Raw genomic sequence first — 72,089 nt, forward strand, 5'->3', positions numbered from 1 at the left:
GTAAAGCTTTTAGGAATAAAGCCCTCTTTTTGTTAATCTCCTCGTCTGCCGTCTTTCATTTGAGTCCTCACCTTTTCGCTACCGTGACAGTACGATCTGACCAGAAACACTGACTCAGCAGATGTCATGGACGAGGAGACCTATGATTTAATGTACACTTTAATTGTAATGTTTGATGAGTGGAAGCGAAACCCCTGTTGGGGGACACGACAGGCTGCGCTTGGATTGGCGAGAAAAGAGGTTGCTAAGAAGCCAGAGTTGAAGAGCCTTTTACCTGAGTGGCTTCAGGATTTTGTGGACACTCCACCTTGCCAGCCTAACCCTGCCGATCCTTCCACTCAACTTCCTTTTGCCGAGCTGCGGCAACCCCCTTCTCCAGTCGCGCTGTGGCAGCCTCCTACTACTGTCGGGCTGCACTAGACCCCAGTCCCTGAGCCATTTCTGGGCACTCGCCTGGCCCTGGGAGGTCCTCTGAGTCTCCAGGGGAGTTCCAGGTCTCGGCACAAGAGACCCAGACCACGGCAGCCCCCTGTTTCTGCTGCCGGACCGCGACAGCCCCCTGTTTCGGCTGCCGGGGCGCGACAGCCCCCTGTTTCGGCTGCCGGGCCGCGACAGCCTCCTGTTCCTGCTGTTGGGCCGCGACAGCCCCCTGTTTCTGCTGCCGGACCTCCGCAGACTTCAGTTCCCGCTGCCCGACCTCCGCAGACTTCAGTTCCCGCTGCCCGACCTCCGCAGACTTCAGTTCCCGTTGCCCGACCTCCGCAGACTTCAGCTCCCGCTGCCGGACCTCCGCAGACTCCAGTTCCCGCTGCCGGACCTCCGCAGACTCCAGTTCCCGCTGCCGGACCTCCGCAGACTCCAGTTCCCGCTGCCGGACCTCCGCAGACTCCAGTTCCCGCTGCCGGACCTCCGCAGACCCCCGTCCCCGCTGCCGGATCTCTGCAGACATCCGCTCCAGTTGATGCCGGACCGCTGCAGACCCCAGCTGCCCCTTGAGACTCTTCCCGAGACCCTTGTGCTCCCATCTCTTCCCAATACCTCTTCGCTCCCCTTGACTCCCGAGACCCACGCGTTCCCCCCCGACTGTCGAGACCCCAGTGACTCCGCGCCGGCCTCCTCAGCAGCTCCGCCCGCATCCTGCCCGGCCTCCTGAGCGGCTCCGCCCGCATCCTGCCCAGAGCGATCCCCTGCCCGGCCTCCTGCGGGACATTCTACGGCCTGTTATTTCTGTATAGCAGACAACAACGTCACTTGCGGTAAAAAGAAACCATTAGTTTGCCGTTACTCCATCAGAAAACACCATATATTTTCTGAATATTAATTTTTAAATATGTGGAGAGCAGGAAACTTTGGATTCATGATGGCTGAACTGTACCCAGTAAAGAAAACAGCGCAAAAAAAAAGAAGAGGGGTTAGAAGACACAAAGAGCTGGACGACAGAGAAACCTGCAGAAGACAGACAGGAAGTAAACACAGGATGGGCTGTAGCAGAGATTACAGGCTGGTTAATGGAAACAAAAGTGTGAACAGACTTTGACAGTTACAGGACAGAAAGACTCAATCAGTGCTGCGCTCGTTTAATCCATCTGTTCCTACTTAGGGAAGAACTTCTCCACTGTCAGTTACACATTAACATTAGCTGGATAGACATAATAATTAGGGTTGTCAAATTAGTGGATGTATTTCGATTAATTAATCGCATAAAAAAAAATAGTGAGACAAAAAAATGTACGCAGATTAATCACGCTCTTAGATGCCCCTTGACTCTCTACGTCACCGACGTGGCGCGGTCAACATGATTAAGAGGATGAGAAAACGTTACTTGGCCCAGGGAATGGAAAGTTTACATTTAATAAACTCCCGGATGTAACTGTTGATGCTCCGCTCTGTGTGATTCCTGCAGAAAATGTTCGAACCATCTGAGAACTTCAAGCTGAAATATCACCTCAACGCAAAACACTTAGCACCTCGGAGCTTGCTAGCACCGCCGCTAATGCTAAAGTGAGCGACCTACTCATTGATTCACTCATCTTCCAAATCCATTTGAATATTTTGAAATGCTTCTCACAGCAAATATTGATATATGCGATTAATTTAGATTAATTAATCAGAAAGCGTGTAATTAATTCGGTTTTTTTTTTATCACTTGATGATAATGATAATAATATGAATTGCTAATCTTAAGAAGGCTACAGTTACGTTGCTATCAGTTCTAGGTGTTGCTACGCATTAGAATCTAACAGACTATTTTTCTTCGTGGAAGCAATACAATCATTAATAAACTAATTCTAGACCTGCTCGGCTGGAATCGCATTATTCCTTACTTAATTGTAATTTTGTTTTTGCTTCATTATTCGGAATGACATCGAGTTCAAGTTAGCTGTTGTTGAGAGCGTTAGTCTTTTAGTCAGGGTGGTTATTTTGAACCAGTAGTGACTGACGCATCTCTTGTTGATGCCTTTTTTAGACCATAAATCCTTAACGCTGAGATCTGAGATGAAGCCTGTAATTCAGACGTCTGAAACCAGACTCTCTTGTTTCTGACATCTTCTTTTATCCCCATTTTTCTTTCTTACATCCTGTTATTTGTGCAGTTTAACTGAATAAACGGGCATAAGTGATGTACAGTCAGTGCACACTAAACAGAACATGAGGCAGCAGTAAACAATCATCTCCAGAGTTCCTGGAAGTTTCAAAAGAGCTTTTCAGGCAGTTTAATTGCTGTTAAAATCCTATAGCCAATTACAAACCAGAACAAAAACCTGATTCATTGCTTGCATGATTTAAAAAACATTACAGACAAACATTTAAGTCTCGATATCACTGAAAATGTGTACATTAATATGAGATTTGTATTTCCTGTCAAACTAAAAGTGAATCAAATAAATGAGCGATTCATCTTTTTAAGAGCGTGACCTTCCACACCAACATTCACCTCAGTCATGAGCTGCTGTGGTTCTCTCTCACACACACACACGTAATAAAACTTACTTTACTAAATGTCTGGTTTCACTTAAAATGCTTTTGTTTACCGCCAGAAAGTGGCAACTAAATGAATATTAATACATAACCTGTGTATTGTCGCAAAATATGTGGTTCTAGAAGCTTGGCGACGAAGTGATACTCAAAAGGACTATTGTTGGTGAACTGCTAACAGCTGACACAAACGCTACCTGCTTTTGGCAGGTGTTAATTTGGGACCCTGATAGCCTCATCTCTCATCCCAGCTACTTCATAGTAAGCTGCAGAGCCACAAGTACACACTGGAGCTCACATCCACAATCAGCAACATGCAGACACACAATCCTCAATCAACAAACCAAATGTTCTCCACTGCTCCTGGTGACAAGACACAACCTGGACAGCCTCTGTTGTCCACCAGTCTGACCGGCAGCTTCCCCGCTAAGCTCCACTCCTCCCCTGAGACTTATCGCCTGTACCAGCCAATCACAGCCAGCAAGTCAAAAACATCCACTTCTGTTGACACCATCACACATCTCAGACCTTCATCTGAGATCAACGCTGACGCAGAGAAATGTTTGCATTGACTCTAAAATAAGGTCAAAGGTCACAGGTTTGATTCAGTAATACTGTACGTCAGTCAACAAATATCCTGTTGAAGTGAATACAAATAAAATCAGTTTATGTATAAGATGAAGAATCTAATCCACCTTCACTCATGTATTTAACAGTAAATTCATCTCAAACAGCACAAAGTGACAAACTACTAATTTCACCATTGTTTCGACCCAACAAAGAGAAGCAATATATCTTAGGTGAGAAAAAAAAAAGAAAAGATCACTTTTAATTTTTCTGCAGCTGCTTAGTTATATTGCAAACATAACAAGTGTTTTATTTCATATGGAGGAGGAAGTTCAACCAAACCCAATAATACAGAATAAAACCTGCAAAGAAATATTTTACCCTGTAGATATTTACATTTTCATTTTGTAGCCTGTGCGAATATTCATTCATTTTGTGTGACACTGTGGTCCCCTTTAAACTAAATCAACGCGTTTCCTAGCGTTTGATCTTTTTTAACAAAACAATTGATTAATAAAATTAAAGAATTACTGCAGCTCTTGTCTTATTTATTGGCACAGTGAATACTTGAGTTCATTGCCAAGTAGGTTTTCATATTCAGATATATTTTGCCTTGTTATGAACAAAAGGAGAGAAAATAAAAAAATATATATTCTTGTTTAAGTCAAGAATTCTAAATAGAAAAAAGAAAACATTTCAATAAGAAATGTGAAATATTTACAATTAATATAAATGTAAAATGTATGTCTAAGTTCTAGGGTTTGATTCTCCGTGAGTCACTTTATATGGAAGCGAATGCATTTGATTTAATCATTAATACACTGAGGCCCGGAGTGGCTGTGAATTGCTCACCCACCCATCATAATAACTTAATAATCATAATTGCATTCCTTTATTTGAATCTCCATTCAAACAAAGGCTGTGGATTAGCCGACTCCCTGGAGGTTAAACACACTTTTCCAGAAAGGCTTTTCAGCTAATGTCTCTTTGGAAAGATTCCCACGTTACAATCAGATGAACATGGGCCTCCACTTACAGCGTGCAGCGCAGCGAAACACACAGCTGGCAGACGAGCGCTAATTTTAGCTTTTTAATTAAATTCACTGGCTCTTGAATTCATCTCAGTATTGTGATTAAGGACGGTGCTGCGCGGTGCTAATGGGCGCGGGAGTAAAGTGGCGCTGGTTTTTATGTTTGTTCGACAGCGCAGATCAGAAACACCTCAGCCATTTCCCCACACATCAGTGATTTTCTCAATTAGCATGGCTGAAGTGTGCAGCGAGGGGAGGGGTGGGAAGTGTGTGTGAGTGTTTGTGTATACTGAGAGTGTGTTTTGGGACTTTTTTTAGCAAGCATGCCGTAATCACGTGTGTCGGCATGTGCTCATACTGAATGCATGTTATGCACAGTGTGGCTGTATGCAAGACGGTACACGCTGTTTACTAAGTGTCAATAACTCAACAAGCAGCTGGCATGATTACAGTCAGATTTGTGAGCCTTATTAACATGATTCACACTTACCTGTAGTGGCCAGGTGTCCTTCAGGTAATCAGCTCATTAAATCCACTTTGTCACACAGACGCAGGTACATAATGTAATTTCTCTCGTCCTCTTGTACTTCTGCTCTTCTACGGTGCTTACATCGAAAACCGTGCAAAAAACGGCAACAGAGCTAACAGTGTTAGCCCGAGCAGGAACCGGAGGTCGCTGTGTTATTAGCGCCAAATGAGCGCAGTGCAGAGCGGCGGCCATTAGCTAGCCACACACAGGAATCACATGCACGCGCGGCCGGCCAGCTGCATAAACAGAGCAGCTGGGATTAGAACCCACGCGAGGGAGAGACGCTTCAGTCTCTGCTCAGAACGGCAATACTCCACTTTATCTTTTACATAGCAAAAAGTTGTTTTCTGCTATATTAATGTTCTGAATATCAAATTGACAACCTTAAATTAAATAATAAAGAAATATTTTCTCAAACCCGCCAAATTAACTACGTCAGACTATGACGCACATCCGCCCCCTGGATGACTTTTAACGTTGACTAACTGGCAAAATGTAAACAAATCAGCAAAAAAGTCATCATTTAGGGCATTTTATAAAACATATTTTAAGTTGTTTTCATTAGTTTGATAACATTTCAGCTAGGGCATCTGCCAGACTGAATAAAATGTCTGCGTGCCTGACTACTTGCTAGAGAAGACTCCATGAGAAAGGGTTAAGGAGAGGAGTGCAGGCATTGGTGACCCTGTATCAAAACTGTATCAAACTACCTACTTCAATGAATGCACAAACAGAATGCACTCAGGTAGGTAGGTAAATAGGTAGACAGGCAGGTCGGCCATCCAATCATTTAAAGCCGCCCAAATAAAACGATTGGATGAGCTTACTCCAGGCCTGTAAAAGCAGAGCATGTCATTTGTTGATTGCTGTCAGGATGTAAAGAGAATTTCAACAAATATTTTGAAAAAACTTGAAAATTTACTTTCTTTCCATTTGAGGCCCAAATTAGTCCGAAAAACTGTAATCTGTGTTTGCTTGACTCCATCCGCTGACATTTAAACTCAACCAATGAGATTTTCTTTCTGCCTCAGAGAAACGTTTGTGCGACTAAAACCTCTGTCAGTGCAGGGACACCACACAGCAACACAAACAATATAACTGCTGTCTGACTCCTGAGACTCACGTGTTTTTGTGATAAACAAGGTCAGTCCAGCAGAGACAGTATGCACTTTTATAGCACTGTAGGTGCACTGACTGATCACTCTATACTGTACCATGTCCATCCATCCATTAACTCATCTGCCAATGTGCATCAGATCATCCATCCACCTCCACTGCCATTAGATAACCCATCCACAGGGGCCTCCAACCCCACTTACACTCCACATGCATCCAATCTGCAGGTTAATACTGTCAGCATACAGAATTAGAAAACACAGCGGTAAATTATTTATATTCACGGTTTCACTGATGTACATGTAAAGAAAACACACATACAACATACAACATATTCCTTCATGGAGAATATAGGCATTTACTCAAGTACTGTATTTGTCCATTTTATGCTACTTTGTACAATTTTTTTTTGGATAGTTTAGGTTACTGGTAAATTTGCAGATTCATATTATTAATACAAAATATAAATCAACAAATAAATTATTATATATTATTATAGGTTAAGATACCTAGCAGTAGCTCTACCTTTACCAGCTGCAACAATAAAGTGATGTACACATTAATGTATCACTAATGATAAAGCAATAATATAATATAATTTATTCTGAAATGGGACATTCTGCATAATAAGCACTTTCACTTTTGTTACTAGCAGAGTATTTCTTTCACCATAGTATTGCTACTTTTACTTGAGTAAAAGATCTGAGTACTTTGTTCATCTCTGAATTTAGGCCAATCTAATTACCTGGGTGTACACCCCACTACAGTCACTACAGACACATGCTAACTTATTAGCCTCCAGTGAACAAAAGCATCAGTGAAAGGGTCAGCGGATGGGTAACATGAGGAAACAGAGTCTGACCCTGAAACCAGTCGTCAGGAGTTATTTCAGGCCTGGAATTGTTTAACAAAGAGCCCTTATTTCATTCAAACGGCCCATTTATAAAAACAATCGTCCTAGCCTGGAGCCCGAATTGGGAAGTGAAGAGCTAAAAGTGCTCGTAAATGTCAAATAGGCCACCTGAAGAAAGGCCGGGGTGCAAACAGCTGATATTACTCCAAATAACATTGTGCTGGATCTGCCAGACGAAGTGTTGGTCTGTGTAAAGGCTGATAGGAAGAAGCTGAACTACATTTCTATCTGAAATGTTTTTATTTTATTGGCATACATCCAAAGCGGAGCTGCAGCCAACTAACATGTGCATCAGTAATAATTATACTATAAACTGATATATAAACCTATAATAATATAACACTCATAGACTGTACATAAGAAGTGGACGTAGTAACCGGGACGTCCCCTATTGGTTTATGGACTACAGTTTTAAAGCCTCGAGTTTGACTTTTTGGGCATCGCCATTTTGATGTTTTTTAACCAGAAGCAACACGACAGAGTGGAGCAGAGTACAACTAAGGGCTGAACAAGACATTTTTAAGTTAACTTTCATGAACTGATAATACACTGTTGTGTTAAAAAGGTTTAAGATAATGCCAGGAAAATGTTTACCAAGCTAATAAATCAAGTGAGAAGTAGGTAATTTAGTCATAGATTTCATTAGAATCTAACTTCTTTTTGCCCCGAGCCGGCCATTAGAGAGAATGCATGTTTAAGCTGCTTTTACATGATCTGCACCAGCTGTGCTCTTGTTTTTCTATAGAGAAAGCGATGCCGCACGACGAGGTGCTCGAAATTGCCGACGACCGCTGGCATAAAGTTCTAATTATTTCAGCTTTGACTTGATTGTCGCTGACCTTTTAAGGCGCAACCACTGAGATGATAACTGTATGAAGCGGAACAGGCAAGCAGGGGAGGTAACCATAGAAACAAAAAAAATTAAACCAGCCATCTTCACCACAAGGCTCCGCGCCCTGCCTCGTGGTGAGCTATCATGTGAAGGCGGCTTAAGGCACTTTCATATTGGCTTCACTTTTTAGGCACGGAGGTTGCCGCTTGATAATACTATGAAGGAGACCATTCTGCAAATGACTAACATTTATTTAGTTGATAACACTTTTCTGCTTTTACTTGAGAAACTTTTAAGATGCATGAAGTATTTGTTTGAAGTGTACCATAATATTACTACCTTTGACTAATTAAAGAATCTGAATTCCTCTTCCACACCACTGGTGTACTGTGAACATATATGAAAATAAAAAAATAAAACAAAACAAATATATACGTTTATACATGAAGATTTCTTTTCGTTAACGAGAACGGTTGGAGATGTCGTTTAACTCCCACATAAAACAAATCTCAAGGACTGCCTTCTTTCATCTACGTAACATTGCAAAACTAAGACACATCCTGTCTCAAAATGATGCAGAAAAACTAGTCCATGCATTTGTTACTTCAAGGCTGGATTACTGCAACTCATTGTTATCAGGTTGTCCCAAAAAGTCGCTTAAGACTCTTCAGTTGATCCAAAATGCAGCGGCACGTGTATTGACTAGAACAAGGAAACGGGATCATATTACTCCTGTATTAGCTGCACTGCACTGGCTCCCGGTAAAATACAGAACAGAATTCAAAATCCTTCTCCTGACTTACAAATCAATTAATGGTCAGGCTCCAGCATATCTTAAAGATCTCATAGTACCTTATAAACCAACTAGAGCATTACGCTCCCAGACTGCAGGGTTACTTGTGGTTCCTAGAGTCTCTAAGAGTACAATGGGAGCCAGAGCCTCCAGCTATCAAGCTCCTCTCCAGTGGAACCAGCTTCCAGTTTGTGTTCGGGAGGCAGACACACTCTCCACATTTAAGAGTAGGCTAAAGACTTTCTTTTTTGATAAAGCTTATAGTTAGGGCTGGCTCAGGTTTGCCCTGGATCAGCCCCTAGTTATGCTGCTATAGGCTTAGACTGCCGGGGGACACCTCCCTGCTCTCTTCCTTCTCTTCCTCTCTCCTCCCCTCCCTCTCTTCTTCTCCCTCTCTATCTGTATGCATTTATGTAAATGTATGTTACTAACTCACCATCCGGGGTATCATCCCCGGAGTGTCTGTCTCTCATGTGGCAGGTTGCCACTGATAAAGTTTACGTCAGGATCATGAATCGTGACAGCACCTGCTGACCTGGTCCTGCTGGACACCGGGAAGCCTTATTGACATTTTCCTGGATTCATCCATACTTTCTATTTTTTTTTTTTTTTCAACACATCATTTTCTGTCAAATGTTGTATTTGTACTATGTTGTTTATCCTGTATACACGACATCTATTGCACGTCTGTCCGTCCTGGGAGAGGGATCCCTCCTCAGTTGCTCCCCCTGAGGTTTCTTCTATTTTTCCCCCTTTCATTTTGGGGTTTCTTTTAGGAAGTTTTTCCTTGTGCGATGCGAGGGTCTAAGGACAGAGGGTGTCGTATCCTGTACAGTCTGTAAAGCACACTGAGACAAATGTATCATTTGTGATATTGGGCTATACAAATAAATTTGATTTGATTTGATTTGATGACTAAATGTGTTTTTAAGTACTTTTCTTGAGTTCAGGATAAAAATGTAGGTAATGAGAAGATTGACACATTTGTTCTTTACAAGTATATTTTATTAGAAAATAAATGAATACATTCCTCATTTGACTGATTAAACCACAAATCAATACCTTGTAATACTTGTGTGTGGAACTATAATACAAAGGCTGTTATATGGTTCATGCCTCCTCCTGCTATCACACTGAAAAACATGTCCCGATATGGTAAATGAAGCTTCTTATCTTTGTCTGGAGACAAATGTACTTATTTTGGACCATTCTCTCTTTACTCAGCCAGAGCAGCTACTCAATGTCTCTGAAGAGTTGAGTCCTGCTGAACAATCTCCCAAACTAAAGCTTTAACACCAGACACCATTCCTTACCAATGAGAAACAAGTAAACAGTGAGCTCACGGCCTGATGGGAAACACAAACCCACTAAACAATAGAGGTGGGACCAAGTCATTGTTTTGCAAGTCACAAGTAAGTCTCAAGTCTTTGCACTCAAGTCCCAAGTCAAGACAGCCAAGTCCCAAACTCTGGGTTTCAAGTCCTAATCAAGTCATAATGTGCTCTTGTAATGCAATGTTCGACCCACACATTTTCCATTAGTCACAATTTGTTTCTTGCCGACCTCCATGTAGTTTTTGTATGCAAACGAAATTATCTTTGACATAATTCTTTCCAACTGGCACTCAGTAGCGTAACCTTATTTCTTCAAGATTCTCTCTTACAACTTGATTGAATGCTGTCGGATCAGTTAAGTGTCAAACAAATGACATTAACGTTGATTTGGGAAATGAATTGATAACTGGTAAACTTTTCAAATAACCTTTTAATCTTTGGGCTTGGGGGAAGGTATTAGGAAGTCGAAAGGCTCAAGTCCAAGTGAAGTCACAGGTCATTGGTGTTAAAGTTCAAGTTGAGTTGAAAGTCTTTTTGCATTTTGTCAAGTAAAGTCTAAAGTTAATTTGTGACTCGAGTCTGACTCAAGTCTAAGTCATGTGACCCGAGTCCACACCTCTGCTAAACAATGAGAAAAGGTTTAAAAGGACTAGTTCAACGTATTAGGAACAATACATAATATAAGTTTATTGTCTTTTCTTGCCAAGAGTGAAATCAGCAGCCGTTTAAGCTTAGCATAGAGACTGGAAGCAGAGGGGTTTGCTTAAATGGTACATAAAATCTAGATGAAACTACGTGCTGGAATGATTTCTTGACAAACTGTTTATCCATCTGCCCGGTACTTCTGTGCAGTGGACAGTGAACAGATTTAGTTTTTTGGTCTCTTTACAGGCACGATAGTACCAAACCAACCTCGCTGACGACAGCGATCCTTGAATAAAATTCAGGCACAAAAATAATAGTTCTAGTACGTAATTCACCATGAAGTCACAAACTGTGTTTGTGTTTGTATGGGTTAAAACAACGAGATGCAGCTTGTTAATGCAACCAGGAAGTTTAGAGGTGTTGCTATGAGCACCATTAGGGGTTTTTCCATGTCGAGACCAAACACATTCCTGGTAGGAGAAATCTTTCTTCACAGCATGTTAGTGATTTTATATTATTATGTTTTTTAATACAAAAAAGGCAAAAATCTTCTCAAAGAGTTGATCTCAGAAAAAAATGATTTTATATTTACTGAGATGCCAAAAGGACTTGAAAGATGATGAAAATGCAGTGATTTATTGACTCACTGGGGATCTCCCTCATCCTCTCCTTCTGAACGCAAGCTGACAAAGTTAGTGCATTTATTTTTGCTTTGTAAGGCAGATTTAACACAACAACACAGTTAGTGGGTCAGTCAGTGGCAGAGTCCCTGCTCTGTTATGTGGAGACTCTTCTCACAGCTCTCCGTTAGCACAGTCCTGCATGGACGCCATCATGGCAGGTCTGAGGCCGCTGTACTGTCCGTCCGGGCTCGGGTACTCCCTCCTGACTCGCCACACGCAGCAGCTGGGGATGGCAGGGTAGCGGTCTTTAGGTGGGACCCCGAACCTCCAGCTGATGTACTGACTGTAGGCGCAGTGACGCAGGGCGGTGGTCTGGCCTCGACCAGCAGGTGCAGAGAGAGGGTCCCGGTACAGGAGGACAGCCTCCAGAAGGGAGCGATGCAACACCAGCTGCTCAAAAAGAGGAGACGAGGTGATGCAGGCGCCGTCGCTGCACCGGCAGCACAGCTCCTCCTGAGGGAGGGAGGAGGGAGTGCAGCGGTCACACTTGCACCAGGCAGGGCGACAGGGTTTGGGGATCGGGTCAGGTTTGTGGTCGAGGGGAGGCTGAGCGTTGTGATCCACGCTGACACTCGGCTGTAGCAGACAGAGAACGGCTCGCAGGTGTCCCGTGTCCTTATGTCAAAACCAGAACACATCATTGAAGTCAGACGAGAGGGGTACAAAGCCACAAAGTAACTGGTGCCTCTGGGTGTGCTTTTGTATTTTTGTGTACTCTTTAATGTATCCTGTTTGTTGGTGTCTGCCCATACAGTAGGCTACATGTTGACGGGTCTAGCTTTGTTGAGTCCAAGTTAAAAAACCCATGGGGACAATAAAGCATCTATCTATCTATCTAAAACATTTTAAACAAAGAGTCTATTCACTTCAATTACTAAACACATTTACTCACTTAGCCTAGCGATAGCTGCCTATGCAAATAGTCGTTACATTTATGACCAGTCTAATACCAGTACAAAAGTATCAATGACAATGTTTTTGATGAATCTATTGTACGCCTTTCTGTACTGGGAGAGGGATCCCTCCTCAGCTGAAGGGTCTAGCTGCAGAACTCCAGGCTCAGGCCCTCCTCCTCCGTCAGACCCTCTCGGGTCCCGAAGTTGGTGAAGTTTTACACCAGAGACGATCATCAGGATACAATAGCATGTGTTCACAAGTTTGAAAAACCAAACAACCTCCACCAATAACACCAAGGTAAACAATACAACCTTAATATTTCAATACAACATGCTAACGTTAACAACAGTGTGCTTGCAGCACTGCCCATTGTTACGTTACCAACTTTATTTATATTTTTTAGATATAAATCAAAATATTAAGGTTGTATTTGTATTGTTATTGATGGAGGTCGTGTGGCATGGATGTGATATATTGTATAAATGCTCAGTAGGATACTATATTTCTATTACCATTAGGAGTGATAAATACACTGAGCTGTATAATCCAGTGGCATATAAAAGTTATTTATTGATAAGAAGCTTGATAAACTAACATGATTTTTTCACCACGGGTCCTGGAGATGGAGGTGGACCTGAGCCTGGAGCTCTGCAGGGGGACAACTCAGCCTCAGCTGCTCATCCTGACGTTCCTTTCATATTTTCCCTGTTAGGGGATTTTTTCCTTATCTGAAGCGAGGGTCAAAGGTCAGATGGTGTTGTTTGCTGTACAGATCGTAAAGCCCCTTGAGGACAATTTGTGATATTGGGTTGTATAAATAAAACTACAATAATGCTTCATATCTGGTTCCAGATAAAGTTACCAGACATTCATCGCTCATGAATTTCTTTGAAGCTTATATCTTGGAGCAACAGATAGATCTTAATGTTATTAATAAAAAAAGGGACCATTTCTCTCTGCAGCAGGTTCACCTTGTGTGGCTGAACAGACATCGGTTTGATGTCTTGTAAACTCTTCTTCTGTGATCTCTTCACCAGTCGAATGTTGTTCTCATCGACGTAGGACACGCAGAGGATGCACTGTAGCACACACGTGAAGATGTTCAGTATAATCATAAACTATTTGAAAACTTATTGGACTGTAAATAAAGTACAAAAACTTTGGAAATGTGCTTACAGCTACAGTAACGTGATACAATATCACATCATCGGTCATATCAAACCATTCATCACCTTCTGTTTGTCTTGAACTGACTCCACTTTCGTCTCCGAGTAGTTTTGTCCAACATCTGCAGAGTAACATCTGGTTCCAATCAGCCAGTCGATCATCATGGTCGTCTGGAGATAAAACACACACACACTTTGTCTACAACACACTCATCCTGCTTCACTTTAGCCTCCCAGCCTCCACTTGATTCTATGCATGGGGCATAGCAATCGATGATACTGATGTAAACACCTGTGACTTGTGTTTAACACCATATATGGCTTTATCAAGTGGAAGGTAAAGAAACACGTTTTATGTCTCTGTATGGTGCTTTAACGTAATGTTGTCAGACACTAATAACATTCTGAGCCCGTCGGTGGCAAAATCAGAAATATTTTACTCATCCCCGGGGGGGAAATTAGATTTCGTAACAGTTGCTCAATTTTAGAATAAAGAAATCTGGTGCACAATTACAGCTGCAGTGCTCTCACTCAATTCTGGACCAATTAAAACAAATCAATCCACCCACACACACACACACCCACACCCACACACACACACACACACACACAATGGCCAGCTGCATAATGAGCACTTTCACTTCTGGTACTGAGTGTATGTTGATGCTAATACTGCTGCATAAAATCATTCTTATGATTCATCACTGTACGGAAACCATTATGCAACAAAGTCCACAGTGGATTGATTTGCCTATAAAACTAATCTAGCTTAGCCACAGTTCTTTATTTCAACATTCACACCAAACTTGTTGCTTTCTGCAGCTTTCGTCTCACATACTGAACTTATTTAGCTCATCCTGTAGTGAAATCCATTCAGTTAGTCCAGATGCAGCCTCCATTTAAAGTCCCACCCTTGTACACTAACACTGACGGCCATTGTGTTCAGCACAAATGCAGCATAAATGCATGAATGGACACTTGTGTGGTCTCTCACCAGAGCGTAGTACGACAGCGTGGATCCGATGTAGATGATGAGCTGGATGAAGCTGAACTTTCCCGCCTGCAAAACAGATCAAACTGTCACTTGTTTGTTTTCTTTTCCACATTCTCCTCAAGAGTTATAGACACTGAAGTCAGGAGTTCCTGTGTGCATGTGGGCATGGACAAAAAGGATATTTTGCATTTGTAGTCACTTTTTTCAGATATGGCATCTTGGACAATTTCTTCTCAAACAATTGCTACAGAACATCTCTGAAAAAAAGTACTTCTTAGTTTTGATGTTTCATATAGTTTTGTTATAGCTCGCACTCATAGTTTGCTAAAAGGCTGTGGGCCGGATGTGGGCGGGGCTTATAATACAGAAAATGGTTCATCTCCTGAATGCATTGTAACCACATTTGATGGATAGGTGGAGATATGATGTCTGAATGACCATGGAGCCATTTGCCCAACAGGCGCTGTAGCAGCATCATCTAAAGTTCTGTCTGTCTGTCCTTCGCATATCTCAAGAACCGTTCATCCATCGACTTCACAGTTGGCGGGTGGATTGCTGAGGAAGTAGCTATAGCTGAGTACAGCGTTGTGTGTGACGTAAATGGTACAGCACTAGTTAGTCTTAAAAATAGATTCTAAAAAACATAGAATAAAAACAAATGTTTTAAGTACTTTTACTAAAAGTAAAAAGAGAATAAAACGGGAAAAAATAAAAACCCACCTGTCCAAAAACCATGACATCAAACCTGATCCCGAATGCTTTGTACAGCGTTCGTTCTTCCACGGCGTTCACCGTGCTGTACTTTGCATATCTGATCAGAAAACAGCAAATATGAAAAACACTATAGCACACAGCTTGATGTGACAGAAGAAACAAGTAGGTGCTTTATTTACACATATTCTGAAATAAAACAAGATGTACCCGTTCTTTATTGGCTTCACTTATGGAGCCCGTTTCATTATGTAAACTGTATATTTGACTCTTCTTCAACAGAATGGTCACACTGTGTGTTTACTGGTTAGAAACCGTGACACGCTGATGTATATGGCTTTTTATTACACAACACATCTCAGCCAGTTGTTGTCCTCCTCAGCTCCAGAACAGACCAAGTGTCATAGTTTATTAGTTCATTTTTATCTTGTTGTTCTAAATGTCGTTTCCATCCCAACAGAAAAACTAAATGGGGAAACACTGAAGCTGTAATTGTTTTCACATAAATTAATGGACATAAAAACAGTCATGGGCTATCAGCACAAACTGTTACAAATAACCAAAGTTCCTCTAACGGTCATGACTGACTGTAAAGTTGACCTTTGACCCTGGCTCACCTGAAGTTGAGGCCGGGGTAGAGGGTCTTGTTGCTCTCTTTCTCGTCCAGCCGTCTGAAGGAGTAGTTGGGAAGGCAGCGGTGCATGAGCCAGTCCAGGTTGCAGTCCCATTTGATCAGGATGCCGATGACACCACCCTGTGGTCAACAGAGGAGGTGTGGATTATTACCCACAAAACCTCACTGACCATGAAGCAGTCAGTTATGATAACAAAAAAAAGAGGAATTCTACTTGGGAAAAGATTTGTTTGGCACAAATGTATTTTAAATATTTACACTGACACTGAATGCTGACTTTCTACTTTCATCCACAAAAAACTGAAAAAGGTTTGCTGAGGCAACGCTTCCATTTTTTGGTGGTTTCATTTCAACTTTACTTGCAATCTCTTGCTGAAGACAACAGATGGCTCAAAAAGAGAAAGAGGTGGGGGTGTGTGTGTCACCTTGTATAGAAACCTCTGCTTCTATAAATGTGTGCGAATGATGGCATGTGTTGTAAAAGCGCATCGAGAGGTCACAAACACTAGAAAAGAGCTACATAAATGCAGTCCAAATGTTATAACCGATTGAAACTGTGACTAAAACTACAAAAAATATAAACCAGGTTGCAGGAAAAATAACAGCAGAAACATTTGAACATGCGACTTCACCTCTATGGCCATTTGAGAGAACTTCTCTCCGGCCTCCTGTACGAGGTCTCCCAGTCTGAAGATTGGACACAGCGAGTCGTGTTTTCCCTGACAGCTCCTCAGGTAGGCGTCGGTCATCTCTGGGAGGATGTTCCTTCTGTAAAACAAAATGGAATAATATTAACCGAAGGTTTAATGGAGGAAAATAATAAAATAAAAACAGAAACACTGAGATTTCTATAGACCGTTTTCAGCAGTGAGTTTTATTGTCCAGTGAGGCTCTACATGTTTCATTAGCTTTTCTCATTTGATAATAAAATAATGCAAGTACTGTAAATACTTGAAGTGTATGCAAAAGCTAATTTTCTCTGTGATAAATGCAAATGAGACATGATAAAACCCTAACCTTTTATAGGATTATAGTTGTTTATATATTTCTTGTTTTATTTTCTTTGTTTGCCATAAACTATTACTACTATATGTAGTCATATTGTTTCCTGTATATTAATACTGTGCTCTCTATAACATTGTGAGGTTTTAATATTATTTAGGTGGAGGCTTCAAATAAGCCCTCTTCCTGCACTTTCGTTATTTATTTATTTTATATATATAAATAAATAAATCTCCACCGAGTCCTGGGTCTTCCCCGGGGTCTCCTCCCAGCTGGACGTGCCTGGAACACCTCACATCGCCCAGGTGGCATCCTTACTAGATGCCCGAACCACCTCAAAAATAAATAAATAAAGAAATATAAATATAATATATATTTAAATTTAAATATATATATATTTAAATTAAATTTATATATATATATATATATATATATATATATATATATATAGATATATATTAATATATATATATATTAAATAGATATAAGAGTAGATGAGGAGAGAGAGGAGGAGGAGATAGAGAAGAGAGAGAGAGGGAGAGAGGAGAAGAGAGGTAATAGAGATAGAAGGTGAGCGATAAGAGAATGAGGAGTAGGAGAGAGGAATAAGAATAGAGGAGAGAAAGCTGGACGGGATACGGAGTAGGGGGAGTCAGAGTATGAGAGAGGTGTGCGAGGAGAGATAGAGAAGAGAGATAGAGAGAAGAATAGACAGAAGAGATATGAAGGACATCAAAGATAGGCGTGATAGAGAGGGGAGGCATGAAGACGAGTAATAGTAAGACAGAACTGCGCGGAGGGGAGGTATGGAGGAGTAGATATATATATACATAATAATACATACATACATACATAATAAATAACATACATATATATATATATATATATATATATATATATATATATACATACATACATAAGTGCAGGAAGAGGGCTATATATATATATATTTTCTTTTTTTTTTTTTTGAGGTGGTTCGGGCATCTAATAAGGATGCCACCTGGGCGAGGTGAGGTGTTCCAGGCACGTCCAGCTGTGAGGATACCCCGGGGAAGACCCGGGACTCGGTGGAGAGATTATATCTCCTCACTGGCCTGGGAACGCCTCGGGATCCCCCAGTCGGAGCTGGAGGATGTGGCCCGGAGAAGGGAAGTTTGGGGTTCCTTACTGGAGCTGCTGCCCCGGCGACCCGACCCTGGTAGACGATGGATGGATATATTATATAAATTATATAAAATATATATATTATATAAAATATATATACACACAAAGACTTTTATTCCATGATTGTTAAAGAATAAAGCAGCATGTCTGTCTGTCTGGGAGTCATGTTGCTGCTCACATACCAGATGAAGGTCAGACAATACATTCTCCAGCAGTAAGCGCACATGTTTTCAAAATGTAAACTGCCGCACACACAGCTGTTTCAAACTGTTTCAAATACCATCGAACATAAAGCAGTCTCACCGAATGAAGTTGAACGCAGGGAACTTGATGTTGTTTTTGATGAGGACTGTGAAGTTCTCAGCTGCTGCCAGCAGAGCGGGCCTGCATCATGGAAAAAACAAAATATTATACAGTGGAGTCAATGCAGTACAATTTAATAACAGAAACGCAGACCAAAATGTACTGTTTCTCCATCTTAATGAGACTCAAAAGATGTATAAGATGTCCATTTTAATATGAAAGTGATACAATTTAGTACCCTTAAAGCAGTTCATATGCTTTAAAGACCCACTGTGCACTCAGTCAGAGACTAGCTGGTGAACATCGCCCGTCTCCGTCCATCCCTCTCCTCCACAGCTGCAGAAACCCTCATCCACGCCTTCATCACCTCCCGTCTGGACTACTGTAACAGCCTTCTCTATGGTTCACCCTCAAAAATCATCAATAAACTCCAACACATCCAGAACTCCGCTGCCCAAGACGTCTCACCCACTCCCGGACCCGTGACCACATCACCCCTGTCTTCTACAAGCTCCACTGGCGCCCCATCCCCCAGAGAATCCAGTACAAGATCCTCCTCATGACCTACAAAGCCTCCATAACCTGGCCCCCTCCTACCTCACTGACCTCCTCCACAGACACACCCCCACCCGCAGCCTCTGCTGCTGCTAACCTCCTGACCCCCCCCCCCCCCATCCGGACCAAGCTCAGATCCTGGGGGGACAGAGCTTTCTCCATCGCTGCTCCCACCCTCTGGAACTCTCTACCTCAAACCCTCAGAGACTCCTCCTCACTCTCCAGATTCAAATCATCACTTAAGACTCACCTGTTCAACACTGCCTTCAACCACTGACCGTCTCTTCTGCTTATCCTCCCTTTTTCCCCCTCTCGTTCGTTCGTTTATATATTTATTTTTGTGTCACTCACTCTGTCAAGCGTCTTTGAGTTACAAGAAAAGCACTATACAATAATAATACATTTAATTTATATAGCGCTTTTCAAGACCTCAAAGCCGCTTTACAATAGTAGGGGAAGTGGGGGGAGGGGTTAGGACGAGGGAAGAATGAAAAAAGAAAGGGGAAAGAGAAAAATAAATACAAGTCTAATGTATTATTATTATTATATTATTATTATTATTACTACATAGTGGAGCATTTATCAGCTCAAGAAACAGATATTTCTCTCAGGAGTTGGTAGAGACCAAAAATAGAGCTCGAATTGTGTTCTTACATTAATCATGTGATATAGCACTTTAAATTAATGATAATGTTGAATGTGTAAATAATCAAATATTTGCAACACAAACTCTGATGATATGTCAGTGTCGTGTTCACAACTCGTTTCCGCTGCCCACAAGTGGCCAACAAGTTCAGTTGTTGCAGGTTTAAGTCACATTTTGACATGTTGCCTAAAATGGTATGTCAGAGGATCAAGTAAAGTTAAAGGGGACATATGATGCTCTTCGGGTTCATACTTGTATTTTGGGTTATACTGTATTTGGGTTTGTAAAAGAACATGTTTACATATTCAAAAAATACATTATCTGTATTCACCCTCTGTCTGAAACGCAACGTTTTAGCGCCTGTCTCTTTAAGACCCCCTCCAGAAAAACCCCAGTCCGCTTTGATTGGCTTGTGAGAAAAATATGGTGCACCTTTCTCAGATAGGGGGGTTGTATATTGTAAGGAGCCTGCATGTTATAGAGCAGGGGTGGCCAACCAGTCAGAGGTTAAGAGCCAAAAATGTTACCATTACTGCAAAGAGCCACATCATACACACAGTCACAGATGCGCCCCCCCCCCCCCTCATTTGTTCTCAGCCGTTCTCCCTCACTCTCTTCCTCCCCTCTCTCTCACACAGACAAATTAAAATCTAAACCACACACACACACACACACAATTCAGAGGCCAGTTATTATCATATTATTATTGTTTGATTGTGTGCACTCTCACCCACAAACTCTCAGTAATAAAATGTGAAGAAGTGTTTTATCTTCCTATGCATGTTGTTTCTTTAAATTAGTGGGACTACTGACATTCCTTGCCTTGAACAATCCTCCTCAAATCTGGCTTGTATTCCGTTGTGGTCACTCGAAGCAATTCTTTCACATGTGTCAGTCAGAACAGATGGATACTTTGATTTCACGTGTTTCAGGGTAGAAAACACAGACTCACAGACGTACGTTGACCCAAACATTGATAGTAGCTTGAGTGCAGCCCGTTTGACATTGGGATATTTTTTCCATTGGCACAGTTTTCCAGAACTCAAGGGTCCCTTCCCTCAGAGCAGGTTTCAGTCGGTCTTCCTCAGAAAGTTCAATCATCTCCAACTGGGCCACCACCTCGTCCGCGACTAGCGGGGATTTCAAACAGTCCGTCTCAGCATTAAAAGGGTTGACGAGGAACGTAATCTGTGACCTTTTCAACTGTGTTTACTCTATGTTAGGTTTTTGGTTCACTGCATCGCAGGCATTTTTGTGATTGGCTCACATCAAAATTAGATGCGCGGTCATGCGCTCATACTGACACCACACATACACACACACAAATAAAATTCGATATGAACTGAAGAACCGCATGAAACTGGGCAAAGAGCCGCACGCGGCTCGAGAGCAGCGGGTTGGCCACCCCTGTGATGGAGGAAGAGCCGAATCTGAATGGCTTGTTGAATCCCATGTATTGTGACCGTGGCAGCCCATAAAAAAACTCATCCATCTAATGTCACAGTTTTGTGGGTCAGTAGGCACTTCAGATACCCAAATGTATGTGCACAAGCACTGAAGAAGTGAGTTTCTCATGATACATCCCCCTATAAATTAGTGAGTGAGAGTTTTGGTGACAAAGTCCAGACTTAGTAGAGTGACCTAAAGTAGTAGAGTTATTAAATTATTTACAGTTGTACCTCGGTGGGGTCGTCTTGGTTTCCACTGGACACCAGGCAGAGACTTCGCAGGTTTTTCTCCCAATGTCAAACTTCAAACATGATCCCGTCTTTATCCCTGCAGGAGGAAAACGATCAGTGCTGCATATAAACTCAACTGATTCTGTCGCAACGGAGTTTGAAAAGATGCAGGTTTGATTTCTGTATCAGCTTAACTGCAACTCTAATCTTGAATTTAGCAGAGAGCTACCGGCTGAAGCTAAAACTGCAACACATGAATGATAAATTCCTCTGCTTCTTGTGGAAACAGATGTCAACTGGTACCAACTGCTGTAGGACCACGAAAGTGTTGCTGTGACGACAGAGAAGTGAGTTAAAACATCCTCCATCCAAAACTGAAAATCACACAAATTGGCCGCCATAATAAGTCTGAATATTTGACTTGTATCACCACTACAGTTAGAATGTTAGAAATGCTTTCAAAATGAGGTCCAGGCTAAGAGAGGAATCGGGTTACAGATCTGCAGCATGCAGTGGTGGACAGTAACTAAGTAAAAGTACTGTGAGTATTTCACAGTTTCTGATAATTGCTACCTCTACTCCACTACATTTGAGAGGGAGGTATTGTACGTTTTACCCCACTACATTTATTTGGTTACTTTGCAGATTCAGAACATTAATGCAAAAAATATAAAATCAACAAATAAACTATGCTGTATTATTAAAAGGTAACTGTAACTGAGTATTTCTATAGAGTGGTATTAATAATGACATAGAATGCCTATTTTCAGGTTCATACTTCAGATATGTCCCCTTTAAGTACAAGATCTGAATACTTCTTCCACTGGCTGCATGTATACTAGGGTTACTACAGCAAGTGAAAGTGTAACATTGTTCCTTGTGTGCATGTAAATGTACTGAAGGAGAAGTGAGTGTACCGTGGCTGTGCTGATCCCAGCCTCCTCTCTCACAGTCCTTATCAGTGCGACACAATCTGCCTTTACTGGGAACCTGGAATATAAACACTGCTGCCAGATAAGAAAGGTTGACTTTCCACCTGAATCATTGTACCGTTAGCAGTACTTTTAATGTCACTACTACTAATTCAACTACTTAAAATGTGGAAAATATCAATAATGATGATGAAAAAGCACCTCTGGGCATTTCCCCTGCTTCTGATTCTTTGTCACGATGATGTTGGTCACCACAAAGAAGGAGTTTTTGTCCTGAAAAGACAGAAAATAAATCTTTAAATTCTCCTCTTTGCCAAATACCTTATAACCAGAGGACTGAGGACCTCCTACCTGCGAGGGCCCGCTGTAGTCCACCACATCCCAGACGACGTCTCCGACCCCGGGCAGCTGGGTCTGAGCTACCCCCTTCACCTTGGTGGTGACAGAGCTCACCACCAGGTCAAACTGCTGGTAATTCCTGTTCCACAGCAACATGATGCTGCAAAACCAAAGTCTTTAATTCCACCAACTATACACATTAAGGTATGTTAGTTAGTAGTAGCCTACAGGGGGAGTTACTGGTGATAACTTGTGTATAATGTCTTCTGTGAAGTCTGAGAAAATAAAAACACATCTGAGTTACTAACTGAAGGCGTGAAAGTGTGAAAGACATGGGCATTTACTAGGCAGGGAGGGTCTAATAAAATACGCAATCAAGTTGCATTATGGGAAATGTAGGATCCAGCTGTAGCCGCTTAAGAAAAAGTCAGGTTTAGGGCAGCAGATAACAAATTGTTTACATTATCAATTAATCTGCAGACCACTTTCCTGATTAATAAATCATTTGGTCTGTAAAATGTCTGAAACTAGAATTACCGCCTCGCGGTTGCATGCCTCCCCATAGGAATATAGTATAGGCTACTGGAAGTAATTAAAAATGCAATAATAAATTAGTGTATTTATGGATTCCTTTCTGACAGAATATGGCAGCCGGTAGTAAAACGTTAACGTGATTTGTGAAAGAGCAGCCTCTCCCGGAGCATATGGTGAAATATTTCCGATGTTCACTCACCAGATGAACAGCAGAATGGCTGCGTTCAGGATCCACTTGAGAGAGCCGAGCCGGACGCTCTGGATCCGGACCAGCTTGTTGGTTTCATACTGACACAGAAATCCGCAGCACGGCATGCTGCTGCTGCTGCTGTTTGGGTTCTGGCGGACTTTGTCTGATTTCTTTGGTGGAGGAGGAGAGGAATCTCTGACTCATTTCTTGACTCTTCTTCCTGTGTGCACGGTCACATGTCCAGCTGCTCAACATCATCACTGCAGCTGCAACGTCTACACACTCCCACTGAAACTGACCAAAACAACCAAAAAGAGCTGTATTTTCTGTACTGGTGTATGCTTACATGAGTTATAATTCTGTAAAATATATTGTAATCTGTATGTTTTATGAGAAATAATGGTAAATACTGTCTGGAATAACAAACAACTGAAAACAAGTAAAAATGTTCTTTAAATGTGCACCTTGAAACACAAAAGACTAAAAATAAATCAGTAAATCAATAGGAAATTACTCTTGATTCTTGCATTCTAACTTTTGCTTTAAAATATTGGTATTTTCACGTCTGGATTAACCTATTGTGAAGCCCATGTGTAAATGCCTTAAACCTGCATTCCCTCTAATGTCCAGTAGGGGGCGGCTGCACTAGTTTCCAAAAACAAATCTATGAAAAAATGACCCTACTTCTCACTTGATTTATTACTATATCCTAATGAGTTAATGGTCTCAATTGCTAGTTTCAAGTCTTCTTCAATACAACATGATGTTCCTTGTGTAAAGTATGTTCCCGTTTAGAGTAAAATAGACAATAAATGCTTCAGGGCGGGGCTACCGTTGATTGACAAGTCGCTACCATGGTGTTGTCCGTGATTTCGTCTTAGAACTTTAACCCTTTCAGACATCAAGATATGCAGTAGATGACACTGTTTCTTCTCACACTGTGCGCACAGATGAACATACTGATAAATATAAGAATAGAATAAATAGAAAATATCTATCTTTCCATGATATGAACATGTGAGGACATGTCTAGCTTGGATACAAAACCAATTAATTGGTATTCCATTTGTACTTTTTCCAGATTTCCTTTGAGATAAAGACCTTCTTGTTCCCAGCAGGAACAGAACAGTGGATTTCTGTGAGGAAAACGGACCAAGAGAAAACACTGACAGTCACTCAGTGTCAGTGACATTCATGTGTGCAGAGCTGGAATGTCAAAGAACATTCGCTGTAGTGCTTTTCTTCATTTTACAATTTTTGTGATCTTATACTTTGCTTGAGTATTTCCATTTTATGCAACTTTATACTTATTCTCCATCACATTTCAGAGGGAAATATTGCATTACTACTTTGCAGGTGGAGTTCACGTGCTTTATGTTACCCTGCTAGGTGTGGTAGTGTTCAGTTGTATAGTGGTCCTGTAGGATGCAGCAACAACACCAGCTACAACAATACATTTCTGCTTACAATGTATCAAACATTAAATACTACTAAAAATGTTAGGTTATAATTTTGAATGCAGGGTTTGTACTGTAATGAAGTATTTTTTATGTTGTGGTATATCTGAATACTTCTTCCACCACTGCATGCATGTGTTGACCATCAACAGTTGAATGTTGCATATTTCTACCTTCACTCCAGCATGTTTTCTACATGCAGTAAATGTATAAGACATATAACCTTATGTTAAAAATGTCTACTACTGTGTTATTTTATGTAAGTAAAAAAAAAAGACAACGGTGTCTGTAATTATTATTATAATTGTGATGCATTGGGATCATTAATGTGCATTAATTCAAAGCAGGGGGAAAACACATATCTAATATACAATGAGTTGTTGTAGACACATTAGTTCTCATTCTCCTTCATAATGTACAGCATGAAAATAAAGATTTGTTGTCGTCAAATCAAATTATGTTCCATTTCTGCAGATAGCGACTTAACAGCAGTGTTTACCTGCAGTAGATGAACACATTAAAGATGTTTTACACAATGTGCACAGTTTTCCAAACAGTTTAATAGCTGAAAGCTGGTTAAGTGATTTCTCAGTACTTCATCACAAACCTGCACAAGAATTCTGCTGATCAAACCTCCGATACAACTACAACCATGAAGCTACAAACAAATTAAGATCATTATTGACATCATTGACTGTCGTCTGATCTCCGTTTGTACTCAGCGGAAAAACTTCTGATACTTTTGTTTGAGCATCTCCAGCTCGCTGTTGTTCTGCAGCTTCTGCGGCAGGCTGCCCACCGTCATGATCTCCTCGTGACCTTCGTCAAACAACTTTTCACCGAGCGCCTTCTTCACTCGCTCTCTCCAGGCGGTCAGCTTCGGCCGGCTTTCAAACACATCCAGGCCGGTTCCAACAGGCTGCAAAACACACAGCAAACCTCAACACACACACTTTTTTAATTACATGTACATGAGATGTGTAAACCATCGTTCCTCCTTGTTGGGGTCGGGATAATAAGTCTTAAATATTTCATCGTGATCTATTCTGAGCTCCCTTAGTGAATTTAATTCAGGCTTGTGCCCATCCTACCAAATCACACAATTTCATATCATACATTATAAAACTATTTGAGTTATTTTGGTTAGAGGGGTTCTCCAGCGCTATAATCATAATCTTGGGCAAATCCAAGCGACAGAGGTCGAGATATCCAGATTTCTTAATAATGATAAAACAATGCATTTCCTTTATGAAGCACTTTTCTGAAACACTTACAAAGTTATTTTCAGTTTAACAAATCATTACCAGATAAAAACACAACGCAGAAAACAAAGTTGGAACAAGAAAATAAATAAATAAATCAATAAAAGGTATTAAGTCCAAATCACAGCTAGAAAGATTTTGTTATCAATTTGATAAGCAGCTGGTAGAGCAGGGAGGCCAGATCACTGAAATGTGCTACATGTTAGCTTCCCCTTCATTGGCAATCTTGTTTCTTTCAATGTGTTTGCTCAATGTTGAGTAGCTTAAACTTAAAATAAAAAGTTTTATAGATTGTTTGTCTGCCTTTTATTTATTTTTGTCTTGTAAAGCACTTTGTACAATTGTTTTTAACCATCGGCACCTATGATTAATATCTCTTATCACTTATTCTCTATGGGTCTAAGTCCAAAACGCTGGATCCCACATTTACAAAAGTGCCACAGAATTGCATCTCATTACACAACTGTTCACTGGCTGAGTACTACTCCTCGTAAACTGAACTTCATGTGTGACATTGGTGCCCTTTAAAGGTTCTACATGACATTGGTTACATCACAGCAGTCACATTAGGTTTAGTGTTAAACCCCGCTGATAAATGTCACAGGATTATTGTTATCCTGTTATTGTGTTATTGTTATTGTTATTGTATAGTGATGACACATTTACATTTATTTTCACAAGAATAAATGATATTTCCTGTGAAACCGGCACATCTGTAGAATTAGTAGTAGCAGTCGTTTTTTACTTACATTTACTTGCCAGTAGTATATACTAGTACACAAAGTAGTAGTATTACCTGCATGATCTCCACTATAGCCACCAGATCAGCCAGAGAGATTTTGTCGCCGATGATGAACGGTTTGTTCTGCAGGAACTTCTCCTCCAGCATTTTGAGCGACAGATTCAGATCCTCCACAGCAGAGTCCATCTTCTCCTTCGGGACCTCGCAGCCCATGATGACAGAATAAAGAGCCTGCAAAGATCAAAGACACTTAGGTATCACCAGCAACAGCAGCAGCTATCCTTCCAGCATAGGAGCTCATTTTACTTTTTTAAATGTACGGTACGCAACACCGAGAGACAAATCATTTTTGATGCTGTTTGAATTGTGCCAGGGATAACACATGATGTTTGTCAATTTAACAATTTTGCAAGTCAAGAAAGTTGCAGTTTGTTGTAAAACTGTTGAAGTATAAGACTGTGAATATGTCATTAGAAAGACGACACACCCAAATAAGGGATGTCATAACTTTTTCTCTGGCTGAAGCTACGATGCCTGTGTTCCTACAGGGAAGTTATCACATGAGCAACGGCTCCAGCGTGTTCTTTACGCCAAATGCATCCTGAAGATATCTACATTTGTCTAATAGAACCCATAGACTGTATTTAAGAAGTGGACGTAGTCACCGTGATGCCACCCATTGGTTGATGGACTTCAGTTTGAAATTCTCGTGTTTGACATTTTGCCCGTTGCATCTTGATTTTTTTAACAAGAAGTGAAATGAGAGGATGAAGCTAAGTACAAGACATTTTTAGTGGAACAAAATGTTACAATAAATCTTCCCAAACTGACAACACCCAAACCAGACAACAGCGTGGAGGGGACCTGTATATCACAACGTAGTCCCGCCCTAAAGCACACCCTGCTTTATCGTCTATTTCACTCTGAATGGGAACGTAATATTCTAAATGAACATCGTGCTGTATTGAAGAACACTTGAAACTAGAGATTGAAACCATAAACTCATCAGAAAAATGTTTACCAAGGTCATAAATCAAGTGAGAAGTAGGGGTCATTTTCACATAGACTGTTATACAATCTGACTGGCTTTGTGATGTATATTGTGCAGCATGAGAGATGTATTTCACTGCACATCACGCAAAACTAAATGTTACTGCCACAAACTTTCTTGACTAGTAAAATGATCTAATCTTTTATCAAAGGTTAGCATGCTGCAAGTCATTGTGAGCATTTTAGCATTCTAAATTAGCCTTTAGCTCAAAACATTGCTGTGTCCAAGTACAGCCTCACAGACTCGGATGTCTTTCGTCTTGTCTTGTTAAAAGATGCTGTAAAGGCCAAACATGATCAAAAACCTCCTACAAATATAATGTCAATACATTTAAACACTTTGTAAGTATACATTTCTATAGAAACTACACATCAATGTAAGCTTAAAAAGAAGAAATAGAAGGAGGAGTAAAGTATCAAATATTATATAACTAAAGATTTCAGTGCTACAAAAAATAAATAAACAAACTGATGTTTGAACTGTTGAAATGTGTGTACTGAAGTGTGTCAGGTGAGGATACAGCGCCGGGTTGATCGGTTACTCGTACTCTGAGCAGGAAGACCTTTGACCCGTGAGCTCTGAGGTTCATGTGCTGCCAGGACAGGTATTCATTAACACGAGATCGCTGCTGCAGGTCAGCTGGATACCAGTGATCTGCCACTGACGACGAATGTTTCTGCACCAGGTACTTCAGGATCGCAACACTGCAACAAAGACAGCACGAAGAAAATAAGAGGAACAAACAAATGTTGTAAAGTTGGATTCATGCAACTGCTTTACCTTTATTGTTATTGACCTGCACTGAAAGTATAATCAAACAGCCAGGTAACAGAAATACATGTTTCCTCCTAGCGAGATGCAAGCCAGGACAAGTGCTACCAGACAAACTGTGTTTGCATATTATTGATTAATTAAAGGGTTAGGGTGACGATGAACCACAAAGTCAGTTCCCAGTGTGAACTTCGGTCCCTCCCTCACTTCCTGTTTGGGACGCTTTCTTTCCACTATTTAAAGAAATTAAATAATGATAGCCTCTCCAAAAGCAAGTCAGTGTAAATTACGCCAAAACAAAATTTCAACCTCACCAGCGACACAATATTTTTCATTTATTAAATCTTTTGGAAAAGATTATAAAAGTTGAACAGAGATAAGATGGTTTGCTCACATAAGTTCTTAAAGTTTAGAAAGTAACCCTCACATTTGTAATTTCCTTGTTTGAGGGTCCTCTGGTGTCTGCGAAGTCTTACGCACCTGCTTAGCTTATGTCAAGTAGACGAGCGTGCTGTGAATAACCCACATATATAATATATATAACCCATTGTCGTTAATATTTTTAAATGTCACTTCAATGCTTTAAAGTGGCAATAGAAAAATTTTCCTGACCGAGCTTTTCCAACTGGTATTATTGCTGCCTTTTTGTTTTACACTTACTTTGGTTTTGTCCGCCATTTCCGCTACTGGGGACAGTACCTGCAAAGAACTTACGTTGATACTCTTCGATAACTGGGGACAGCTACCGGGGGAAACAAAAGGCTATCCTGGTCGACATACTTCCTTTGTGTCGTAAATCCAGTTTCATTTTCCCAGGAGCTCATGCCCGGTGCCAGACAGAATTGCATCGTGAAGGCAAGTTCTATAGGGAACCAATCTATGTATTATGAACAAACTCTTCCTCGCAGTTTTCCATCATAACTTACTTGTTGGTGTCTAAAATATGAAAAGATGGACTGATCAGACACTCAACACTCCAGGCCATAAATATCAGCTTTCAAAAAGTATTATGATCATTTGTAGATGCAAGGAATTCAATCCTGAACCCGAACCGTTGTTGTACCTTTCAGTCAGAACGAAGCTTCCATCCTTCATGACGGGAACCTTCCTCATGAGGCTGATTTTTTCAAACTCTTCGCTGTACTGGTGCCCTGAGACAAACACACAAAGCAAAATCACAGATGTTTTCAAATCAGGACAAAATGTCTGCTCTCAATTATTGTTGCATGGCCGTATAAATATAAAAAGAAATACATGCATACATAGCAAAAGGGTTGTTCCGCCATATGGGGAAGATGAATAAAATATCTGATTATGGAAAGAGAAACAAAGGAAGGTGTTGTTTCAACCCTCCCCCCTTTTCCTTCATATCTGCTTTCAAACGCTTCTCTTTCCTTTTTTTTCTTTCCCCATCACGTCTCTGTTATACTCGATCACCTCAGGGACGCAGAAAGGTTTTGTCTGGATGCTTTGACCTTCGACCCGCGAAGTCCCACCCACTGTTTGCTTGTGAAGTTAGTTATCTCGGAGTTAACGCACCTCTACTCTTCGCTGGATGGTCAGCTTTCTGGGTGAAATGTGGAAATGTAAACTGATAGTCTTTTGTGTTAAAAGTGTCACAAACACAAAGAGACACATATCACTATGCACTCCAATGCAAGTTTAAAGGTTGCAGGCCTTTGAACTCTGCACACTCTACAAACATATGGGAACTCTGTGTACATTTCCAAAGTCAAAAATTAACCCTTTAGTAGCAGAATGTGAGCGAAAAACCTGTTAAACCTATATTATGTCTGTCTGGTGATGTAGGATTACCTGCAGCGAGGTCCACCAACTTAAACTCAAAGGGAATCCCGACCGCTTTTGCAAACAGGAAGACGGAGCGGCAGGGCTGGGAGTGCAGGTCGAGATAGAGCTCCATCATGTCAGTCTGAAGGCTGCTGTGTGCTCAGTCCTCTCCTGCCGCGCCTGTTATCCTCCGTCTGCCCAGAACTCCGCCTCTCCTCGCTGTGAGGCTCATTGATGTATAAATGGTGGCGACAGTTCAAAGTAAGCAAGCCGTCGTGGTTGAGCAGTCTGACCTTTGACCTCGGCTTGGCTCAACGTTTTGTAAACACTGTGGAGATTATCACATTTTTATCTGCTTGGCGTTCCTCTAGTCTGTGTTCCAGTGTTCTCTTCATGATGAGTTTACAGCAGCAGTCAGCGATCACATGGATAAAGGTTATTAAAATACATTATTTTCTTGTGATGTGATGAGGCGGGAATTCAGGGCTGAGGGAATCTGGCAATGACATATATACTTTCATATGCACACAAACGTAAATACACATAAATGCATTTTATAAACAATTATCCAAAGTCTATGTACAACGCATGTGTCACACTTTGTCAATAAACTCAAACTTAACCATCATCCCATCCCTTCCTCATCTTATACCTGTGGAAGATCATTTTATTGTATATCTTCTAGAACAGAGTATTTATTTTGCTTTACTTGAGTTCCACATCCAAATCATTTAACAACTTCAGCCCACAGATTGAAATACTCTTTGTAGTTGTACGAACACAAAGTCTCTTTAAATTAAACTTTCCTCTCAAATGATATAAACTGTGTTGGTGTGTTTGCGAAATCTTACATTTCTAACTGTCCTTAAGGCCCTTTCTTTGCAGTATGCATAATGGTTGTAGGGTGCTTTTTAAAGTACCTCCTAATTTAGATTTGGCAATACAAGTGAACATTAAGGATATGCAGCACTTTGGATTCAGAATGGGATTTGTTCTTCTAGCTTTGCTCGCACATGTTTTATGAGGTTTCAAGCAGGATTTCATTCTCCTTCTGTATCAACACCTTCTATCCTCACTTGTACCTGAGTGTTTAATTGACATTCTCCAAACAAATGAATCTTTGTTTTGTTCAACAGTAAAGATAATCTGTTTATGTCAAACCACCTTTGTCATTTTTTTCATTTCGGGTGTGATCTTCTCCAAAAGTTGCTCCAATTTCTCCCCAGAAACAAAATTAGTATCGTCCTCAAATAAAACATATTTAAATATACAGAATGAACCCTTTCGCTCCCAAAATTGACCCGTGAGGTACTCCAAGTAATATCTAAGCATGTTGATTTATGCTCACCTATCTTCACAAACAGTTTCTTAAAAGGTGTTTCAACCATTTCAACACCACTCCCCTGATACCTTTCCAATTTATCAAGTGATTTATTGTGATCAATTGTATCAAAAGCTTTTTTAAGATCTATAAATCCTCCCACTGAATCCTTTTTTGTGTTTATACAATTAGTCGTTTCTTCTTTTAAGTTGATCAGACTTGTTGATCTGTTTGATCTGAATTCATACTGACTGTCAGTCAGCAAACTGTGCTTCTCACTGAACTTGTCTAGTCTTTCAGTAAAGACATTTTCCAGTATCTTGGGATAGAAATGGGAAAGTATGGAATCAGGCTTGTCATTTCTGAAGTGCTGTCTATCCCCGACTTTACATAAAGGTATAACTTTTGCAATTTTCATATTGCTTGGGAATTTACCAGTTAGAAGCGATAAGTTACAGATGTGCTTCAGTGGTTTTTCACTACCATCAATGACTTGTTTGACTGTAGAATTAGGACATGTCCTGATAGAGTGTTAGGGCCACTGTTGGAATAAAACGAGAATTGATCATAATATTACGAGAGCAGCTGCTCTGTGTTGATGACTCTGCGTCCCCCTCGCTTAGAGACACATTTGCTGTTTGGGACTGTGTCCAGACTCCAGGATGCTTCCCACTGAACAGCTGAGGGAAGCGACTGTGAGCTGCAACTGATCCGAGGTGGTGAATTTAAAATTTGTGTGGACAATAAACTATTTATGCCTGATCAGAAGGGTTTTCTGTTAGTTTTGGATTTCCACCTCCACACAGCCACTCTCAATCTCAAACGGAGTTATGTGTCTGTATTGTACAGGACTACTACCATATCAGCCATCAGGTTGGCTGATATGGTAGTAGTCTTGTACATACAATACAGACGCATAACTTCTGAGAGAACACAGATATGTGGGACATGTTTTGAATGAGTAGAAACACAACCGGCTGAAACATATGAGCGATGAAAGTCCAGTGGTTTATAAAGTGTTTTCTTTTTGTAGGCATTTCCTAATCCCTTTGTAATCAATGGACTATCTGTATATTTTTGTTTTGTACTGTACTGTTTTAGTTGACAGTTTGTCAAATAATATATATTTATAATGTTTTAAGAATGTTTCATTATGCATTATCAATGTTGTTATCAGTTAATCATTCAGGTCATTTATCAAGTAAAAATACAGAATATTCTCTGGTTCTAGTTTATCCAATGTGCAAACGTCTGCTTTCCTTTGTTTTAATCATTACAAACGCACCTTCTTTAGGTTTCGGACTGTTGGGTGAACAAAAAAAAAGACATTTGAAGATGTCAGCTTGGAATCTTGGAACTTGTGATGGGCAGTTCATTATTTAGCTTTTAATAATTGTTGAAAACAATTCAACAGAATAATCGTCATAATTATAAAAATGACTTTATACTCTGGAAATGTTTAGATCTACAAATCTACCGAGCAGTCAGAACAGAAGTAGATTATAATTGACTAAAACCTTTATTTTGAAATGGGGCGGCCTGTTTTACTGTTGACTGGATTTGGTTGAGCAGTCTGCAGAGGGGGAGGCTCCCGCCTCTGGATCAGCCGGAGGAGCGGACAGAGCTGGAGGTCTTCTGACTGCAGAGGTTCCTGAGGAACGGACAGAGCGACAGCATTTATAAAAAAGAAACTTTGACTTCTGCAAAAAATAAAATAACTACAATTATGATATATTATATATTTATTCATTATTAATTGATTAATTGTGTGAAAGCAGAAACTCGCTGTGAACACAACACCTTATGAAGTTGATATGGTTAACTTGTTAGCAAACAGTTGCTTTTTCTTTTTTATCTGGCGCGTGCTCTGCTGCGACGTCACAATCTGTCTGCAGGTCCTGGCCGCCTGACTGATAGAATTCTAATATTTACTCTGTTTTCAGTCTTCACCAACTACTGAGAAAAATATCTGTCTCTTTAGCTTTCTTCACTTATTATTCACTGTTACTTAGTATGTCTCTTTCAAACTCTCAAACCAGAGTTAGTGAAAACAGTGGAAAGACGTGTGTTTTACTACGATCAGTAAAGTAAAATGACTCTTGTCTGACTGGTGGCTTTGATGAGCGCATATTTATGATATATTTTGCACCTTATTAAATTATAATAATTGTACAAATCCCTGTACATTTTATTTATTATATATTCACTCTAACGTGCGTCATATAGAGTTGCGCGGCGGGAAAGGGTCATGTTTCCACAGTGACTGCCGCAGAGTCACATGCTGATTGTAACCTTTCCCTCTGAAGACAAAAGACAGATATAATTGGGTATTGGGGTATTTCTGTCCAGTTTGAAAAGGGCTTAACTTTGTCTGCTGTTTGGAGCTGAGCAGGTAGTGTACGCCGTTTTTCTTTTTCTTTTTTTTAGCTTTTTAGCTCAAAACAGCTACTTCCTGTGGCTGAAAACGCCTCGTTGTTTGCATATTTTGATGATACTGTTAACAGTTAATCTGGTTCTGGTGGGACTCAAGCCTCACCAGGACTCTGATCCAGCCCACTGTGCTGCTGTGAGGAAACAGCTGCAGTGTGCTCTAGGAACAGGAAACAGACACGATTCCGTTGAGAAGGATTCCAGGACCGGGCTGGTTTGTGGTCAGTGGTCTGCGATTTCTGTCCTCGACTGCTCTTCTCAGGTGACTTGTTGAGGACGGAGCCCATTCCCTGGGGGGCGGTGCTCTGCAGGATCTCCAGTAGCCTCAGCATCTTCCACTCAGTCTCCGAAGGCTTCTCTGAGTCCTGCAGAGGACAGACATCATCAGAGCTACAATAATCTGCAAGGATCTCAACCCAGAAACACAATCTTTCTCTTCTTAATGAGATGACTTTTTTAGTATTTATACCTTCAGGACCGTAGATGTCTCTGGCTTCTTCTCTCTTCATTCGTTCAAAAACTTTACTTTCTTCAGACTTATGGTTGGGGTCAGAATATGTTATGGCTAAATAAATACAGATGCATATTTTTTACATGTTAAGAGTATGCTGACCTTTCCGTCATAGTTTAGACTTATGCAGAAAAGCCAAGCAGCTGTTCAGTTATTGCTAAAGCCCAGATGTCTGCAGTGGTGGAAAACAGTAATGTATAACTTTGAGGTACTTTAACTTTATATGAGTATTTCTGAGTACTTTTACTTTTGTTACGAAGAACACTTAGTTAATTTTATTTTATTTTTTTACTTGTAATGGAGTGTTTGACAATGTTGGATTGTTTTTGACTTGCTAAGGATCCTTAATAAAGGATCTGAATACTTCTTCCACTGCTGGATGTTTGTCTGAACAGCAGAGGGTAAATTGAACCAATAACCAATGACTCCTCTTCGCTCTCTGGAATACAGCTCCCTCAGAAAGTATGACATTTCAGAGCTGCAGGATTTCATTTCAAGCCATCAGTACGCTCCAGCGGGAACTAAAGCAGCCGTCCTGATGCTCCTGAAAGGACTGTGTGTTTTTACCGTCATGATGTGGCGGAGAATGATGACTGCTTCCTGCATAACGCCCTCCAGCTGCCTTATCCTGCTGCTCTCCATCTGGAACTCGGCCCTCAGCTGATCTGCCTCGGCTGTTTTACGGCGGCTCTCCTTGGACACTGAGGCCACTTGCTCTCTGAAAACCCACCACAGAAAACAACACCATGACTGCTCAGCCAGCGGGGCTGTAGCTCAGTGGTAGAGCATTTCACTGCAGACCAACAAGTCTGTGGTTCATGTATGGATGCAGACTACCTTAGATGTATTTAAGTTGCATTAGCTTGTACTGTCCGTTTACTTCTGTGAATGGAGGCAGTGGAGTAGGCCATAAATAGTATTTAAAAATTGGGTTTAAGGATTATAACGTTCTTGAAATGACCATTAATCTGATTCTTAGGCACTTTATGGACAGTACAAATACAAATATTTTACCTGAGAGCCTCTTTCTCGGCCAGCATGCTCTTGTGGGCGATGATAAAGTCTTCTCGCTCCACCTTCACCTTCTGCAACTCCTTCATCAGCTGCTGCTCCTCCTGAATAGGGAAGATGTTGAATGATTTTGGCAAGGTAGGAGAAGGTGAAATAAGCTATATTGCTCCTCTTGTGTGTAGCCTAGAGCCAAAGATATCAGCTGATTTAAAGAATTATATACGTTTTTGTCATAAATACAATTATGCTCACATGAAAAGTTTTAAATAAAGCTTATTTTGCCTCCATTTCAGATGCAGGTGTGGCACTCATCGAAGAATCAAAACTATGAGTTACATCAAGCTCTTCCAAAGTTAGTTTTTTGAGTACAAAATGATCCCTTTGAGTTACTTCCCTCTTAGGAAGCAAACACCGTTTTTTGAAACAGAGAGAATTTAAAGTACGGTACTAAAAAGACAGTTTGAAAGATGGCCACTTGATTGACGGATGAAGTTTTTGCAACAACCAATAACCCTTTCTTTGTACATAATGTGGTTTTTGTAAGGCAGACCCGACTAAATGTTAACCTGTCCTTTAACACTAAAACACACCTCTGCATTGACATACAAATCAGTGTGGAAAACAGCAGCACATATATGTAAATTAAATTTCTAAAATAATGTCTTCCAATGCTTTTCTCTCTGGAGCTGCATATGAGAAAAATAAGGATAATACTTGCAATAAATCAGAAATATTTTATTTATCCCCGGGGGAATTAGATTACAGTTGCTCCATTTTAGAATAAAATAAACTAAAATATTTATACAAACACAGAAGAGTCAAAGTAAAAATTGTACTACAGTATATAACAATGTAAAAATATGTATATTACAATACATACAGCAGTGTAATAATATTAATAATGATATTAATGCAGAAAACAAGATTATTGCTTGAAGTGTACAGTGTAATACAGTAATGATGCTCAGTGATTTGAGTATTGCACAATTTAATAATTGCACAGGTAGTATTAGTATAGATATGATATTTATGGGGTTATGGCTGCTGATGGGTGAAATGAGTCCAAGGACCAGTCTATTGACTCAGTGCCTGACGCTCTGAGGGAGGAGTTAAATAGTTTGATGGCCAGAGGCAGGAATGACTTCCTGTGGCGCTCTATAATAATAAACAGAACAAACAAACTTTTTTCACTGAGGGCCACATACAGAAAAATATACGAAGGGCTGGGCCACTTATACTTTTGAGGTATATTGCCTAAAAAACAAAATCAAATGTCAATTATGCTTGATAATTGAATATAGCTTAGAATCACAGCTTTCTATTAATGAGGTTTCATTTATTTTGTAACAAGGGTATGCAGCACATTCTCAAAACAGAAGCCTCAGGGTGAGAGGGGGGGGGATGGATATATTGTAACGGTACGATCAAGACAGAAGGGAGGTGGGACAACTTTACAGTTGCTATGGTACACGCATAGACAGTTGAACATACAAAGTATCAAGGGGTAATCCAGGAGCAGAGTCGGGTCACGGAAACAGGTTTGGTACACGGGCAGATACTCAGCGTAACAGCACAGCAGACAAGGATCAGGCAAGGGTAGAATCGAGTCACGGAAACAAGGTCGAGGAAGCCGGGGAATCAAACGCTTGGGAAACAGGAAGACGGGCTAATGCTGGAACTCTTGACATCGAAGTACGAAGACGAACTGGCAACGAGAGACAAACAAAACAGACTCTATATACACACACCCAAAGAAGTGAGAGGGAACGAGACACAGGTGAGGACACTAACGAACAGATTGGAACACCTGGGGGTAGGAAGTAGAAACAACAGACGACCACGAATAAAACAGGAAGTACAAACACAACACAAAACATCTAACGAACAGGCCGAGACCTAATAGTACCCCTCCCCTCTAGGGACGGCACCTGACGTCCCAGGTGCATCAGGATGCTGGCGGTGGAAATCCTGGATCAGAGTATGGTCCACAATGTTCTTGGTAGCCACCCACTGTCTCTCCTCAGGACCATACCCCTCCCAATCCACCAGGTATTGACGACCCCTGCCCCTCTCTCACCGCCCGGAGACGATGGACCGTGTAGACGTTCCCCCCCCCCCTCGAAGAACCGGGCGGGAGGTGGGGGTTTGGTTGTGGGAACCAAATTACTCTCCTTCACAGGTTTTATTCTAGACACATGAAAGGTGGGGTGTACTCTCATGGACCGTGGTAATTGCAGCCTCACTGCTACAGGGTTGATGACCCTGGAGATCGGGAACGGGCCCACAAACCGTGTAGCCAATTTGCGTGACTCCACCTGTAGAGGAAGGTCCTTGGTGCACAACCACACCCTCTGTCCTGGAGCATAATTGGGTGCAGGGATTCTCCTCTTATCAGCTGCCCTTTTATAGGTGGCGGAGCTGCGGAGAAGAGCTTGTCTTGCCCGAATCCACATCCGACGACAACGAACTATAGCTTGGGCTGACGGAACACTGGCCTCCAACTCCTGGTCCGGAAACAGAGGTGGCTGATACCCATACGCACACTGGAAAGGGGACAAACCAGAAGAAGAGACAGGTAAGGTATTATGGGCATACTCAACCCAGATTAGGTGCTTGCTCCAGGTTGTGGGGTTCTGGGAGATGAGACACCGTAGACAAGTCTCTAACTCCTGGTTCATCCTCTCAGACTGTCCGTTCGACTGGGGATGGTACCCAGATGTAAGGCTAACCTTGGCTCCCAAAAACGAGACAAATTGAGGACCCCGATCGGAAACCACATCCCTCGGGAAACCATGGATCCGGAACACCTGAGAGAGAAGTACCTCCGCCGTCTTTCGCCGACGGAAGTTTGGGCAATGCAATGAAATGTGCCATTTTACTGAACCCGTCAACCACGGTTAGGATAGTGGATTGTCCCTCAGTGACGAAATCTTGAAGGGGTCATAGAAGACCCGATGGCGGTTGACGTGAGGACTTGTTGCATGCACACACCGGACAGGCAGCCACGTACTCCCTGACCGTCCTCTCCATGGACGGCCACCAGAACCACTGCCGAATGACGAACAGGGTCCGCCGAACCCCGGGATGACAGGAAACGAGGGATGTATGGGCCCAATGAATCACCTGTGGGCACAACTGCTCTGGCACAAACAGACGATTATCGGGACCCCCCTCAGGAATCTGAATGTCTATATTGGCCTTTCTTACCTTCTCCTCGATTCCCCAGGTTACCACTCCCACAACACGAGAAGGCGGCAAAACAAATGAAGGGAGTCTGGGGGTCGGGTTGGGATCAAAAAGGCGGGATAGTGCGTACGCCTTAATGTTCTTAGACCCCGGCCGATAGGTTAGTGTGAACTTGAAGCGGGTGAAAAACAAAACCCATCGGGCTTGCCGGGAATTCAGTCTCTTCGCCGACTGAATGTACTGCAAGTTCTTGTGGTCCGTAAGAACCAGGAATGGCTGCTCTGCTGCTTCCAGCCAGTGTCGCCACTCCTCGAGCGCCACCTTAATGACAAGTAACTCCCTGTTGCCGACATCGTAATTTCTTTCTGCTGGTGACAGCTTCTTGGACAAAAATGCACATGGGTGCAATTTATTGTACGAAACAGATCGTTGGGACAGAACTGCTCCCACCCCCACCACAAACTGTCTCTGGGGTCTGGCAAGGTCAGGATGGGAGCGGAAACGAAGCTTGTCTTCAGTCGTTGAAATGCCTTCTCAGCCCCTTCATTCCAACAAAACTTGACAGAAAGCGAGGTCAAGGCGTGTAGAGGCGCTGCCACAGTGCTGTAATTCCTAATGAATCTTCGATTAAAATTTTGAAAACCCCAGGGACCTTTGCACCAGCTTCCGACTGGTGGGGGTAAGCCACTGAGTGACCGCACTGACCTTCGCCTCATCCATTCGAATGCTATCCTCAGCGATGATAAATCCCAGAAACTAAACAGTCTTGACATGGAACTCACATTTTTCCGCCTTGACAAACAGCAGGTTGTCGAGAAGGCGTCGTAACACTTGACCGACGTGCTGTATATGGGTCTCCTCATCTGGTGAAAAAATGAGGATGTCATCCAGATACACGAACACAAATCGATTAAGCATATCCCGGAGAACGTCATTAACCAGGGCCTGGAACACCGCTGGAGCGTTGGTCAGTCCAAAAGACATTACAAGGTATTCGTAGTTTCCACTCATCCCCCTCCCTTATCCTCACCAAATGATACGCGTTGCGTAGGTCCAGTTTGGTGAATATCTTGACTCCCTCATAGTCTCTCTCTCTGGCGCAGACAGGGAACATAAATGACCCTTCGGAGGTGCAGCGCCCGAAAGTAGGTCAACCGGGTAGTCATACTCTCGGTGAGGTGGCAGAGCCATGGCCCGGGTCTTACTGAAGACCTCTTTAAGCCCCAAGTAGCACGCCGGAACCTTGGCCAAATCCGGAAAGTCCCTCTCCAGACTTCCACTGGATCTTTTGTCCAAAATAGTCATTCCCAGACCTCGTTCCTTGCAGCCTGGAAAACACGTGGTTGAACACCTCTAGTGCCATCCCAATACCTCTCCTCCGGCCCAGTCCATGTGAGGGTTGTGCTGGACAAGCCACGGATACCCCAGAATTATCGGGTGTGTGGGAGCTTCAAACACATGGAACTCAATCTGTTCCGAATGTCCATTAGCCATGACCAGTTGCACATGTTGAATTATATGGGAAACTCGACACAGTACCCTGTCGTCCAGAGCCTTGGCTTCCAACACCTCGGGTAATGAGTGCAACTTCAAACCCAACCTCTTAGCCATTCCCTCATCCATAAAACGCTCGTCTGCTCCGGAATCGATCAGCACGGGATGAATTATGGTCTCTGACGACGAGATGAGCGTGGCAGATGTCAGCGCTCGAGAGGGTCCTCCTCCAGAAACTGCTCGGCTCACCAGTGCCCTCTTTACTGGTGAGCTTTGGCTTTTACTAGACATCTATTAACAAAATGTCCAAACTCAGCGCAATAGATGCAGCGACCCTCTCTCATCAGGTGCCGTCTCTCCGCTTGAGACAGTCTGGTGCGGCCCAACTGCATCTCCTCGTCTGGTGAGGTTACTGTCGGCGAATAAGGTGGTCTCTGAATCCGAGAATACCCCAGACCTTGGGTGAAAGTGTGACCGGAACCACCCCGTCCCTCGTATCTGTGAGCTGCGACCGTCGATAGTCCTCGTTCTCTCTCCCGGAATCGGTTGTCGATTCGGATGCGATGGGCAATAAGAGAGTCCAGATCTGTGGACAATTCCAATGGTGCTAGCTCATCCTTGATACGATCCGAGAGTCCACTCCTGAATGCGTCGAACAACGCCTGCTCATTCCATCCACTGTCGGCCGCCAATGTCCGGAATTCCACAGCATAGTCCGAAGTCAGCCAGTTCCCCTGTCGAATACTGGTGAGTGCACGGGCTGCCTCTCGACCCGGAGCCGTGTGGTGGAAGATCTTCCTTAGAGTCTCTGTGAAGGCTCCTAAGGATTGACAAATTGGTGCCTCCCTGGCCCATTCTGCCGTAGCCCAAGCCGCCGCCCGTCCCGAACGGTAAGAAATCACAAACGCCACCTTGGAACGCGCAGTTGGAAAAGAAGCAGCTTGTAATTCAAAATGTAAATAACATTGGGTTAAGAACGCTCTGCAATTCTCCAAATCGCCGGAGAAGCGTTCGGGTCTGGAGAGACGAATCATTGGCTGGGGAGTAGTCGTGGTGACGGGAGGGATGACCACCACACCTTGACCGGTAGCGGCCTGGCCCCACGGCGTGGCCATCTCAGAACATAGTGACTGGACGCATGTCCCCAGCTGTTGGAGCTGCTTAGCTAGCTGGTCCACTTGACCACCTATGTCGCTCTGGAATGCCGTCTGATTGTCTTTCAGAGACCTCACTCCGACACACAGGGATGACAGCTGCTCATCCAGATTGTGGAGACGAATGCCTTGAGCACCGAGCACCGTCTTAACCTTCTCTGAGTCGGCTGAGTCCATGTCTTTGGCCAGTTCGTACTGTAACGGTACGATCAAGACAGAAGGGAGGTGGGACTCAATTGCACGACACAGAGGCAGATAAATGTTGAATGGAAATAGTCTTTACTGAAAACTTTGCAGTTGCTATGGTACACGCATAGACAGTTGAACATACAAAGTATCAAGGGGTAATCCAGGAGCAGAGTCGGGTCACGGAAACAGGTTTGGTACACGGGCAGATACTCAGCATAACAGCACAGCAGACAAGGATCAGGCAAGGGTAGAATCGAGTCACGGAAACAAGGTCGAGGAAGCCGGGGAATCAAACGCTTGGGAAACAGGAAGACGGGACTAATGCTGGAACTCTTGACATCAAAGTACGAAGACGAACTGGCAACGAGAGACAAACAAAACAGACTCTATTTACACACACCCCAAGAAGTGAGAGGGAACGAGACACAGGTGAGGACACTAACGAACAGATTGGGAACACCTGGGGCTAGGAAGTAGAAACAACAGAGAACAGGTACTAACAAAATAAAACAGGAAGTACAAACACAACACAAAACATCTAACGAACAGGCCGAGACCTAATATATATCTCAAGCTTGTTAAACAAATAAGTTATTGGGCTTGTTAACACATCAACTAACGTTAGTTAGAAAATGTTATCAACTTTAATTGACTAAATTTATTGAAAAATGTAGCTTATTAACATGAATACTGTGTAATATATGTTTTAACTCTCCTATGATGGGAACAGCGTTGCACTCAGTGGGAGCAGTGATGCTGCACTTTGGACTGAAGGATGCTGCAGGTCAGGAGTAAGTTTGGGGTTTGAGATACGAAGGACATCACAGAGATGCTGTCGCTCATTTTGGTTCTCAACCTGCTTTTGTTAATAGAGACAATGTTTGCTCACATATATGAGCCGAACAGACTCTTCATTCTTTGTGCGTGGCGTCTCATCAGAGGAAACTTTTCCAAGCTCCCGTAGAAGTCTGGGAGGGAGAGAAGCTGATGTTGATTCTTTAGGGAATTATCGTATATAATTATTATTATACAAGTTTATATAGTTGCAGACTCTCTTAAACTTCTTCTGCATTCATCAGCTCGATTTCTTTCTTAATGATAGAAACATCTGGGAAGTGCTGACTGTCATGAGAGACGTGATCACAGACACATATTTCCCCTTGTTATCAGAAAGCTTGGCCTTTGGAAAAGTACATTTGATTTCGGACAGCGTGGGGAAGTGCGCAACATTGACGTTGCGTAGTGTGTCTCACAGAGACGGAGCTTCACACAGAATGCTTTCATGTGCACAGTAGGCTCTTGTTCAGTGTTGAGATGACCAGTAAGATCAACTAAAAATGCCAGGTCTGCCAAACATGGAGGGTCTCTCAGCTCATGAAGAGGTCGCTCCTTCTCTTTCAAAAACAGATCGATTTATGATCTCAGGAAATAAACCCGCTGCAGCACGGAGCCGCGACTCAGCCAGCGCACATCAGAACGGTGGAGTGTGTCCCCGTATTCAGCATCGACATCAGACAGGAAAGCTTTAAATTCTCTGTGGTAAAGTCCTCGTGCTCGAATTACGTTGTGCCCTTTAGACTCCTAAGACCAAGCAGCTCTTCCGTAACGCAAAAGTTATCGTCAACTCTCCACAAAATATGAACAGCTGTGCGGTGTCTGTCACATCTGTGCTCTCATCACATGCATCAAGTAAAAATCTAAAGCACAAGCTTTATCTGACACGTGATGTTTTAAGTTAACTGACAAGTCAAAACTGTGTTTCTGTGTTAGAACTAATAAGTACAAAACATTCAAGTGCAAGTTTCTATCTGGGCCATATTATACCTTTAGAATTTGTTGCGGGCCAATTAAAAATGGACCAAACTACGGCTAGTGGGCCAACTGCGGCCTGTGGGCCGTAGTTTGGACACCCCTGCTTTAAAGGTTCAATGTGTAAGATCTGCCAGAATTTAAACTTAAAACATTAAAACAATGAACTAACAATATCAACAGTGTGAAGAGGTAACAGTGTTGACGTTTTGTCAAAGATGTCTCTGTGTTGCAGAGATATCTACCATAATCAGATAATTGACAGTCCCGGTCGTAATGTCTCGGATGAATAGTGAGTCGGTGTAGCTCCAGTCTGCCTCAGACCAGAGGGAGAAGAAGTACAGCTGCCTGACTCTGCTGACTCAGGGCTTGTCAACATTACAGCAATGATCCCTGCACGTTTTCATAGTTTGTTTTGATTAAATCCAAAATGGCAGAAACAATCATCGCCTTGTCCCCACCGCTGCCCAGGAGGCTGCTCTGCCAGTGTAGAGTGTGCGAGAGAGATGGGAGACGGATAGATCTTCCATTAGCAGTGAGCAGATAGCACTGATTCAGCCGACTCGTCAAACTTTCTGCTGCTGCCATTACACAGGTTAGACCCAGCGCTCCATCAGCCCGCTGTGACTCACGGTGCTGAGATATTCGCCGGCCGAATCCGTCTGTCTGCTCTAATGAACATTCTGACTGACTGACACAGGAGTAAAACTTACACAGTAAATATATCAACACTAGAAGAGAGAAGTATAGCTGTAGAATACAATACACAATATAAATAATACATTAGAATGTTCTAAAACTTAGAAAACAATAAATTTGACAAACTACTACAACTACAATACAGACAGATTAACATACTCTTGTTGGCTTTTTTTATTACCTGATGATTTTGATGAATTTAGATTGTATGAACCCAGTTTAGAGGTGAAATACTGCTTATTTGGAGCAGGTGGCTCAGAAATTCACATTGTAAGGCAGTCTTTCTCAATGCGTGGTCCGCTGAACACGTGAGCGACCCCTAGTAGTCATTGAGTATATTGGTAAAATGTCACATTTTAAATTAATATATTATAAGTTTAAAGTGCTTCTCAAGCTGTTTAAAAAGGACTAGAATGTAGCTTAGATTTAGATTAACAGGCAGCTGTACTGTAATTTTACAATCTTATGTCATAAATGATCTACGCGGTCAATTTAAGCAGTCAACTGACAAGATGGATTGATGGCTCAAGAGTCAGTTAAATGAAAATGAAATGAAAAATCTGACGCGACAGTCACGGTGCATTGCCCTGATGCAGGTGATTCAGCAGCTACAAGTGGTTCAGCCTCAGCGACAACAAGTGATTTTGTGTCCGTTACTGAGTCCCTGGAGAGCGGTTCGCCGTCTAACCACCACCCACCAAGCTCAAGCGACATTTTCAGAGTAAACACAAGGATTACATTGGGAAACCTTTAGGATTTTTTGAGAGAAAACGTGATGAATTTAAGAAGCACATGACGAAGGCGCCCCTCTCAGTTTTTTGCACCAAGGGAACATGCGAAGGCTACAGAATCGCAAAAACAGGAAAACCTCATTCGATAGGTGAGAATTTAGTCAAAGCAGCTGCCAAGGTTATGACGAACGTATTGTTTGGGGAGAAAGCAAGCGAGGAAATTAACAGGGTCCCCCTCTCCAATGACACTGTCCAGCGGTGAATAACAGCCATGGCTGAAAATGTGAAATATCAGCTGATCACACGTTTACGCCAAAGCAAGTTTTTCACACTGCAACTGGACGAGTCGAACGATCTCAGGAATGAGGGAAATCTGCTGTGTTTTGTAAGGTACATTTATGGTGGCGGTGTGCAGGATTAATTCATTTTTTTGTCGTTCCCTGCCGACCAACACCACAGGGGAAGCCATTTTTAAGGGTTATTGTAACTGATAATAATAATAATAATAATAATAATAATAATAATAATAATAATAATAATAATATTTTAATCAACTCAAAAGTGCAATATCACAGTTTTTGACATTGTGATGTGTAACAATCTGCCTGTTCGTTAGATGTTTTGTGTTGTGTTTGTACTTCGTGTTTTATTTTGTTAATTACCTGTTCTCCGTTGTTTCTACTTCCTGCCCTTGTGTTTTTGCCTTTCTCTCCCAGCTGTGTCTCGTTCCCTCATTTAGTGTCTGTGTATATATCCCTGTCTGTCTCAGTGTTCTTTGTGGGTTCGTTGTTCATGTTATGTGTCCTGCTCGTGTCCTGCTCGTGTCCTGCTCGTGTCCTGCTCGTGTCCTGCTCGTGTCCTGCTCGTGTCCTGCTCGTGTCCTGCTCGTGTCCTGCTCGTGTCCTGCTCGTGTCCTGCTCGTGTCCTGCTCGTGTCCTGCTCGTGTCCATGTTTGTTTGTTACTTTGGATTTTGTACTTTGGATTCAGCTTTTGCTATATTAAAGGCTCGCTTTTTTGTTATATCGTCTGCTGAACTGCTTTTGGGTCCTCTCCTACACCTCACCGTGACATGATAAAGGATATATTGTCCTTCTCTCATACACAAGATCTTGTGATGCTAAGGTCAGTGTTAGAGTGCATATAATATAGAGTGCATATGTACAGCATCTGACTGCAGATGAGGAGGTGTCTAGTTCAATTCCAGATGCCCCCTGAACCTGACTTATACCACTTCTTAACAGACAATGTGTCTGAACAAATAAGAGACGACTGGGCAAGTAATGTGTAGGTGTATAACCGGACTACCGCGGCAAGCATTGTTGAATAGCATTAGCAAGCGCTGTAATAGATACAAACTTATCACGCTTCAATTGGAAGAAACGTTTAAATAAAGAAAAAACAAACACCAATGGTTGTTGTCTGAACAAAGCTAGCGTTGATGTTGTTTTTGTGCTTATTGGCAGCAAAAAAATCAAGAAAATAATTGCCATCCTTGCTGATGTTGTCGCAGGTGATAAAACTCCTCCCCCTGATATTTCCCTGGCCCCTTATCCTGCGCTCATTGGCTTAAAAAGTCAGACTACTACTGTTGACTCTTGGTGAACAGTGGCCACTGTGGCAAAACTGTGAAAACACAACCAAAGACAGGTCTCTGGTTCAATTCAGGATTCCCCATAAATTACAATTATGAAACTACTCAACCAAAGTTGCCAGAACTTGTCCTCTTACCTTCTTGAAGATAAAGCTTTCCAGGGTAATCCTGTTGAGACCTTCCTTCAGGTGGTTGCTCTCAAAGCAAAGATCCATTTTTTTGTCTTGCAGGATGTCGTTCTCCTTCAGCAGGACCACGTTTTTGTACAGGAGGAACTGGAGCTGCTTCAGCTGCTCGCTGTGATGATCTCTCTCCTCCCAAAGAATCTTTAAGGTCTTGCTCTCAATGCATTCGTCCACTGTGTTCTGCCTCTCCATTATCTCCCTGTAGTTGGAGGACAGGGAAAACATTTACTGACGTTTTGAAGCAACCATCAAACATCAACGAAGAAGATCAGCATGAAAAATGTCCCTGCGGATGTAACGCTAACTCTGTCCTAGACTTTACCGTTCCCCCTCCAAGTTTTTATTCATCAGGCTGTTGATGGCAGCTTCATGCTCTTCCCTCTGGCTGACCAGCTGTTCCTCCAGAGATACCATTTCAGACTTCTTCTGCATCAGCTGCTCCTCCATTTCATGCCACTTATCAGCTCTAACCACTGAGGGTAAGAGAGGAGTGTAAACAAGGAGAGGAGAGGATGCTTCCCACAGTGTGTTTCACACAAAGTGCTTGGATCAGTGTTTGAAACCCCCGAGCATGACACCTTTCCAACGTCAGGCTTGGGGGGCTGTGTCCGAATTTCTTTCTTCCAGAAAGAGAATATCTGACAATAACACTTGACGCAGCAATTTAAAGCATACATGTTTACACTAAGAATCTAGTCCGAGTACATAAAATTCTCCCGCCCACTGAGGTTTAACCCAACCACTGAGAACTAGATAATCGGCTTTTACAATCCTGCCGGTTTTTTATGGGGATAACACTAACGTTTCGGAATCAATGTATTGATCATTGTTTGCTTTTACAGGTCCAATGAGATGAAAAATCCCTTTTCCATATTTTGTGTCACTGGGTTGTCAAATGTCAAAAAAAGCATTAAAGCATTTTTTTTTATTAAAATAAAAAACTGTCAAATGTTTAAATAAATATATAGACTTGTCGTACACCCAGGGATTATAATCGCCTAATCATTACAGTTCATCAACTAAAATGCTTGATTGAAGAAAAAAAAAAATAGAGAATTGACAGAGGTGAAATTCACAGAAGTCAAGTCCCGAGTCAACACAGGCAAGACCCAATGCGCTCTTCACCAACTTTTAACTGAAAGTTTTGCATTCAAAAATATTTTGTATGCAAAGAAAAAATTGTTTGCTATAATTTCTTCTTAACTGGCACTCGGTACAGTAACGTTTGTTCTTCATAGTTGCAAGTCTTCTTTGATTTTGTCTAAAGTCATCAAATTTGTGACCTTGAGAACAAGTGCCATCACTGCAGTTCTGTTCTAAAGGCGTGGAAGAGGACAATAATACATACTAGTAAATACTACTAAACGTAGAAAACATTTTTCCAATGACACATTTTCTCACCCATCTTCCTTTTCACTAAGTAAAATGTGTTGATCTGGTCCTGCATGAGCGAGCTGTGCTGCAGCTCCATGGTGTCTCTGTCCTGTTCGGCATCCTGCTGCTCACTCTCCAGCATCTCAGCCAGCTTATCCACCTTCTTTTGGTTTGCATCCACGGAGCGTATCAGGTGCTGAGTGGTGTCTTTCTTGTCCTTCTCCAGAGTACCGTACTGATGGGCCAGGTCCTTGTTCTGTTTCTCCAGCTCGTCATATTTAAGCTGGCATCTGCAGGTTCAATATATGTTTATATATATATATATATATATATATATATATATATATATATATATATATATATATATATATATATATCAAAGAATCCACAGAGAATTTTGTTGTAAAAAAAAAAGATAAATGTTCTAACATCTTCCTGTCTCAGAGTTCTTATCGTGCTGAAAATGTGACTGAAGCTTGTCCTTACAGTATGTCAAAAGTGAAGTGTAATAAATTGATAATTATAAGAACCAGTAGCTGAAGGCTAACAAAAAACAACAGTAAAACAGTAAAACTTAAATGAGGTATGAGTAAATATGAAGGCTTTGATGGTGATTCACCACATATCATACAGTGTTTTGTATATTTTTTAAATCACATTGTTTGGTACACAATGTGCAAGGATTTGAAAAATAAGTAAAAAACTCAATTGAGAAAATGATGTAGCTCAAATAAAATAAAAATATGACCAAGGTTTCGAAATACAGAAATTGTGTTTGAGAGACGAAATAATGTGCTCGACAAAATTCAAAAATATTCAGTTTTAGTTTTAATTATTTTTCAAGCAAACATTTGCAGGTTCAAGGTTAACGTTAACTAATATTTTAACGAAAATAGCACAGCACTTTACCTGTCACTTTATATAAATTCTGGAGCACTAATTATTATTAATTATTTTTACAGAACTTATATTGTTTAAGTGTACCTTAATACAGTTTCATGATCTAACATTAAAGCTAATACAATATCTAAATGTCCCTCTCCATCCATCTATCCATCCTCATTCATCAATCAATCAATCAAACTGGTGCTAATGCTAACTTAGCTAGCTAACATTAAAAGACTAACGTTGCGAAAGATAAAGCGTTTCTCTTTTTATTAGTTAGGTTATATTTTCTCAGTTTAAAAGAAAAACTAGTGTATACATCTTCATTGATATATTATTCGTTGTTACCCCCCCCCCACAAGAAAATCAGATCTGTTAACGTTAGCTGACTCAGTCTTAACTTACCTCTCCAACTGCTCCTCCAGATATTGAATTTGTATCAAATATAAAGACTTCTCTTTGTTCTCAGAACCAATTGTATCCGCCATAGTTATGTATTTGTCTTTTTTTTTTGTATATTTTGGCTGGTATTATGTTGTTTATCTCCGCTTTTTTGTATCCTTCTTTCGGGAATTTCTTCAAATATAAATAAATATTGCTCGTGAATGCTGCCTTCATGGACTGCTCGGAAAGGTTTGTTCTTTGGCAAAAATAAACTGTCCATCAACAAAACCTTCCGACATAATATAATACAGTAAAGTATAAATTATATTATATTATGTTATATCATATTATATACATATACATCGATTATTTCTATTTCTATGATTATATATCAGAAAGTATTACGGATTTATTCCAGTTGTTGGTCGGGAATGCAGCCTTCATGGACTGCTCGGAAAGTGCTCCACTTTTCAACAATAAACTAGCCATCATCAATTTTCTGTTTCAAACAATGGACCTTTATGTAGACGAAATTTTGTTTTGTTTTGATCAATTATGCCAGAGGTAGCCTATCAAATCGCGAAAACAATATTTTGTTAATCATCCAAATATTAACAGATAATGTGTATGTGTGTACATACATACATGGTTAGTGAGAATGTACATAACTCCTGCCAGACTTCAACATGTGTTTTCGTTCTGTTCTGTTTTGTCATGTTTTCCGTGTGCAGCATAGGACTAAGCTACAACTGCATTTCATTGTGCCATCCTCTGTTGCATAATTACAATAAATTATCCTTGAATCCTTGAATATGTCTGCTAATATTCCAGATGTTTGAACTAAATGTTTGGACGCTCCATCATCGAGAATGTGGATAAAGAGGCCTTCAGATTGTAAGACTTATATTGCTAAGGGCAAGCAGACTTAGTTTAGCTCTGGAAATCATACATGAACATCATGAAAGTTGGAAATGTAGGCTTTACCTGTGGGAAATTGTAAACAATAATTAATGAAATTATAGATTAATCATTCATTATTTAGATAATTATTATTATTATTTATTTTTTTATTATGTTTATTATAAATTATTATTATTTATTTCATAATCTGTATTTATGTAGTGCAACCACTGCAAGTTGAATGTGCTTTAAACATCTGAACCAGTTCCTATTCTTTGGGAATTAGTCTGTATTACATCGGCTCTATGAAGAGAATGTAAATTCAACTCAATGAAATGCAAATGATGGGAAAGGACTTGACCTCAGAGTGTAGGAATAAAACCTAAACATTGCAGTGTGGACGATATAACAGCAACATCACTATGACAACAATAACAGACACATGTATACACAAAAACAAACCACTAAAAACACTCCGACTGTATGTCAGGACAACCTGAAAATCTGTAATTATTAGGTCTCGGCCTATTCATTAGATGTTTTATGTTGTGTTTGTACTTCCTGTTTTATTTTGTTAATTACCTGTTCTCTGTTCTTTCTGCTTCCTACCCCAGGTGTTCCCAATCTGTTTGTTAGTGTCCTCACCTGTGTCTCGTTCCCTCTCACTTCTTGGTGTATATAGTCTGTGTTTTGTCTCTCGTTGCCAGTTCGTCTTTGTACTTTGATGTCAAGAGTTCCAGCGTTAGTCAGGAAAAGTCTTCCTGTTTCCCAAGTGCCTCCTCGGCCTCCTCGACCTCCTCGACCCTGTTTCCGTGACCTGATTACTAGTGATGGGGAGATGAAGCTTCGTGAAGCATTGAAGCTTTGAAGCTTTCCATCCAATTGGTTCACTCATGGGCCGAAGATTCATGGTGCTTCATTTGCTCTACTGTGCCATCAAGTGGACAATACATGTAAAAACCGGCAGAGTGATTATTATGGCATGGCTTAGGTGTGTGAAGTAGTGATGGGCAAATGAAGCTTTTGTGAACCACTTCAGCCAATTGTTTCGAAAATGGGTTCATTACTTGAAGCTTCTGGCGAAGTGCAAGGCTGCAGCGGATTTAAAGTATCTTTGCCTTAAATTCTTTGACGCTCACATCTAAGACTGAATATCATGTTCTATTTAAAAATAAAAATTGATGATTGTGTGTACGTGTTATTGAGAAGAGAGTGCTGGGGAAAAAATGTGGGCTTTTTACGCCTTAAATGATAGTACAGTTTAAGTTTGGATGAAGGGGAATGACATGCAGCAAATGGCCACTGGTCGAATTCGAACCACGGGCAGCTGCGGCAAGCCTTTGAAAGTGGATCCCCTGCTCTACGAGCTGCGCCACAGAGGCTGATCTTTAGTATGTGGGATGTACATTACAGGACTGTCTCAGAAAATTAGAATATTGTGATAAAGTTCTTTATTTTCTGTAATGCAATTAAAAAAACAAAAATGTCATACATTCTGGATTCATTACAAATCAACTGAAATATTGCAAGCCTTTTATTATTTTAATATTGCTGATTATGACATACAGCTTAAGAAAACTCAAATATCCTATCTCTAAATACTAGAATATCATGAAAAAGTATACTAGTAGGGTGTTCAACAAATCTCTTGAATCGTCTAATTAACTCGAAACACCTGCAAGGGTTTCCTGAGCCTTGAAAAACACTCAGCTTGGTTCAGTAAACTAAATCACAAGTATGGGGAAGACTGCTGATCTGACTGCTGTCCAGAGGACCATCATTGACACCCTCCATCAGGAGGGTAAGACACAAAAAGAAATGTCTCAAAGAGCAAGCTGTTCACAGAGTGCAGTTTCAAAGCACATCCACAAAAAGTCTGTTGGAAGGGGGAAATGTGGCAGGAAACGCTGCACAACCAAGAGAGATGACCGCAGCCTTAACAGCATTGTGAAGAAGAGTCGCTTCCAGAATTTGGGGGAGCTTCAAAGACAGTGGACTGAAGCTGGAGTCCAGGTATCAAAAGCCACTGTTCACAGACGTGTCCGGGAAATGGGCTACAATAGCCGTATTCCCATGGTCAAGCCACTTCTGAACTCAAGACAATGGAAGAAGCGTCTGACTTGGGCTATGGAAAAGAAGCACTGGACAGTTGCAGAGTGGTCCAAAGTCCTCTTTTCAGACGAAAGCAAGTTTTGTATTTCATTTGGAAGTCAAGGCGCCAGAGTCTGGAGAAAGGCTGGAGAGGAGCAAAATCCAAGTTGCTTGAAATCCAGTGTGAAGTTCCCACAATCAGCGATGGTTTAGGGAGCCATGTCAGCTGCTGGTGTTGGTCCACTGTGTTTCATCAAGCCCAGAGTAAATGCAGCTGTGTACCAAGAGATTTTAGAGCACTACATGCTTCCGTCTGCTGAAAAGCTCTATGGAGATGAGGAATTCATTTTCCAGCATGATCTGGCACCTGCCCACAGTGCCAAAACCACCAGTAACTGGTGTACTGACCATGGCATTACTGTCCTCGATTGGCCTGCCAATTCCCCTGACCTGAACCCCATAGAGAATATGTGGGGTATTGTGAAGAAGAAGCTGAAAGACACCAGACCCAACAATGCTAATGAGCTAAAGGCCGCTATTGAAGCATCCTGGGCATCCATAACACCTCAGCAATGCCACAGGCTGATTGCCTCCATGCCACGCCGCATTGATGCAGTAATCCGTGCAAAAGGATTCCCAACCAAGTACTGAGTGCATTAATGGACATTTTCAAATGTTTGATTTTGTTTTGCTGTTATAAATCTTTTTTTTTACTTGGTCTGAGGAACTATTCTAATTTTTTGAGATAGGATTTTTGAGTTTTCTTAAGCTGTAAGCCATAATCAGCAATATTAAAATAATAAAAGGCTTGCAGTATTTCAGTTGATTTGTAATGAATCCAGAATGCATGACATTTTTGTTTTTTTAATTGCATTACAGAAAATAAAGAACTTTATCACAATATTCTAATTTTCTGAGACAGTCCTGTATTCTTTCAACAGATTTAGATTTGGTTTCTTTACTTGCTCACAGGGAAGATGATGCTGGCGTGCATAAACATTGTTTCGCTAGTTGGCTGGCTCCATAATGATCCAATACAAACGCAATACCAACAACTCAACAGCAACAATGCATACTACGACAACAACAACCCACAAATTTGCGGTTATATAAAGTGTTGATTATGAGGGGGCTCAATTGCGGTTTGCTTCGAACGTCATCAACAAAAGCATCGATACACGCTTCACAAAAATCTTCCGCGATTACTCGACACACACTTCGAAGCCTCGACACGGAAGGACACATCACTAATGATTACGTCTTTGCCTGATCCTTGTCTGCTGTGCTGCTACGCTGAGTATCTACCTGTGTACGGAACCTGTTTCCGTGATTTGACTCTGACCCTGGATTATTCCTGCATGCTTTGTATGATCAGCTGTCTATGCGTGTACCATAGCCACTGCAAAGTGTCAGTAAAGACTATTTCCATTAAAGTTGATCTGCCTCTGAGTCGTGCTATTGAGTCCCACCCTCCTGTCTTGATCGTATCGTTACAGTAATTGTTCAGTTAATAGTCAACGTCTGCTCTATATATGAACAAAGCAGTGAGGTGACTGATCTAAGTGATTCACCGTTGCTTGAGGGGAAGAGATTTGCATGCTGGGTATTTTCATTTCCTCTGTAAGGACCCTGAGCGTGTCATTTTGCTCTGAGGCCCGGGAGGAAAGCAACAGGATCCATCTCCGCTGGGCCTCCGCAACCATGTTTGGATCTGCAGATATGAAGCTGTGGGGCACCGCCCTTCTGCTGGTCCTGGAAGTGCTCGCCAATGTCTTCAACCTCGGGGTCAAGCTGGTGCAGCAGCTAATGCTATTTCCATGGCATTTTTGCTTCTGGGCCGAGCGCGGACATGCTCTTCCTCGGCTTATCGTTTTATTGCGTGACCTCTGCGCTCCTCCTCATCTGCTCCAACAAAAACCTGAGAGGAGCTCAGAGTGCTGACCTGCAGGGGGAAGAACACAAACACAGCAGCCAGGAGAGCTGAAGATAAGAGTGGAGCAACAGCCAGCCCCACATAAATTAATGTTCAACGTTTTTAAAACATAAATAACAAACAAAAAGCTTATAAAATATATGTATAGATATATATACATTGTTGATGTATAATATAATACTGTATACTAGTTACTACTATTTACATAAATATATATAATACTGTAATACATTATATGCACTCTATGGACTATATGCCCCTTTCAATCAGCTCACATTTCTGCTACAAATATAACTGTCTCTCAGTTCTCTAAAGCAGTGGTCCCCAACCTTTTTAGCGCCACGGACCGTTTCATGTAAGACAATATCTTCACGGACCGGCCTTCAAAGTGTGTGGGGGGATAAATATGAAGAAATAAAATGATACGACCGGAATAAAAACAAATATAAAGTGCATAAAAAAACTCAGCATTACGCTGAATTAGTGGGAGCCCTGAGCTTGTGTCTCTGCAACGAACCGGTCCTCTTCGTGTGCAATCACGTGATAAAACTGTGTAACGTATGCGTGCGACGCCATGTTGGATGATATATAAACAACCGGTGGTTGGGGACCACTGCTCTAAAGGATTTATGCAAGGTTTTATATCTCTAACGGTTCTTTAAAGCTGTTTTTTCCAAAATAACTTTATGAAAACTTTCTGGAAATGTTCCCTGAAAGTTTTTTATGAATAACATCCAAAACATTTTTTACTTGCTGACATGAAACATTTAAATTGGTTGTTATTATTATTATTATTATTATTATTATTATTATTATTATTATTATTATTATTATTACTAATGCTGTAGTAATTATAATTATTATAATTGTAATTATTATAAATAAAATGTACACTTTATTTTTACTTTAATGTGCAATTGTTATTTTATTCACTGTATTTTACATATTGAATACAACATGATTTGCCTATCAAAAGATAGGCAAATCATGTTGTATTCAAGATGTAAAATGTGCACTATTAATTAAATTAATGATCGGTTGATTGACGTGTGCGCGTGTTGTTGCAGTTCCTACTCATCACCAACAGAGGTCAATAAAGGCCTAGAGTTCTTGATCACTCTCTGAAGTTCACATTGGTTCATGTTTGAATGTGTGCTGTGGGACTTGTGTTTACAGTGTAGACTCAGGTGTGTCTGTCTCTCACCTCCACCTGTAATGCAAAAGAAAGAGGATGGGCTCAATGAATCAGACTGACTGAATGCTTTTCACAATGTCCTGAATCCCGTAAACCATTATGTTAAGAAACTACAGCATGGTTGAGGTTATACTTGTTCAGCTACTTTGAGTCAAAACATTACAGCAGAAAATTAATAAGTACTGCATCAGAGGATTTATAAAGAAATACCAGCTCTGTATTCAGCTCTGGCCACAATAATACTGCAAAAAGCGACCTTTAATTAAATTGTGGGAGATTTCTGGACCAGCTGCAGGTATTCTATTTAAAAGCCACAGTTAAAGCGATCTTATCGTCCCTCAAGCAAGATATTTCAATCATGCAGCCACTTATTTTTGTTACAAACTGCAGCAAATTGATGTTTGTTGACATAAACTCATGACATCCTAAGATTAGCAGCAGCAGCACACTTCTGTGATCTCCCTTATTTCAGCTCTCTCCCCTTTGGCCCTTTTGTTGTGGCGAGGCCTACCGGGGGTCATCCGGGGTCATGCTAGAAGGAAAGAAACAAGGGTTAATGCCATCAACTTCACTAATAATCCCCACTGCGTCCCCCTAACCCCCTCCTGGGCCATTTTTCATAGCTCTCCCCACACAGAGGAGGCAGACAGCTGGAGGCTGGTCGCTTCCATCTACGCGTCTGGTTTGCATTAAATGGACACATGTGGTCAAACCCCTAACCAGTGGTATGAAAAATGGGTTTCTCAAGTAGCGGATTTAGGCTAAACTTTTTCAGGGTTTCACTTTAAACAGGAGGTATCATAATGACAGGAAGCGTATGATTTGACTTAAGCCCTTCGCTAAGGATGACGGGCAGAGTATCGCTGCGATGTGGAGCAGTCCATCTGAGAGGGACTTTGTATGTGAGCCAGATATGAATCTATTGCCACAGATAACGCATGTTAGATGTGTCAGCTTAAACTTATCACAAGTCAGAGTTTTACGGCTAGATGTTGCCGTAAAAAGCAAGTAGACTTTTTCTGTCCAAGACTGAGATTTATACTCCGGCTCTCACACAATGGCTCAGTGTTTAGTTCAGGGACACATGGCAGTTGATGGACACATTAGCGATCAAACCTCTGACCTTTTTTATGATCGGACAATCTATTTAACCACCAGACCACCCTGCAACTACCAACAGCCACTGGATACTTTAATAAAGTCTAGTGATATTCTATATGTTTCTTCATGTTAAGACTAAAACCAACAGTGAATGTATCTTCTAACAAGTGTTGTGTGTGAATCAAAGCCTGATATATCTTCTTCCTCTGTGCTATAGAGCTCCATTGTTGTCCAAAAGTGATTAAAAACACATCAATGAGCCTCATTGTTGCACTGGGTGATATGTTCCTCATTATGAACACACCCACTTTAGATTATTTCCCCCCCCCCTCCCCACACACACACACACACACACACACACACACACACACACACACACACACACACACACACACACACACACACATACACACAGATAAATTCATTGCGGAAAATAGAGTAGCGTTGGTAAAAACTCAGTTTGCAGCAATATCTACAAAAAGTAATGCACTGTAATTTGTGAATATCCGGCAAAATCAATTTGTATGTATTGTATGTAAGTTTAAAGAGCGACAAAGTCCTTGTAGGGAGAAGGTTGGAATGGGTGGGTCCAAAAACACTGGATTTACACCCAGGAGACCGCTGTTCGTGCTCCATGTGGAACCAGAATTGATTTGTTACGTAATTTTCCTACCTAAGTAACGCCAACCCCAAACGTTGACTTATTTGTCATGTAACTGACAAATAAGACAACAAATGACAAGTGTTGCTGGACATTCGAGGAGAATGCACGAAAAGTGAGCAATAACTCTTCTAAGATATTATACAAGCCTTGTATGAGGTTGAAATACGTTGAGAAACTACAGCGACCTGCTGTTTTAGGAAAGAAAACGATTACACCACCAGCACTAGTTAGTAGCTGTTCTAGAGCTTTATATGATATCACATAATCTTCATGATCAGATCATTGGATATGTAGATGAAGCTGCCCAGTTGTCAGTTAGAATTACAGAAGTTGACTAATTTTCCAATCACTTCAAAGACTTTATATCTATGTTTGCTTACAGGTTGACGTAGGACATATAGCCTTGAGTCTGGAAATAGCAGTAGGTCCATTTACTAGAAAAAGGTGTGAAGCTTTCCATCATATCACATGATCTTCATCCGTTTTTAAAGATGTACACCTCCAGGGACCAATGGCCTTTGGGCTTACCACAGGCAGGGTAGAGAAATCAGAACATATCACATAATCAGTCAGACTCAATGCTGGTTTTGAAATAGTTAATAATAGGAAAACTATAAAATAAAGAGTTTTATAGGATCATTTTGCAGCTTTTTTTTATGCATCTACATAGTTGCAGGTATCACTGCTCATTTTCCTCCTTCAGGGGAATAAATGTGCTGCCACTTCATAAATACAGGAAACACTTTTCAAAAAGCAAGATATCAAAAAAGCGACACTTTAAAGTAACCATGAAGGGAAACTCTGCTTTATAAAGCCATGGTGAGCCTTTTCATATCAGTGTTACACTCTGCTTCCCTTCCATCACCTGAAACCAACAGGTACATTTGTCTCACCTCACTGAGCTTCACTAAACATTAATACTGATCAGCAGGAACACACTTACTCGTGTTCAAAAGGTCCGAAGAAATCATTGTTTTGCAAGTTACAAGGGAGTCTCAAGTGTTGGCTCTAAGGTCCCATGTCAAGACCAACAAGTTTCAAGTTAAAGTTCTAAATTATGTATTTTGAGTACAACAACGTATTATTTGCCAAATGCACTTTTCCCTCAGTTTGCCGTTTCACTTGGGAAATGTACCGGACAACCATCAGAGACTTAGAGACGTTAATGCAAATAAATAGCCCGGCACAAAACCCAAAGTACAACTACAATTGTACCAGGCTTGCTGATTTTCTGGCTGCTACATAGTTAGCGTACAGTTATAAAAGTTGTAGATGTCCTAAACAAGTTCTTTCATATTGGGTATCTGCCAATGCCGAGGCCAAACTGATACTTTTATTGACATAAATGTTGATTAACATTGAAATAACAATTGTAGTTCGTCCCGCCTTATTTTATTGGGAACTACTTTATCCAAACACTGAAGGTTGTGATTCAACAATATAAAGCTGATTATTGATATGATATGAATGAAGGTTTTACCGGCAGAACGTGACTCCTGAAATGGCTGTTATCAAGGAGAGTAGAGCACGGGGTTGAACAAAACACAGTAAAGTTCAGCAAAAAAAGGACGGGAATTTTGATCAGTTTTACTTTAGCCGATATGATCCATTAAAATATGCCCGGATCGGCCCCGACACCGATGCTTATAATCGGCTTGGGACGAATCTCATCTGATTCTCAGCAAAAAAGTGCATTTCCAAAAAATGCCAACTGACTCCTCAGAGTTTACACCTCTCCTCACCGTCACACCTTATCTGCCGAGTCTAACAACAGTCTGAGCTGTGGGCAACAGGAGCACTTGTAGATTATGTACCTTGCTCAAGGGCACACCAGCTGTGGTAATGAGGGCAGTATGCTCAGATTCATCATGCTGCTCCAGGAGTTAAACCAGCAAACTGTAGGACACAAGCTTGCATCTCCAACATTTACTTTATTGTCACGTTCAAGTCTTTAAATGAATTTCATAAATAAAATATTAAATTTGTGGGGATATGTGAACTAAAGGTGTATCGAGGGTTAACCAAGTCAAGTCGTTGGCATGAACGACGCCCGTCACACACACAAATAAACACACCCACTCAGCATTAGCTCACTGGAAAGCCACACTGTGCACTTTTGTTGTGTGCCTCTTTTTTTATTGTTATTTTATTCTTTATTGTTTTGCATTTCTAGGGAAACACAAACTCCACCAAGATAATCTGCGTGTTTGATAAACAAATTCCATTCATATCAGAGCAACAGCTGCTGCGGCAGGACCAGATGGGAACCACTAAATCTTTTCATCTGAAAACATCTTCAGCTCCATTTCAACGCGACAAAGAGAGCGTAACACACGGGGTGGATGGAGGCCTGCAGGTGTCAGCTTGGATCATTGTTGTGTATTACGTAGTGTTTTAAACATTAAAAATGTGTACATGGATATTAAATGATGAATATCTGCATGGAGGGTATCACCCTGAAATGCTAAGCAGAGGTTCATATTTCAGCATGCATCCCAACTTATTGTGAGAAATAGAATATTGATTTAGCATTTCTATAAGATAACCTGAGGAATGTAACTTTAATTACATGTACTCAAGTATTGTACTGTCATGGTACAGTCATGGTATGGTAGTTGAGTATCTCCATGTTACGCAACGTTATACTTCTACTGCACTACATGTCAAAGGTAAATATTGTACTCTTTATTCCACTACATTTGTCTTTAGTTACTTTCCAGATTGCAGTGTTTCATCCACTTCCTGTCCAGTGAAAACCATTTTGATTTAAAATGTTTGTGATACTACTTCTTAAACCAAATTAAAAAAGTCTCTTTGTTCAGCTGGAAAATGCATCCAGACAAAGCTACCAACATGATGATCTTATAGAATATGATGCATTGCTGTACATTAAACTACCAGACAGGATATAAAGGAGCTAAAATGAGCACAACCTAAGCATCTAATTACAGTACAATACAGTATCCTGTAGCAGCATATGGAACATTTTAACCATTATATGGAATGTTTGTCCTTTAATTGTGCTTTAAATTACATCCTTCTACATTAATCAGCATGTTATGTTTTCAGCATTTCCCTGCACCAGTGTCACTCACGCAGATTCCTATATATTTATTGGACTTGGCAGCGGCTTGGATCGTGATTTCGAGGCATATTTCTTTTCTAATTGAGAGCTGCTGTCATGTGTTGGAACGCTGCCACCTCTTGTAAAAAGTACTGAGGAGGAAAATGTATTGGGACCATCTGTGGGGAACATGAGATAGCTTGTTTATATCATTTTCGTGAAGACAATGGCCAGGGCAGGTTACTTTTGGAGTTACAAGAGCTGTTTTATGTCTGCATAAAGAGAATATAAAGAGTTTGAAAAATGTTAAGAGTCAAATAACAGACCTGCTGGAGATCAAAAACACTCTCCAACACAATGAAAGTATATAGAGCATGATCGAAACACAGTCGAACTGAGTTTAACTTACAAACCTTTCTCAGATGCCCGCCTCAAGCAGAAATGATCTCATTGGTTGAATTCAACCTAAATGTTTGGAGACAAAAACAAAACAATGATAAAACTTAAATGAAAACTTCAACTGCACTTTATTCCCGTATAGGACAATACAACAGAAGACATCATGAAAGTCAGATTTGAGCATTTCTTGAGGGTTTTCAGAAATATTCTTTAAGGCTCAAAATATAAGCTTCTAACTATTACTAATTATTGCTGAGTGTGTCCTGATATCCTAGCTAACTCGCTAACCAACGAACTAATGAAGCTAGCAACAGCTCATTTCTAATTGGCCTATAGTTAGGCCTACAACAGTTTGTGGTGTAACCAAGCCCTTAAAAGTATACGTCAACATTTGAGGAAATACATTATTCTGTTTTGTGTCTGTCAAATACAGAGGAGTCAGCATAACAAGTATAACTGGAAGCAGGGGGGAAACAGCTGTGCCCCGTTGCATGAAACCACTTATGCTAAGGTTGACCTTAAATGTTCATCTAAGGATGCCTTACACAAAAATGTGTTGCATAAAGATTTCCTTTCGATGTTTTAAGGGAGAAGTGGACGTAATCACAATGACGTCACCCATTAGTTTGTGGACTACGGTTTTGAAGCCTCAAGTTTAGCATTTTGGCTGTCTCCGTCTTAGTTTAAGGCACTTTAGTGTTTTCCCTCAGCTACTTAAAGGTCCAGTGTGCAGGATTAAGCGACTTCTAGCGGTGAAGTTGCAGATTGCAACTACCTGAATACCGTTCCACTCACCTCTCCCTTTCCAAGCGTGTTGGAGAACCTACGTTGGCTTTTAGGAAACTTAAACCCATGCAAGGCTCTCTCTAGAGTCACAGTTTGGTTTGTCCATTCCGGGGTACCGTAGCAACATGGCGGTGCAACATGGCGGACTGCTTGGGAGAGGACCCGCTCCCTATGTAGGTATGAAGGGCTCATTCTAAGATAACGAAAACACAACCAATCTTAGTTTCAGGTGACTATACATTAATGAAAACCTAGTTATGAGTATTATATTCCATTTCTGCTAATAAATCCCCCTAAATATTTCACACTTTTGCTGACTGAAGAGGATGAGGAGATACAAGACGCATTTTTCGGGACAGGGAAAGGCACTGGACACTATGAGCGATGCAAAACTTGTTAAGAGTATAGATTTGACCGTCAGTCTATTGTAGAAATCTGTATTATAATGAAGGCTACATATACAGTACATATTGTAATTATATATTATATACAGTGTCATATTTTCCGGGGAGAAAAACATTCTCATATTCTGTCCAGTTTGGCTTCCTTTATTTCGGTATTCTCTTAGATTACCACTTTGGATAAACTAGATGGATGTGCTGTATTATGACGGTAACTACAGTGAAAGCCTTACTCTGAACACTTAGGCAAGGACACAACCTAAGTTAAGGGAGTTTATGCAACCTGGCACTGGTTTTAGGAGGAGTTCGGAACTATTCCTTGCCAACGATAATCTGTGCAGTAATTGTTTGCAGCTTTCCAGGGTCTTGAAGTCATCACAGTGAAGTTGCCAGGTTTGGTATCATCGTCCCTGTACAGAGACCAAACTTAACTAAACTGTTGTTCATCCAAATAAAGCTCCAGCTGACCAACAGAGAGTTTTTCCTGCACAAAGAGATGAAGGTAAATCCACCTAAAGTCACAAATTGTCTTTTTCACGTTCCTTTTTGTCGATCTGTTAAACTAATGAGATGTTGATTAAGAACTTTTAGGGATGTTAAAGGTACATTTTTATACTTCCAATCTCAATGCAAAGCAAAACTAATGTCCACAACACACAAGACATGAGATTGATTTTGATGCAAACACTAGTGCCCATTTTTCAATTTTGCCCGTGCACCCTAGATAGTCTATGCATACCACTTAAAGAAATACTGCAGTATTTTATTGTAAAACTATAGATTTTTGGTAATGTGATGTTATTTATACTGTGAAAGCGGTTAGCTGTAATTTGTTTTTGGACTGTCACAAAGATATGAGTCTGTATATTATAAAACTGTTGAAAACCGGAAAATAATCCATGATTATTACTGTTATTACATGTTATTGTGCTACTGTTTTATGTCACCCAACACACTGACAACTTCAATAAGAGGGTGAAGACATCTGACCAATCCAGTGTGAGCTTTACATGTAACTCAAATTGGCCTCTGTACGTAACACATCTGCATCCAGTAACATTAATTATAGTCTCTTGTCCAGGAATTACAAGTGTCACTTTCTTATAAATCTTTTCTCTTTTCTCTTTTCTCTTTCATTACACTCAGAAGATAACGGGCCTGATGTGGTGCAGAGCTTGCAATTCCTTGTCAGGCAATCAGATTTTATTAGAGCCCCTTTTTTCATATCCAAATAGCCTTTAGAAACCTGACAGCCATTACTCAGGAAAGCTCTGCTAAATTCTTCACTGCTATTACTGGTTGTAATTATAGAAATGATTTCAAACTGACTCACAGAGTTTTTTGCACGGAGGTGGGTCACAAACCTCCAGTGGGTCCGACTCTGGAGCATTTACTCTTACAGCTGCGAAAATACATCAACAGATTCCCACCTTCTTTCTCCCTTCATCACACACAGGCCTTTCATTCTCATAAAAATACACTTCACACATATTGTGTCCCCTTTGATGTCAGTTCACAGCGTAATTATTCATCTCTTTATCCATAATTTGACATTTTGGGAAATATTTTCTTTGTTTCTGGGAATTAGATACAAGGCTGTCACTTTGTATTGAAAAGTGGTGGAATTGAAAATCTTTTTTGTCATGTCTCCAACATGAATGCGATTTTTGGCAATGTAGTGGAGTGGTCGGTATGAGGTCGGAGTAGATAATTACAGCACTAAAAGTTGGGGATAGTTTAACAATAAGTTCTAAGTCCTTTGGCTCCGGTCACATGTTGACCTACAGTATGTTACAAAGAATGTCTTTCTGCCTGAAAACACATGAACACGGCTGCAGAACATTTGAATTATTGTGGCGAGCTGCACTTTGTCGCTGCCTGGTGTGCTTTCGTTGTTATCAGTGATGGATGATCTACGGACAAACTAACTGCTTCCAGTCTTTATGCTAAGCTAGGCTAATCCTCTGACTTCAGTCCTGCACTTAAAGGGCAACGCCACCGATTTTACACATCAAAGTTTCCAGGTGTTGGGGAGTTCTATGTGAAAAAAATAATATATAAAAAGTTGTGTCTGCGAAAGGAGCAGTGTAAAGTCTGACAAATGTCCACAAGTGAAGTCACTTGAGTCTGCATCAGTTGGGTCTGAAGAGTACAAGTTTGAAACTAAAAATAAAAGAATCTGGAGGTGCGGAGTAAGAAAGAAGTGAGACCTCTGTAGCCCGCTGCTCATCAATGCTACAGGCCAGAAGGTCCAGGCTACATTAGACGCTACTAGCATAACTCCCCTGAACGTAAGTAGGTCTATCTGCGTACACAAGGCAGCTACGATTAGGGTTAGTAAAAGATCTCTGGAGTAATAACACAGAGGTAATTTCCTCTGTATTAAATCTGAGATCATTGTCAGATATTCGAAAGGCTCCTTCCAGTATTTTTTATTCCACTCATTATTTCCCACCTGTGTTTTACTGTCCTAGCAGTGTGCAGAGGCCCTGTCTAGTAAAAATATTTATACTTGTCTATCTCTGAATTTAGTGATTTCAGATAAACTTAAGAATTAGACAAGTTGAGAAAATGTTATAAACTTTTTTAAACCCATCTGAAAAATGCAGTTTTGGAGCTACACTGCATTTTCACTCTACTTTTACTTAAGAGAATAATAAAATTATAAAAAATATAACCTTGAAATTTTTCCAAAAAAATGTATGAGGTTCTGCACGGTTTAACATTGACTATGTTTTTCTCCTCCTTTTAAAAAGGATTTAAATGTGTAGTGTTTTGTGGTTGGCTGGTTAGCTTTTCCAGTAGGTGATTGTGTTCTTGTAATACTCTTATAATAATCCTATAATGCCTCTATACTGCAGTGTGCCTGCCGGGACATGCTGTGTCATTGTGTTTACGGTGTTTATTGTTGGACTTTGGGTGTATTTTATAAATATTAAATAACTTAATATCCGGTTTCTTCGCACAATCAAGAACCACAGGTGGGTGAAACACGCAAAGCCATCATCTGTTTTGAGTTGACAGCACGCAGCAAAGAAAGGGTTAAGAGTCACATGGTAGCGGGTGGTATTATCAGCCTTGGGCTGTAAAAAAAAAAGAAAGAAAAAAAGAAGTGTATGTGGAGGAAAAAAACCTTTAGGAGAACAAAGAAATCAGAGTCTATTTAAAGAGAAGTAGCCCCGGATCCTGCAGCCGTGTGACTCCCGGCTTTGCGCCCCTCTCCCAGCTGCGCCAAATCCAGCCTGCCTGTGCACCACCACGGCTCCCGACGGCGGTGAGGATGCGGACTTCTCTGGTCGTGTGCTGCTGCGTCTTTGCACTGCAATGCACGCTTTGTCTTCCAGTGCGGGGATCCAACAGGTACAAAGTGGCACCGGTGAGTTTGAGGAAGCTCCTTTTTCTGTTATGTTTTGCAAAATCGAAACAAGAGAACGTTTACTTTTTTATGTGCGGATGCAGAATGAGTCGGTTTGGTTTAACTTGCTGCACGCATGGGAAATTATTTATTCTTTTGCATTTTTTAAAGAAATTGGCAGTGTTGACTTTCTTCATTCTTTCTCCTGCTACAAGTGACTCCCCCACCGCCTAAACACACACACGGACACACACACACACACACACACACACACACGTGCACAATAGTTTTCAATTGTTGTTTTGGGCAGACTTTGGAGCAGAATAAATGTTTTTGTAAATACAGTCCGCATTCTTGTATTAAGAATTTGGCTTTTCTGCAGCTACATGTGCACCCTAACCACGCTCACACGCGCGCAAATGCACGCCATTTCCTCGGAATCATCAGGACCAATGCCGCTTATGTTGTGATTAAGAAAATGGCTATTTTTACGCACGCACAGGAGCTGACCTGTCACTGTAATTAGCCCTGGAGCTGCTGTACTTTGAATAAATTACTATCATCACTATTTATTTTGTGTCTGCTCAGCAGCAGCACTCGAGGCAGTCATGATTGCAGCCAAAACCTGACGACTTCTCCTCTCCTGACAGCAGAGTGTTTTGGTTTTGCCTCAGTGAGTCCAGCCAGCTCAGATTTCTGGGGAATAGAGAGAGAGAGAGAGAGAGAGAGAGAGAGAGAGAGAGAGAGAGAGAGAGAGAGAGAAATAAATTGAGAGAAATTAAAGTTGCTGAGTTCGGGACAGGAAGCCGTAATAACAGGTCTTAGAGGCATTTTGTCAACAACACCATAAAAGAGGGGTCCACCTTATGGACCAGTCGTGACAGTGTCAGTGGCAGGCATTACACAAATAGTCATAGTTGTGTGTTTTAGTGGCTTTTCTGAGTTTTCTGACATATTTAAAAGCCAAGACAGCAACACTGGTTTTGTTTTCATCTTGTAAGTCTGTGTGTCATCATGCCAAAATGTGCTCCAGGAGCTCCTACTGTAGCAAGAACTACAACAGAGGAGATTCTGAGTAATTTGCCAGGTGTTTATGTTTATGTTTCAATAACCCCCCCCCCCCTCCCACACACACACACACTACGCCCCTAGCCCGATTTGGCGACACAAAACTTTACAGATGTGTAGTTAAAATCAAAATATAGGCTGAGTTTGAAGATGGTTGTGGTCCGAGCATGAGCGCTGGAAGGGGGGAAGTGGCCCTCCCACTTTATGAGCCTGGCGTCGCGGCCGGTGTGATCCCATAGCAAGATGGTTTCTTGGTCTGCTGCTGTTCTGCACGCCTGACCACATGCTGCTCTTTATTTGATATGTTTCCTTCTAATATTTCTGCTTAATATGACTTGTGTTGTACTGTATACTGTATATATAGCCTCTCGTGTATACTATTACTACTTCCTGAAGCAAACATGTAACCTGTATTTACACAGAGGAGGCTTGCATGCTTTTTCCACAGGAATGTCTTGTTTACAGGTACACAGAAAAATAAGGAATTTATCAAAACAAACAGGCGGCACAGATAAGCAGTTACAGAAAGGAATGTAGCGGTGACTGGGAAAACTTCAGAGAAGTGTTGATTTTTAGGGAGACTGAAGTAAATACATTTTTTGTATGGTCCTGAAGGATCAGCCAAACACAGAGTAAGAGCTGTTCAGAGCACAGCTGCAAAGAGGATGGTGATTTTCTGACAAGAGCTTTCCAGATAAATAAATACCACGAGAATGGTACATCAAGTCAGGGAAGAACAGCCAATCGTATCATAAGAAATGCAGCGGTGCGTGTTTCACTTATCTCCAGTAAAGAACCCTTTAGTTGAACAAACTATTTTCTGGTGGTCTTAAAGGTCACCAGACGGTGGCACAGCAAAGTTCTCATGCTTGACCTTGCAAAATAGGTGGCGAGTTATCAAACTGCTGTAGCTGTGGAGCTAACTGCTAACAAGCGAGCCAGGTTTGGGAACAGCTAGCACGAGCGCCTTGAACCGGCTGTGAGTAAGGGGTTCCTGCCTTTTTGTGGAACAGTTTATAATAGTTTAAAAGGAAGGTTCTAATAAAGGATTTCTGATTCTATTAAAGTGGATGTTACAACACAGGTAATAGGCTATGATTGCACGATAACGTGTCGATCCGACACTCGCGAAAGCTTTCGGCTCACCAGCTGAAGAAGTGACGTCTCGCTGACTCGCTCTCTCTCTGCCAGCGCTGCACACGCACGGCAGCAAGACTTGGCTGCCAATCGGTTGGTACCCTTAAAAGTACCGACTTTGGTACCCAACCCTAGTTGGGTAGTTAGAAGGAGGAGCCCCCATTCTCGTTCTGAATCCTTCGCAGACATCATTGAGTTTATGGATGACAGAGAGCCCAAGTTTGCACATTGATTCATCTCACAGCACATCTCTTGACCCAAACAAAGATGAGAACTGGAGAAGTTAACTGTTACAATATACGCTTTTCATCTTCAGTGTTTACCATAGGATATAGTTAGACTCTGATATGAACCCCCTAGGGGTGTTCGAGGGCATGTAACCCCAGAAGAAAATGTTGTACATTTTAAAGTTAAATGAGAGCAAAATTAAGCAAGATTTTTGAAGAACTTTGTTCTCGAGTAAATTATTTCATCATAAACACAGTGGTTGTTGGGTATGACACGTCAAAAAAAAGCACATCCACAAAGCCTAGTAAACGAGACAGGCTCTGGTTTTCAAGAGGTTGGGCGGGTTTCTTCCATCGCTGCAGACCCCTGACGCACTTAGGATAGTCCATCACGATTGGCGGTGATGGTGGTGGGTCCGGAGCCCCATCCCTCCACGCAGGGAGAGAGGGCGCAGCTTGCACTGAGTCCACGGCCCAAGGAATCAGCGACGTCCTTTGCGAGGGCTTCTGTAAAGCTCAAGGTCAGAGCCGGAAGACACCTTCACCCCGGGTCTTTCTAAGCCGACATAGAGCCAGTCGTGGCACGGAGATTAGCTAATTAGCAGTAACCACAAAGGTGTAAAGTTGTAGCAGTAATCAAATCAAATCAAATCAAATCAAATGTATTTGTATAGCCCAATATCACAAATTATACATTTGTCTCAGTGTGCTTTACAGACTGTACAGGTTACAACATCCTCTGTCCTTAGACCCTCGCATCGCACAAGGAAAAACTTCCTAAAAGAAACCCCAAAATTAAAGGGGGAAAAATGGAAGAAACCTCAGGGAGAGCCACTGAGGTTTATAGCTGGGAATGTCACTTGTTCTGCAGGTATTTGCTCATAAACTAAAGTATTGGACACATTTTAATGTTGACCTGATGATGGCGCTAGAGGAAATGTCAGAGGATAACCAGAGTCAGTAGGACTCATTCTCTGGGCACAATGAATGTATGTACAGCATGTCCTGGCAGTTCATCAAATAGTTGATGAGATATTTCAGGCTGACAGACCGGTACAGCCATGCTGCCTAAAAGTGTTTTACAGACTTTAAAACCTTTAACCTGCCATGTAACTGTGATGTCCTGACTTCAACTCGGACCCTTTGACGGCAGTCTGTCATTTTTTGATAAATTTCCCATCTCTGTCTATCCCTACCGATTCAAATGACCAAATATAGACAAAAACGTGTACTCCCCTGGGTATGTGCTCTCATGAATAATCACAATCAACAATGGGAACATCAGTAAGTCATTGTCCAGCCAGAAGATCTACATATCTGAGGTCTCAGTAGTTTCTTTTTAGGTGCCAGGAAAGATAAGAGATTTAAGCTGATGCCCAGATGGTTTTTATCACCTTCCACTGCCGGGTGTTTCGGATTTTCAGATGATATATTGGATTAGGCGAGTAAGACAGAAGATAATGAGGTATTTGTAAATGAAAAATCGTACATCATGTTGATAAAAAAGCTTTCAACTCTACCACTTCTCGTTTTTCTGCTAGAAAACAGATTCTTGTTAGAAGCCTTGTCAGAGTCACCTGCAGCTTCTTTGACACATACAATAAACCAATAATCAGTCAAAGGTATATGCACCCCCCGATCTCATCACTCTGAGATGTTTTGTCATTTCCTCTTTAGACCCACTTTCCCTCAACCATTCTTTTTCTTTTACTTCTATTGCAGTTACAGATTGCATACTTTGCTTATACAAAACACATGTTGTGTGGATGCAATGCGTTCTGGCATGGGATGCTAATGCTGGTGTACAAATGTGTCTCTTTTGAGTGATGAACATACTTTTTTACAGGCACTGGAATACACACACAATACTTGTTAGTATGATCAATTCATTGTTCATTTTAGACTTCATGAAACATGTTGTCAATAAGAATACATATTGGATATAACCAGGTTAAATTTTTAACTAAAGAGTCTGATTCAAGAAAAAAAACTGACATTTTTGGAAATGCATTTTAATCGCAGAGAGTTAGATGAGAAGATTGATAGATTGATACCACTCTCATGTCCGTACATTAAAATGTAAAGACTGAAAAGAGGGGGAAACGGCTAACCTTACTGTTCAAAGGGAACAAAATCAGCTGTTTTACAGGTTTGTAAGTGGACTATTTCCTGAGCCAGAGAAATACGCTGATCATTTGACCTAGGGAAAAAAATCATTGGTGAGAACATAGGCTACAACCATTTGAAAGGTCTCCTTAATGTATCATATTGAGAGGAAATTGAGCTGGAACATAGAAACCTAGGGACATAGATACACTGATGGTTTTGTTACTTTCAGACAGAGACAGACTGTTTTGCAACCAGTAGCGTAGCCCCCTGATGGACATTATTTCGGCTCTCCATATTTCAAAATTAAATATGTAGAAACCCATCAGACTATTTGGGAGAAGTTTGATGCAACATGCACAGTCTTCCCTGTCAACAACTTCTAACTCCAGGGGTATTAACTTGCCAAAAGCTAAATGCTAAGAGTTTTCTTTGTAACTTGGGGCAGGTGACCCATGTCAGTGACTCAGCCGCTGAGACAGAAGTGTTGTGTCCATGCTCGTGTGTTCTCGTGTAATTTCAGAGCAGACAATGAAAATCCTGTCAGGAGACTTTGTGACGACGTTACAAAAATACCCATGGGACAATTAGTCTGTCACTTTTCTGCTGAGAGCGCAAAACGCCAGTGATGAGACATTAAACTCCAAAAGAGCCTGAAGGCCTCGTGAAGGCATTTCCATGCTGGGAACATGTGAAGGTGAACAGTGTGATGATGGTGGCGGTGGATGGTGAGGGGGGCCGTCCATTACAAGTATGGACATATCTAGCTGCTATGTGTGAGCAGCGGCGCAGGGGATCTGACAGTGGTATTCAGAGGGAAACATGTCTGTACACGATGCACATGAACAGCGCTTCCAGATTGACAACAAACCCACCAGCATCACCCCATCAGGTCATTGTGCTTTAGTTTGACACGACCAAGAAGCGACCTGCATGGAGCCCCAAGGCAGTCAGGACGTTTTCACTGCCGGTTTAACCAAGAAACCTTTGACCGAGTTCAATGTCAAGATAACTTTAACCACAACTTCAGACAACTTCACTTAAAAATATTTAATTTAATACCTTAGAAGCAAAGGTGGAAAGCACTTTCAGTGGATGTACATTGATGGCGCTCTATTACCCCGAGCAAAAACATTGCAGCCAGTGTAGCAACTGTCGTCTGCAGCATTCTTGCTCAATACTGCTCCGTACAAAGTTGCACAGTACAGTTAGCTATTTCTGGTACACTTCCTTCTTCCCCCCCACCATACTTTGTGTTTTTTACATTCTGTCCTTCCTACTTTCAGTCCTCCCATCTTTTCTTGTGAAAGCACAGAAATCCTGTAAAATTAACATTTTACTGCTCGTAGACCAACTTCTTATTTTTTACTTACACATACAACAGAAGATTGTACTTGTCATGTGTGATAGTTCATAGCGTGATATTGCTACTTATTTGTACGTATAGGGAAGAATAAGGTATGTTATATTTTATGTTTTTATTATTTGCAACAATTGCCGTTAAAACATCAAAACCTATGACTGTATCCTAATAACACATGTTGTGGGTGTATCCAAAGCCTGATATATCTTGTTCCTCTGTGCCATAGAGCTCCATTGTGAGTGAGCCACACTGTTACATTGGGTGACATGTTCCTTTATTAACATGAACACACAATGTAGTTTATTTTGACTCAATCCCACATACATCATCCTACTTCCACGAATACTCACTAGAGCTGAATATAGTCCCCAACAAATGCACTATTTCCTCCTGTTAATTAAAAAAAAATTAAACTACACCGACCAGCTGTTTTAGGAATTTTATTAATTTTATTTGTAGTTTTAAAGTATTCTAATGTATTCTTTATATTGTGTATTCTCTCTTCTAGTGTTGATATATTTACTGTGCAGGTTTTAATCCTGTGCAAGTCTGTCAGTCAGTTCATTAGAGCAGACAGTTGAAACTCTGAGAGTCGAAATATCTCTGCTATCTTATAATCTTCATGTGGATCTTAGATATCTGTGTTTACTGAGGCACTGAGGGCTGTACGGTTCGTGTGACGTTACGTTTTGATAGTTTGTATGTTGGCTTGGGTCACTGACAAGCCCTGTGTCAGCTGAGTCAGGCAGCTGTACTTCTTCTCCCTCTGGTCTGAGGCAGACTGGAGCTACACTGACTCACTATTCATCTGAGACATTACGACCGGGACTGTCAATTATCTGATTATGATTATGATTAGATATCTCTGCAACACAGAGACGTCTTTGACAAAACGTCAACACTGTTACCTCTTCACACTCTGTTGATAATGTTAGTTCATCATCGTTATGTTCATTGTTCTAATGCTTGAGGATTAAATTATGGCAGATCTTACACATTGAACCTTTAAAGTATATTCAAAAGTATTTTAAGAATATTTTGTTAACAAGTGAGCTCAACTCGATGAAAAAAGAAAAGAAGGTTGGAAACCAAAAATGTGGTGTTTATT

At 41.2% G+C, this 72,089-nt stretch overlaps 4 protein-coding genes across 5 annotated transcripts in view; 1 reads left to right on the top strand and 3 right to left on the bottom strand.

The window, feature by feature from the left end:
- Positions 1-11,240: 11,240 nt before the first annotated feature.
- On the bottom strand, positions 11,241-23,569 carry p2rx7 (purinergic receptor P2X, ligand-gated ion channel, 7). The gene is made up of 13 exons (XM_029440377.1): positions 23,175-23,569; positions 22,454-22,601; positions 22,304-22,375; positions 22,088-22,160; positions 21,171-21,267; positions 18,291-18,371; positions 16,454-16,589; positions 15,805-15,941; positions 15,197-15,287; positions 14,477-14,542; positions 13,549-13,653; positions 13,288-13,395; positions 11,241-12,034 (listed from the first exon to the last, which is right to left on the bottom strand). Exons 1-13 carry the CDS (start codon positions 23,288-23,290, stop codon positions 11,531-11,533), a joined length of 1,734 nt encoding a protein of 577 aa, XP_029296237.1. The 5' UTR covers positions 23,291-23,569; the 3' UTR covers positions 11,241-11,530.
- A 1,441-nt stretch (positions 23,570-25,010) lies between these two features.
- Positions 25,011-30,378, bottom strand: gstt1a (glutathione S-transferase theta 1a). Its single transcript, XM_029439781.1, has 5 exons — positions 30,264-30,378; positions 29,512-29,599; positions 28,225-28,381; positions 26,681-26,857; positions 25,011-25,541 (listed from the first exon to the last, which is right to left on the bottom strand). Exons 1-5 carry the CDS (start codon positions 30,370-30,372, stop codon positions 25,341-25,343), a joined length of 732 nt encoding a protein of 243 aa, XP_029295641.1. The 5' UTR covers positions 30,373-30,378; the 3' UTR covers positions 25,011-25,340.
- A 2,712-nt stretch (positions 30,379-33,090) lies between these two features.
- On the bottom strand, positions 33,091-49,348 carry LOC115013697 (cilia- and flagella-associated protein 157-like). The gene is made up of 8 exons (XM_029440156.1): positions 49,213-49,348; positions 47,950-48,212; positions 46,871-47,021; positions 46,501-46,747; positions 35,513-35,613; positions 35,066-35,216; positions 34,094-34,352; positions 33,091-33,208 (listed from the first exon to the last, which is right to left on the bottom strand). The coding sequence occupies exons 1-8, from the start codon at positions 49,293-49,295 to the stop codon at positions 33,102-33,104; spliced, it is 1,362 nt and encodes a 453-aa protein (XP_029296016.1). The 5' UTR covers positions 49,296-49,348; the 3' UTR covers positions 33,091-33,101.
- A 15,524-nt stretch (positions 49,349-64,872) lies between these two features.
- The window catches only part of mmp11a (matrix metallopeptidase 11a), a 29,551-nt gene continuing 22,334 nt past the window's right edge, over positions 64,873-72,089 (top strand). Inside the window, exon 1 of one of the 2 annotated variants that reach the window (XM_029438762.1) lies at positions 64,873-65,101. In XM_029438762.1, coding sequence (XP_029294622.1) covers positions 65,006-65,101 — 96 coding nt within the window. In that variant the 5' untranslated portion in view covers positions 64,873-65,005. The remainder of the gene's footprint in view (positions 65,102-72,089) is intronic. The other variant, XM_029438763.1, reaches the window with a different exon arrangement.

Source organism: Cottoperca gobio, chromosome 9 (genome assembly GCF_900634415.1).
Source record: "Cottoperca gobio chromosome 9, fCotGob3.1, whole genome shotgun sequence".
Lineage (NCBI taxonomy): Eukaryota > Metazoa > Chordata > Actinopteri > Perciformes > Bovichtidae > Cottoperca > Cottoperca gobio.

What these genes read in the sequence shown, in the direction of transcription:
- p2rx7 (XM_029440377.1), bottom strand. Translation starts at nt 23,290, where the DNA reads ATGCCGTGCTGCGGATTTCTGTGTCAGTATGAAACCAACAAGCTGGTC. An exon ending in ACTACAGCGGGCCCTCGCAG is followed by an intron (nt 22,376 to 22,453) that starts GTAGGAGGTCCT and finishes CTGTCTTTTCAG; the next exon opens with GACAAAAACTCCTTCTTTGT. An exon ending in TGTCTGTTCAGCCACACAAG is followed by an intron (nt 12,035 to 13,287) that starts GTGAACCTGCTG and finishes TTTTGACATAAG; the next exon opens with GACACGGGACACCTGCGAGC.
- gstt1a (XM_029439781.1), bottom strand. Translation starts at nt 30,372, where the DNA reads ATGATGGAGCTCTATCTCGACCTGCACTCCCAGCCCTGCCGCTCCGTC. An exon ending in GTTGGTGGACCTCGCTGCAG is followed by an intron (nt 29,600 to 30,263) that starts GTAATCCTACAT and finishes TGTTTGTCTCAG; the next exon opens with GGCACCAGTACAGCGAAGAG. An exon ending in CAAAGGTCTTCCTGCTCAGA is followed by an intron (nt 26,858 to 28,224) that starts GTACGAGTAACC and finishes TGATCTTTGCAG; the next exon opens with GCTCTTTATTCTGTCATCAT.
- LOC115013697 (XM_029440156.1), bottom strand. Translation starts at nt 49,295, where the DNA reads ATGGCGGATACAATTGGTTCTGAGAACAAAGAGAAGTCTTTATATTTG. An exon ending in GCCGAGAAAGAGGCTCTCAG is followed by an intron (nt 35,217 to 35,512) that starts GTAAAATATTTG and finishes GTGGGTTTTCAG; the next exon opens with AGAGCAAGTGGCCTCAGTGT. An exon ending in TGGGCTGGATCAGAGTCCTG is followed by an intron (nt 33,209 to 34,093) that starts GTGAGGCTTGAG and finishes TCCGTTCCTCAG; the next exon opens with GAACCTCTGCAGTCAGAAGA.